This window comes from Leptosomus discolor, chromosome 1, assembly GCF_034619465.1.
Source record: "Leptosomus discolor isolate bLepDis1 chromosome 1, bLepDis1.hap2, whole genome shotgun sequence".
In the NCBI taxonomy this organism is placed as follows: Eukaryota; Metazoa; Chordata; class Aves; order Leptosomiformes; family Leptosomidae; genus Leptosomus; species Leptosomus discolor.
The window spans coordinates 217,483,020-217,551,190 of record NC_141391.1 but is presented as its reverse complement, the minus strand read 5'-3'; the positions used below and the strand labels follow the sequence as shown (position 1 = coordinate 217,551,190).

The 68,171-nt window shown below is 55.7% G+C and overlaps 3 protein-coding genes across 4 annotated transcripts in view; 2 read left to right on the top strand and 1 right to left on the bottom strand.

The window, feature by feature from the left end:
* The window catches only part of ANKRD16 (ankyrin repeat domain 16), an 18,762-nt gene extending 4,255 nt beyond the window's left edge, over positions 1–14,507 (top strand). Inside the window, exons 3-8 of the mRNA XM_086481101.1 lie at positions 4,525–4,567; positions 5,648–5,756; positions 7,429–7,590; positions 10,725–10,803; positions 12,980–13,187; positions 13,469–14,507. Coding sequence (XP_086337227.1) covers positions 4,525–4,567; positions 5,648–5,756; positions 7,429–7,590; positions 10,725–10,803; positions 12,980–13,140 — 554 coding nt within the window. The 3' untranslated portion in view covers positions 13,141–13,187; positions 13,469–14,507. The remainder of the gene's footprint in view (positions 1–4,524; positions 4,568–5,647; positions 5,757–7,428; positions 7,591–10,724; positions 10,804–12,979; positions 13,188–13,468) is intronic.
* A 4,570-nt stretch (positions 14,508–19,077) lies between these two features.
* On the top strand, positions 19,078–35,526 carry GDI2 (GDP dissociation inhibitor 2). Its single transcript, XM_086475102.1, has 11 exons — positions 19,078–19,142; positions 27,306–27,413; positions 28,293–28,392; positions 29,561–29,695; positions 30,807–31,005; positions 31,349–31,480; positions 32,012–32,111; positions 33,034–33,205; positions 33,922–34,066; positions 34,358–34,412; positions 34,493–35,526. Exons 1-11 carry the CDS (start codon positions 19,098–19,100, stop codon positions 34,646–34,648), a joined length of 1,347 nt encoding a protein of 448 aa, XP_086331228.1. The 5' UTR covers positions 19,078–19,097; the 3' UTR covers positions 34,649–35,526.
* A 2,220-nt stretch (positions 35,527–37,746) lies between these two features.
* TASOR2 (transcription activation suppressor family member 2) lies at positions 37,747–64,070 on the bottom strand. 2 transcript variants are annotated; one of them, XM_086475090.1, is made up of 19 exons: positions 64,014–64,070; positions 63,763–63,887; positions 63,638–63,657; positions 63,439–63,538; positions 62,617–62,717; positions 60,909–61,012; positions 58,102–58,174; positions 57,916–57,990; positions 53,495–54,295; positions 52,029–52,265; positions 49,348–50,275; positions 47,693–48,227; positions 45,428–46,318; positions 42,797–45,364; positions 41,842–41,967; positions 41,163–41,316; positions 40,498–40,603; positions 38,271–38,455; positions 37,747–37,865 (listed from the first exon to the last, which is right to left on the bottom strand). In XM_086475090.1, exons 2-19 carry the CDS (start codon positions 63,786–63,788, stop codon positions 37,747–37,749), a joined length of 7,149 nt encoding a protein of 2,382 aa, XP_086331216.1. In that variant the 5' UTR covers positions 63,789–63,887; positions 64,014–64,070. The 2 variants fall into 2 exon arrangements, with proteins under 2 accessions (XP_086331216.1, XP_086331208.1); XM_086475082.1 differs by having other exon boundaries at positions 42,797–46,318.
* Positions 64,071–68,171: the final 4,101 nt, after the last annotated feature.

The window sequence follows — 68,171 nt, the reverse complement described above, 5'->3', positions numbered from 1 at the left end:
AAAACGCAGGGAAACAGTTCAATATTGTTACTGAAATTAAATGGAAAGAGGGGGGGACACTAGTGGGAGCTCACCTTTCTGAGCTTCAGTCTGCTGACAGCGCTCTGCTGCGTCTTTGCAGGGTCTGACCCCAGGACAGGCACTCACTTTAGGTGCTTTCAGAGAAATGAACAGCAAGAATTAGGCTTAATATTTTGTAATGATGTGCCAAAGACTGAGCTTGTGGGGTTGGAGGGTCCTCGGTTCCCACTCCACTGGATTTTGCCTGTACTCAGAGGATGTTTTTGTGGTGTGTAAGAGTTATGTTCTCTTGGCTCATGATCACCCACTGACTTTGGCCTCCTTGGACCAGTGTGTTCATCTCCATCTCTGCCTCCCTGTGACAGATACGTCCGAGCTTCCATGGCTCAGGACACGTTACAATACACTTTTCCTTGCTGGCCTATAAAGCTGCAAATTGCACTTGGAAAAGCTGCAAGGCTCCAAGCATATCCTGGCATTTTAAAACTCCTAAAAGCACTAGAGCTGCTGAGAGGCCCCTTTTGGCATCTGCCTGTTGATGGATATTTTTACCCGTTCGGTTTATGGTCTCATTTTCAGGTTTTGGAGGAGACATATCTCTCAAAATGATCCATTTTTATCTGAATGCATGGTGGGTTAGGTCGTTGTGGCAAATCTGAAGAGCTGTAGGGTGTCCAGGCATAACCTCCAGAAGAAGGTTTTGGTGTTTGTTGCTCTGCAGAAGGCGGTACGGAGCGGTGAGAAATCCAGAGTGCCTTTCTGCAAGGGGGAAGGATAGTCCCTGCTGGGAATACCCCGGGGCTGTCGTTCGGGTCGGAGCTCACTGTGTCTGATTCCCTTTCTCTGCCCCTTTTGTTGGTTTAAAAGCACACATGAAGGGAGAGAACTGGTTTGAAGAACCGCAGACGTCATCAGGCGTGGTGGGCAGCAGGAGGGCACGCTTAGCTGACCCAGAGGCAGTTTGGATTCGATTTCTGCCTTTCTCCCTCTTTCATCCTGGAGGTGGAGTGATTCCTTTTCATTTATGAATGATGCACAAGGTCTTCCTCGGTTAAGTTCTCTGCTGAATAATAAGCTGAATGGCCCAAAAAGCTGTTAATGCAGAATTAAGGTGGTCCTGCCGTGTCTCATTGCCCCGTACGGAGCGTTGGGTCTGGTTACGCACGAACCCGTGCAAGCTCAGCAGTGCAGATAAAGCAGGGGCTTTCCCCAAGCTTAAATCCCCTAAACTCTGCCCTCCAGGGAAGAGTGGCTGGTGAAGGAAAGGGAGTGAGTGAAGGGAGAGGGGGGTGACACCAAGCCGGGGTGACGTCGTGGGGCAGGCTTGGTGGCTGACCTGAGTCTGAAACGTTTCCTCATCCCTGAGCGGGGGCTTAGGCTGCGTGTCCCGGTGTCCCTGCAGGAGAGATGAGCGTGGGGAGCCACCGCTCAAAGCCCTGGCTACCTCAGCTCATTTCCCAAAGAATTTAACAGGGATCGACTCTCTGGAAAGACCCGAGGTATCCTGAAGAGACCCCTGCTGTGCTGTAATTAATCTGTCGGATATGTTGCTCCTTGGCTGTCGTTCCCATTACTTCTCTGGCCCTCAGAAGCCACCGGTCCCCCACACTGTGCTCATCAGCAGTGACAGTGCCAGCCCAGGGGCATTGGCTGCGCCTTGGTCCTCGTGCTTGCCCTGGAAATGAGAAAGAGCTGATGAGTTGTTTGATGGTTCAGGCTGGGGAGCGAGGAGCAGGTTGCCTGGATGAGGAAGGACTAATCCTCGCTTGTTTGCGCGGTCTCCTGTCCCTGCTCAATCCCAGGGCTCGTGTTTCTGTGTCTGGGCTCGCAGCCCCCTTTCCCCGCAGAGAGAGGTGGACCTTGGGTTGGGATTTGGGGGTTGATGGTCTGGCGGCAGGGTCAGGAGCAGGGTGAGGACCATCCTGAGGAAAAGGGGTGCTGTTGACCTTGAGCTCCTCCCTGTTCCGTAGTGCTTGGGATATAGGGGTACAGCCAGCAACGATGGGACCCAGCACACTGCTTCATAGAGGTGTCTCCGCCTCTGTGTTGCCTCTCGTTTGACTTTCACCGTGGCAAAGTCATCAGCCCGTGATTTGGGTAGATTTCTGGTCATTTTACTGATCCAGGTCAGACCCTGGACCACGCTTTGGTGGAGCAGCAGCCAGCGCGGGAGCAACTGGGCAGCGGGAAGGGCTGGAGCTGCTTAAACCAGCTTTGCCCCCGACATAATTTGAACGCAGGACAATGCTGGGGGCTGCTGCTCGGTGGGGGCTGGTGCCAGGATCCCCACGCGCACCACCGTGTAGCCCAGTGTCATGGTTTGAGGCTGGGCCAGCCACTCACGAATGACAGACGCTGTCTATGAACCCCTCTGCCCTCCCAGAAGGGAAAAGGAGAGAGAACAAGGGAGAGAGACTTTACGGTTTGGAAAAGAAAACTGAAACAGCTTTAATGGAACAGTATCAATAAAAGAAAAGATAAGAATAAGGAAATAACGAAATATACACAATATGTACAAATAGATACAAACCCAACACCAAACCCAACTCCCCCCACCCCGATGACGACACGTCCCCCCCACACTGCAGGGCTGGCACTGGGGCAGTCCCAGGCCGGACTGGGCAGCCGATGGAACCGGGTGCAGGAGCTGGACTCAGGCCCTGGATTCAGGGACGCACGGGGCGGGATGGACGACAGAAGGACAGACAGAGCCCTCCTCAGGTGTCGCCACCGAAGAAGAGAGATGGACCCTGGTGACCCCTCAGCTTTGCACTGACCGTGCCGTCCGTGGGGTGGAACACTCTGTGGGTCAGGTTTGGGTCCCCTGGCCGGTTCGCTCCTCCCTGCAGGGGCGGCCTTTTTCGGGCTGGGGACCCTTTTCCCTCCCGGCACCCCAACACGGGGTACAAGACTCAGCAGTGGCCTTGGTGGCTCCAAGAACAAGGACAAGCCAGGGCCTCTCTGCAGCCCATCCCTTGGTGCTGGCTGTGACCATCAGGGGTTGGCACTGCTGGAGCAGTCGCTGGCTGGAAACAACGTGCTGCTGGTTCGGAAAATGCCGTTAGTTAGAGGAGACCGAACTGAAAAGTTAAAGCACTAAACCAGAATTTGTTCTGGTTTAGCCCAAACCAGGACACCCAGTAACACAGACCCAGCTCCTGAGGCGGGGGCACAGGCAAGGGGCCGGAGACGATGCTGGAGCTGCCGGGAGGCGGGCAATCCTGTCAAGAGGAGCTGCCATCTCAATGAGTTTCCATCCCAAGGGTGTGGATATGAGCCCATTAACCCGTGACCAGTCCAGCTGGCTTCCTGGCACAGTTAGCCCTCCATAGATGATGGGTAATTTTCTCCCCTGTGCACCATTTTTTTCGGGTTGATTCCTTTAGCTTTGCTGCTTCGTGTATCCGTACCCTGAGGCAAGAGAGTGGGGGAGACGTAATGAGAAGTGGAGTGCAACAGCGGATCTGAGCGCTGCAGCCTTCTGCTGTCTCTGTTGCTGTTAAAGGACGTAATTGTGCTGCTTGGGATGTTTTTTCTTCTCATAGCTTGGGTTTTTTAAAGCTTCCACTTCAAAAAATCCTTTTCACGGTGCGGCTCTGCCTGTGTTTGTATCAGCCCAGGTAAAGGGGTGATGAACGAGCAGGGAGCAGGAGCAAACAGCCGAGATCTGGGAGGATGGGAACGCCTCGTTGGACTTTCAGGGAGTATCTTTTGTGCAGCTGCATCTGAAGGTTATTGCTGGTAACACACATTTGTCAGGAGCCCTTCTTTCATCGCACAGAGTAAATAGCCTGATGCAGCAGCTCCGGGCTTGGTTTGATTTTTTTTTTTTTTTTTTAAATTCCTTTTCTTTAATGTATCTCATTTGTTTTGCAAAATGACCTGCAGAAAAAAAAAGCCAGGTCAAGGCTGTCCTTCCTTATATTGCTGTAATACGCTGTTCTTTAGGAAAAAAAAAAAAAAAAAAAAGAAAAAAGGAGAGTGAGTATTTCAGTGCACGATGTTCAAATCCTCCCCCGCTGTTGTTGTTTTTCCTCTGAGATGCTGTCTGGGTGAGGATGCTTCATTAGGAGGATGAGATAGGAGGGGTGGGTAGTCGGAGTGGCTGAGGAAGGGTGGAAATGCCATCCAGCTATTTACCAGCTCCCTGCTTTGTGTTCCTTTGGCTTCTCACAGATTTCACTTCAGGGATTAACAAATAACTTGCGAGAAAAGATCTTTGTGTCGGCTTAATTGCGCGTACGCTCTCACGCGCGTACGCTGCAGGTAGAGGCAAACGGTGCCTGTGTGCATGCCTGTTCCCTGCTTTATCTGGTGCTTTCGTGTGGGGAGGGGAAGGCTGGAGCTCTGGAGATGATGTTTTTAATCACAAAAAGAAAAATCAAAATCAAAACCTTTGAATTTCAAGCCTCTTGGAACCCCTTCCCTCATCGTAAGTAAGCCAGAAAGGTCAGAAATAGGCATGAAAACCTGAATTAACCGCGCGTTTCCTCTCTCTCGTAGCGATGCACGGCTGTTTTGACGTAGTGGAGCTGCTCCTGGAGCGGTAAGCAGCCTTCCTCCCAGCCCTGACTCTGCCTCCCCGCTCTCCCCCGCCCCCGCCGCCTCCCCTGCACCGCCAGCCTCGCTCCAGCCGCCGGGGACACAAAAGGGCGTTTATGCTGTTGGGGAAGCGCGGTTGCACAGCTGCCCTGCGTGCGCTCCCCGGCCCATCTCTGCCTCCTCCGGGTTTTTCCTGGCCGGTTAGGGGCCTTGGAGACAAGGACGCTCTCCGATGGCTCTGGCTTGGCTCCGACACAAGCCCCGGTTATATAACTCGGCTCTTTTTTCGGTGCTGATTCATTCCCGATGCGTCTGAGGCCGTGCAATAACAACAAACCAGTTCTCTGACAGCTTGGTTCTGGGTGTAGCTCCTCTACGCTTAGCCTCCAGCCTTTCTTTTCAGGCTCCTGCCCCTGGGAGACTGCTGTGAAGTGGCTTTAAAGCCGCCTGTGCCCAGTCATCCTGACCCAGTTACCTCCCTAACCAGCCCTGCCCGCTGCCAGAGCTGGAGCAGCTTTTCCCGGGCATCGCAGCCCCTGCGAGCCGCGGCTCCCGTTAGCCAGCTCATCCCAGCCTTGTTAATTCCCCTCCGTGCTTGGCCCGGCGTGAACGTAGCCCTGTGATTCGAGCCGGGCTTTCAATTTTAATTCAGTCTTCTCTCATTTCAGTGGAGCTTTAACCTGAGCGAGACCTGTGGGCTTTGGTTTTTGTACGTGGCGTTGTTCGGTGAGGGTATGGTTTTCTCCTCTGCCGCCGCAAGGCCTTGTGCCCACATTACCCCTTCCAGAGATCTTCTGTGTGGGGTGGGGGCAAGGAAAATAAATATAAATGATCTATAGAGCCCTGGCTTTCCTGCAGCAGAGCAAGCTGCACCAGATCTCTGACCCAAAAAAGCCCCAGCAGGCCGTACCCCAGCAATAAAGCACCGAGACAGGTTTATGCACGGTCTACGGACAGGCTTTCCGTGTGCCATTTCTGATCCCATCTGCTGATAGTCTCCTGCCCCACCGATCCGAGGCAACTAGTGCAGGAAGGATTTTAGAGCCACCAACACCTCTGCCCTGGCTTTTGTCTTCTCTCCCAGGTGCCAGTACAAACCTGACAGCAGAGACAAATGTGGAGTCACTCCCTTTATGGATGCTATCCAGAACGGGCACATCCACATTGCCCGGCTGCTCCTGGAAAAACACCAGGTAAGTGCCAAAAAACCTCACCTCCCTCCTCCAGGACCTGACCTAGAACTGCCAGGACAGGCAATCCACGTGCTCCCCGTAACCATATTGTAAAGAAGCAAATCCCCAAACTGTAAAGAAGCAAATCCCCAAACTGTAAAGAAGTGAATTGTGAAAGAAGGCAAATTCCCCCTGGAAGTGAGCAAGATTCTGCTGAGTAAGGCCACCAGGACGCAGCTCATCTTCCCCCCAGGGCAGGGATCTTCACCCTGGGGCAGGGATATGTCCCCGTAGCTGGTGGAGGGGGATGGAGACACAAGGCAGTGACAGGAGGGGACGGGACTGGCCCGGCACTGCAGGGGTGGCTGTGTCAAAGCCAAGACCTGCTCTCGGGAGTGCCAGGGCTCAGCGTGGAGGCCCTCGTGGGCGCGCTGAGGGTGGATAACGTGGAAGCATCTGGCTGTGCTGGCAGCAGCTCATCTCTGGCCTCCCTCTCTCGTGGCAGCTGCTGCTCCCGTGTCGTCTCCCAGTAATCTCCAATTTCCTCCAACATACAGCGTGTAACAGGGATGTCATTAGAGCCAATTGTGCGTAGCAGGAGCCAGACCACTGCAGCGTTCATCGACCGCCGCGCTGATGCGAGGTGGTTGGAGCCCACCTGATGGCTGATGCTCACAGAGGCAGGGTTGGGCCTCCCTCCTCACCTGCTTTGCCCTCATTTTGCCAGTCCCCTGCACCAGTTCTGGTGTTCATGGGACACCACGCCGAACCGGGGCGCCTCGCTGGCCTGGCAGAAAGCTAGCGTGGCAAACAGTGAATCTGGCAGGTTGAATTGGCCAGTGGAGCCCCCAGCAAGGCACGGAGTGGGCCTGGGAAGGTGGTACCGCACTTTTCAGGACCACAGGCTTGGGGTTTACTCAGCTGTAACACGTGGCCTCACCCAGCAGAGACGGTTTGATGCCCAGGTTGCGTTCGAGTGCGTAGATACTTGTTGACTTCAGGAGACGTTCGTGTGTTTGTCTTTGCTCAGCAGGATAAAACGTTTGTGAAGTTTGCTGACATTTTCAGTCTCCCATTTCAGGCAATGAAGATGGAATAGTCGATTTCATTTCCTCGTTGTGGTGCCCTGGCTTACTGCCATGAAGCAGCACTGGAAACGCTAATGGCAGCGTTGCTACCTTCTAGGTTTTATAAAACCGTGAGTCAGGCCCACTAGACTTCAGGAGGCTGGATTGTACCCTTTGAGATGAGTGCACCATGTATTGCTTCCGTTACCCTTCTTGGGTTTACATCTTTGTGGTTCACGCTCAGAAGAGACCTCATGAGGTCATCCACCCCTCTACCGGCGTCCCAAGTTCTTCTCCACCACCACAAAGGTTGGAGATGGGTTGTTTCTTGCTGCTTTGAAGAGTTGAAACCCATCATGAAACCTTTCAACTGAAGAGAGAGGGGGCTTGGTTCTTCTTTTTGGCACTAGTTTTGCTTATCACTTAAAAAGCTCAGCAGAGAGCTGGCTCTGGTCTGCAAATCAGGGTGCTACCAACTGCACCGGTCCTGCTGGTGACATCCCACGTGTTCACTGCCTCCACCGTGGCCGTGGCAGGCAGCCACGATTCTCCTTGGCCTGGTGATTGTCCTTGAAGGTTTGGCCAGGCTGTTCATTGCTTTCCCTTTCCCTCCTCCCCCATTCCAGGCCTGTCCTTCAGCCGTGGACGCGTTGGGTGCTCAACCTCTGCACCGGGCAGCTGTCACGGCCCAGGATGAAGCCATCCAGTTCCTCGTCTCCGAGCTGGGTGTCGATGTCAACGAGAGAGCAACAGCCCTCCAACTCACAGCACTGCACTACGCAGCCAAGGTTTGTTCCTGTTCCCAGGGTTCCTCTCCAAAGTCTTTGCCAGTTGGGGTGCTCCAGGCAGGCATCTAAAACAGGCTGGTTTAGATGTTCGCTGCTGATGGAGGATTTGCCTTCCTACCTCATCCTCTGTCACCACCTGCTCCTGACCAGTCCTGTACCCCGTTCAATGGGTTTTAGACCCTCATGAAGCGTGTCCAGCTGTCTGCAGAGTGGCGGTGGGCATCTGAGTGGCTCCGTTCACCGCTCTCCTGCCCACCCTGCTGACTTGGTAAACCCTCCTGCCTGGTGTGGGGCTGAGCGGGGTCGTGCAGGAGCAGAGGGGGGGTGGCGAAGGGGCACAGCTCCTTTTGCCACGCCTCCAGTTGGCCTTGCTGCGGACAGGGCTTGACCCACACCTCCGATGAGTGTTACTCTTCCAGTTCTCTGCCTTCGGACCAAAAGGGCAATACCTGGAGTGCACCCTGCTAGCTACTGGGAGCTGTAGGTACCACCAGTTCATGAGCTGTGACAGTACTTCACCAGCATCTTCTCACTCTCGTGGCAGAGGAGGTGTGGATGAAATGCTGCTCAGATTTCTTTCTCTGTCTTTCCTCAGCTCTGGGACTGGACAGGAGATGGCTGATGCGCTGTGAAACAGCAACTGTTTGTCCCAGTAGGACGGATTCTGGCCTGCCCATGGCCAGACTGGAGAAAGGGGAGGTGGAAAGGCGGAGGGAGCTCCGGGGCTCTTATCTGCGTCCTTCACGCAGGAGCTGTTTTGAATTCCAGGCAGCGAGGGAGAGTCGTCGGAGCTTTTTCCTCCCATCTCACGCCTGTGCGGGAAGCGGGGCCTGGTGGCCTGTGGGTCCTGCAACGCTCCCTGGGAGCGCAGAGCAGATCCCAAAAGCCTCACCCCTGACCAGGATCCCTCCTGGGACCCTCCTGCCTCCCTTCTGCTTGGTGCTGTCGCACCACGGCGTGCAGCGTGCTGGCAGCCGGTGGCAAGGAGAGGTCCTTGCCCACATCCCTGCCTGTTAAACCTCGTGAGCTTTAACATGCAGCCCTCAGAGCCCGGTCTAGACTTGTAGTGGGAACGAAGCAGCATCCCAGCGCCCCACTCCTACAAAAGCATCAATGACACTTATTGGGAGTGCTGGCAACAGTATTCTCCTCCAGCAGGACCCAGCCGTGGCATTTGCTGGCTCCCACAAAGGAGGCCTTTCTCCCAGCTTTCCCTTCCTCATGCTCTGAGAAACCATGTTGAAAGCCCTTTTGGTTGCCAAGGGTACGTTTAACAGCAAGGCTATTGGGGAATATAATGTGCCTTGGAGAAGATCCCAGCTCTGTCTTGGCGAGTGGCTGATTGGGGAACGATTTGATGGGTCTCTCTTCCTTTCCGAGGCTCAGTGTCACTTTATATTTACAGCAGCATTTGTTTAGCTGGTGGGTTTGGTTTTTGTTGTGGGTTTTTTTTTTCTTCTTCTTTTCTTATTACTTTGCATGTACAAATACAGGAAAATCAAATTACGCTTCCAACTCAATTTGCTGCCAAGGCTGTGGCAGCTAAAGCAGTTCCTGGCTTGTTTGCCCCTGAGAGGGGGTGTGCGTGCAGCAGGGAAACGGGAGCCTTGAGCAGGGGGGAAGGTGCTACTGAGTCGTACGATAACGGGGGGAAAAGAGTGGGTGGCGGGGATAAAAATAAGAGTCTCCCACTCTCATGCCGCATGGCAAAGACTAGTTCATTGCATGGAAGAAGTAATTAAAAAAAATCGGGCGTGTTATTTAGGGAGAGAGGATTTATTTAGGGAGAAGCTGGCGCAGAGAGGAGGGGTGTGGGGGCTGTATTGCCTTTCCCCCTGCAGCGTTTGAAGTTGGCTACCGGCAGAGGAGAGACAGAGGACGCCGGGGGTCGTGACGGTGTGAAAGTGTGACGTTCTGCACCATCTCACAGGGCGTTACAAAGAACTGGAGTGATCCTTTAGGAAATGCCCGAGGGCACCGCAGGCAGATGGGCGACAGCCCGCATCAGCAACAGGTTCTGCTCTCTGAGCTGAAATAACGCCTCAACAGGGACAACTCGAGATCCCCGTGGTGCTTGAAGTGGATTTGCAGTGTGGGGAAAACACAGGGCTTTTTTTTTTTTGCTGACGTTTAGTCCTTTTAACAAACAGCCAGCTGCCCGTTAGGAAAGGTAAGTCAGGGATCCTACAGCTCTGTAGCCAGCTGAAGGTAAAAGCAATTTGAGTTACTCGGTTGGAGGCGAGGACTGGAGAGGCAAAGGCAAGATCAGTTGACAAATCGCCATGAAGAAACATCTTTAGGTCGCGTCATGCAGTTGTCGGAGGTTGGTTGTGCGTTAACTCCTCCACAGCCGCTGGCAAAGGCGAAGCTGCGCTGGGAGACGATCCTCCAGATTCCTCCCCCCCTCAAGGTCCTGGCTGTGCGAGGTGGATCTGTTGCCCGCGATCAGAAGGATCATATGGGACCTACAGTCGTCTAAAAGCAGATCCAGCTGCCTGGATCTGGACTGGGTTGTGTGTCTTATCACACCTGCCCTTGCCGAGGGCTCGGAGTCTTGGGCTGTACCACCGCCGCCAGAGACAGCTCTGCGCTGCGGTGTGATTTGAAGCGCTGTCGGTCTCAATGGAACACTTTGGATTTTAAAACACGGGGGTGAACGTCTGCAGAGAGAATTACGCTCCTGGGATGCCTCTTGCTGCCTTTTTGGCCTCTGGGTTGAAGTAGCTGCCAGGGACACGCTGGCCGAGGGCCAAGCTGTGACTCTTCTCACAGGTAGCCAGCGGAAAGGCTGGAGAAGGTGCCCGGTGGCATCTCTCTGCCCGTTCCTGTGGGGTAACAGCAGCGTGTCAGCTGTGCCTGGGCGATCCCTGGCTAATGGACCCGATCTGCACTGCTACGGGCAGCTGACCCTCATTTCCAGCTGCTATCAGGCCCTCTGGAGCAGCTCCTGGTAGCCCCAGATTTGCCTGTGACTGTGGATCTCCATCTGTGCCCTTCCAGGGGCCGTATGCAGTTAGGGACCGATGGCTTGCGGCCTCCTTTCTTTTCAGGCCTGCGTCATTTCTGCGAAACGCAAAGGTGAAAAATGGCGCCGAGCTGGTGCCGGATAAATAATCCCCTTTCCACCACCGCAGGAAGGACACACGCGCACCATCCAGACGCTGCTGTCCCTCGGCGCTGATGTCCACGCAAGGGATGGGAAGAACCGTTCTGGTAAGGCTGCTGAGCTTTTTTTTGTTCCTCCCTCTGTAGGACAGCGAGAACAGGAGCCCAACCTCCCCAACAGCCTGCGCTGCGTCTGCTCAGCGGCGCGTGCAAGGAGAAGCCAGATGCGTGTACGCTAAAAGGCTCTTGCAGCAGCGTGCTGTGTGCAGCCTCGGGGGTTTGGGGTTGGTTTTTTTTGCAGCTTTCATTCACTGGCTCTCTTCCTGCTGGACTTTCTGATGTCTGGTGGTGTGGTTGAGCCAGCGCTGGGGCCTTTCCCCTTGGGGGGAAGAACAGAGATGCTCGTTGGTGTTTCTCTTTACCCAGCTGCTTATTTTGCATGAAACTTTCAGGAGCTTGGTATCTTTGATACCGCCACCTTGCCGTCGAGTTTGGTTGAAATGAACCAGTTTGAAATGGTGGGGCAGACAAATAACAGCGATTGCACAAGCTCTTAAGCCTCGATTCCTTAGCAAACTGCCTGAGCAAATAATAACAGAGAGCCTGAACGTATAGATAGTTGCTATAGTGATGCCAGAGAGTTGGCATTCCCAGCGTGAGAGTCTGAGGCATCTCTTACATCAGCATTTCCCTCTCAAAAAAAAAAAAAAGTATGTATAAATGGTTTCAGCCGTTGCCAAAATTGGCAACTTACCCAGTCTTCAGCTTTGCTTAATAACACGCTTCAGCGGTGAGCATCTCTCCCTCCACCCCCTCAGTGAGTAAATTTGAGCTCTGCTGAGCTCGTCCAAACCTGGGACGCTTGGGTTGGCTCCTCGTGCCCCTTGGCTGCCCCATTCCCCGGCACCTTTGCTGCGTTAGTGTCACTGCAGCGTAGGGAGCTTCTCACCCAGGCTCCGCTCCTGCAAAGTGTCCTGCGTGGATTATCCGTGGGGGATCAGGGTGACCCGCGGTCAACAGCAGCCTGCAGCAAGCGCTGACGACCCCCGGTGTCAAAGCTGCACGAGCCAAGCGTAACAGGACTGCCTAAGAGCGTGCTGGCTGTCAGAGGGGTCTGTGGGATGGCCTGGGGCTTGGGCTGGAGTGTTTCCCCCTCCTCCTGCGGGATGCTCTTTGCTCTCACGCAGCGCATGGAAACCTTTCTCATTTAGTCCCCGGCCCTGGAGCGAGCTGGCGGGGAGCCCCAGCCCAGAAGGGACCCTGGTGACATCCAGAGTAGTTTCAAGCCCCTCTCTTGCACATCATTGTTAAATCCACCCAGACACGGAGCAATAAGAAGCCCAGAGGCCTTCTACTCAGTCCCACGGCCTCCCCCTTCTGCCCACGACTCGGTCAGAATGAACCAAGTTGGCTTAAACGCTCCCACCGTGTTTGCAAAGCTGGTTGGCCTTGGCTCGGCCAGGTTAGTACCGCTGGATGGACTGGAAGGACTGGGAATCTGCGAGGGGGAGACGGGGGTAATGGCTGGGGTGAACCAGGCTGGTAGCTTTTCTGCCAGCGTGGCTGGGTGTGGAAGGGGACGTGGCCCCTGCTTGTGTGGGTTTAGTCATCTCATTGCTGCTGCAGACACGCGCGGCCGCGGCAGCTGAGCCCTGCTGTGCCATCACGGGGCTGCTTGGCTGGGAAAAGTCATCTTTCACCCTCGATGTGTTTCCTCTGCTGACTCGGTTTCCTTTGCTGGGAATTGCAGAATCATAACATTGTTTGGGTTGGAAAAGACCTTTAAGGTCATCGAGTCCAACCGTTAACCCAGCACCGCCAAGTCCACCACTAAACCATGTCCCTAAGTGCCACATCTACATGTTTTTGAGCACCTTCAAGGATGGTGACTCCACCACGTCCCTGGGCAGCCTGTTCCAGTGTTTGACAACCCTTTTGGTGAAGAAATTTTCCCTCATGTCCAACCTAAACCTCCCCTGGCACAACTTAAGGGCATTTCCTCTCGTCCTATCGCTTGTTACTTGGGAGAAGAGACCGACCCCCACCTCACCACAACCTCCCCTCAGGCAGTTGCAGAGAGCGATGAGGTCTCCCCTCAGCCTCCTCTTCTCCAGGCTGAACACCCCCAGTTCCCTCAGCCGCTCCTCACCAGACCTGTTCTCCAGACCCTTCCCCAGCTCCGTTGTCCTTCTCTGGTCACGCTCCATCTTGCATCTGAAGCGGGCTGAGGCCAAACCCACCGAGCAATCCCAGCTCCTGTCTCACCATCTTGTCTCCCCCACAGCCCTGCACGCAGCGTGCGCTGGGCAGCAGGCAGAGGCCGCACGGATCCTGCTCCGCGCCGGGCTGCGGGATGCTCCGGATAGCACGGGCACGCTGGCACGGCAGCTCGCGAGGAAGCCAGATGTCATCCGGGTTTTCCAGGAAATGAATGTCAGCACGTGAGACCAGCTGGGGAAATAAAAAAGAGAAAGACGTTTCATTTCAGCGCGGTACGTTAGTTATCACTTCACAACTATTCAGATTTACGCAATCAGCTGTTTAAAATCATGGGATTTGTGCCCGAGGGTTGAGCAGAGAAACTCTTGAGACTTGAGAAATATGTTTAGGAGTAAAACATACTTAAAATAGGAGTATCTCAAAAAGATAACGGTCGTGAAAAGCATGTTTTAAATAGGATTATCTCAGAAAGATAATGGAGGACTACCACACTCCTGTACTGACCCCATCATTCCAAGTTTATGGCTGCTCTTCTTTCACTTCCTAATTTCAGGGCTGAACTTCGCCTCTTCTTGTGCATCACCCGGCACGTCCAAACAGCTGAGGCCGCAGCTCCCTGAGGTATCTGAGGAAGGTGCCCCACGGGGCGCCGCTACGTGACCTCTGGGGACCTGCACGGCTTGAACCTCTGGAGCCTGCCTGGCTTTTGCTGGGCTGTTTCCACATCATCCCAAAGGAGAAGATAGACCTGGATCCTTGACTTTTATAGCCCTGAATGGACCTGCTCTCCACTAATCTCTTAAGTGGCTTTAAGTGGCCACCTCTTTCGGTAGCCCCTGAGAGAGGTCGAGTGCGGTGCAGTGCGAGCGAGCCCTTGGTGACTCTTCCTCCATCGGGTTTGAGCTGCAGAGGACAAATGCAGGGAGTCTTCAAGCTGCATCAACCTCTTAGGTCCTTTTGGTGCCCCAAGCCTGATCCCAAAGCCTGCTGAAAGCAATAGGCAGGGGTCAACCTTGTGATGACATCAAGGGTCTTTCGATCAGGCTACCAAAAAAATAATTAAAAAAAAAGATATTGGTTATTCCGGACAGTCTTGCTTGGCACTTCTCACCACTGATGAACTTTAAAACCACAAAAAATCTGCTCTTTGAAGTGTAGAGGCAGACGGCTTAATATTTAATGCGGCCAGTAAGTCTGTAACAGCCTGGAATACCCGTAAAGGTAAGAGCTACTGTAGCTGTTTGGTTTGTTTGTATCCACCTGGAATGATAAATTTGGTTTTCCATAGAAACGTGCCACGCCCTTGTCTATGTGTAACGTCAAGACGTCCAAAAACGACGGGATTCCTGACGCTAAAAATGGGGCAGGCCTCCGAGCGAGCGAGCGCGGTTTTTGCTCTGCCCAGGCTGCGGTGCTCACGTCATGGTTTGACGCACAACCCACGGGGGGGGGGGGGTTTAAGACGATGCTGAGCTCTGTTTGAGTGAGAAAGTCCCACCCCGCGATCCCCGGAGCAGAATTTGCCGCGATGATGCTAAGCCAGAACGACAACAGTGAAGCGAAGCAGGGTTAGGGCCACCTCCTCCTCCTCCTCCTCCTCCTCCTCCTCCTCCTCCTCCTCCTTCTCTCTGCTGGCTGGTGTTGCACAAGAAGCAGCGCGCTCACAAAAAGGATTTGGGGGGCTGATGGCTCACAAGAGGGGGAGAAGCAGGGCTCGGTAGCACCTTAAGACTCTGTCTTGATTTGAAAAGACAGGTGTCTGTGGAGGAAGGCAGGAGCCTCCCTTGAAATGGAGAGTGCAACCCCCTTCCCTCCAAACTATTATAATTTTGAAATTAACGGGCCTTCAGGCAAAGATATGGGGAATAGGAATAACAGTTCTTTACTAATATATATATATATAACACAAGGCAGGGAAAAACAAACAACCCCCTGGTTTACACTGACAGAGTCAGGAATACAACCTGACCCCCTGTTAGGGTGGCAGTAGCAGTCCGATAAGATGCTGGCTGCAGTCCTCCTGAAGCGATGGATGTCGTTCTGTGGAAGCAGCGATCAGTTAAAAGGGTCTGGTCTTCCTCCGAAGGTCCAGTGGTAGGTAGGTAGCTCTTGTCCTCTGGAACTCCAGTGGGGGGAAAAGCTCCTCTGGGAATCCAGTGGAAGAAGGCTGCTAGGGTGTTCAAAATCTCCGTTTTTATTTGGCATGGACTGCTTGGCTCCTTCCCCCCCCTCCCTGGGCAGAGCATCTCACAATGGGATGGGGAGTCGTGAGGCAGTTCCTTGATGGGCCATTAACAGGAGAGAGTCCAGGAGCGAGTTATCGATGGGTCAGGCGATAAGGCATTGTTGTGCCCATGAACAGGAGATAGTCCAGAGGGGGGAGGCAGGGAGCACCGCCCCACCTGGTCTCAACAGCTCCTGAAGATGGTCATAGAATATATTTTTTTTTCTTTTGGCACATTTTACACTGTAACCCAGGACAGACTCTTCCAGTCATGCCTGCAAAGACCTGCTTTTCCCCGGTCTTCCCCTGCCTTGTTTCTCCCATCTGTGAAGGAGATTCTTCTCCACCCGAAAGAATGAATTAAGGGTGGACGGCGCTAACGGCGAAGGGTGATGGGAGCTGCACCAGCCCCTGGGCGGGTGAGGAAGTGGCTCGATTCCTCTAAAGATCCTGAATCCTTCCGTAAATCCGTTCCTGGCCTCCACGCAGCAACCAGCTATGCTGCAACTCGGTAAACGCCAAGGGGCTGCTTTATTCCCACCTTTTCACGATTTTTAGCAAACCACAAACCAGCTGTTTCCCTCCCAGTTTCCCCGCTAACGAGCTCAGGTTGCTTGTAAGCCTGAGCTTTTAGGAGGAAGCGAGTGAGAATGTTTCCAAATGTCTGTCTCTAGCTTTCCTGGCCGTGGCGAGCACCTTGGAAACACACAAGGGAATCGACATTATTTTGAAGGTCCTGGCCGTGGTGAACACCTTGGAAACACAATCCACATGATTTTGAAGGCGCTTTTATGATTTCTGAAGGCTTCTGGACGGTGGCAGAGGGCCTGTCCGCGGGGAGCTCGGAGGCCACGCTCTCATCCGAACGCGAGACGTAACGGCACGTCTCCAGCACCGTCTTTTATTTACCCTTCTTTTAAATCTGCCCCTCGGGCAATAAAAAAGACGCGCAGAAACAAACTGGCTGTTGTTATCGCAGATGATCCGGTTAAAATGCTGTTAGAAAAGGACCACGGGCTCAGCAGAACGAGCCCTGGCTGGCTGGTTTTGCAGATTCTTCCTCGCTGCAAGGTAGGAGCGAGGGGTCAGGACACCTTTGTGTCCGTCAGCGCGTGCTGCAGAAGGCTGGAAGGAGCTCAGCAGCGCTCGACCGCCGGCGTGCGAACCCTCCCCCCCCCGTCGCCTTACCGGCGGCCGTCTCGTGTGGAGAGACCGGGCGGGCGCCTGGTCCCCCGGGGGAGGAAGCCCAGGAGCCGGGCTCCGTGCCACGCGGCGCTGAAGGCGGCTTGGAGCAGAGCCCGGCCGCCGGCGCACGGCTTCGGCGCTGTGCCGGTAGGCCACCTCTTCCCACCCTCGGCACCGGCGCTTGCCGGGGGGCCTGCAAACACTCCTGGTCCCGCGGCCGTGGAGGAGAAGACCTCGTGCCTTCGTCTTGTAGGACGTGGCTGAGAAACAGGGTAGGTAGAAGCATCTGGGTAGGTATGAAATAACGTTGCGACGCTGCGAGAGCTCGTCAGGAGACCTTACAGGAAAGGAAGGGTTTTGAGTTTTAAATAAAAGTGATTTTGCTCTGGTGGTCGCACCGGTGCACCCCACCCCGCCCCCCCAAACTCGCAAGCTCCAGGACGCACGTGCCTGGGTGGTCTGGCCGTGGCGTTGAGGACAAGGGACGGCAGCTCTTGCATCCTCATCGTGTCTCCCGGGCTTTGCTTAGGTTGGTGACCACGTATCGGTTGTGGTTGTACCCTTCTTAGGAGCTGGCAGTGATCTTCATTCCATCCTGTTCCCTCTCGCTGTGACTTACGAGGATTCACTCTCTGGCTGTTGTCTCCCAACCCAACTGGGAGCTGCTGGTAGACGTGAGCCAAGGGCTCAAGGACCTGCTGACCGTGGTGCATCACCGCCAACTGGTTTTCCATCTCTTCTCCTGCTGCTCCCACAACCAGACCTTCCTGCTCAACCTCTGTCCAGGCCAGTCCTAACGTTTCTACTGTGGGTACGTCCATATGGATGTCGCTCCGGTCCTCCAAGCCAACCCGCAGCTGCCAACGAGGCACTTTGTCCCATCCCAAGCTGCTGGCGTGTCACTGACTCGTCCAACAGGGATTCACGGTGGTGGCAAATGCAGGTTGGTAGTTGTCAGGTGCTCATGGATGTTGGAGAGGAGGTGGAAAACTCGTGTTGGGCCGCTTGGGCGCCAGAAACGGGGCGTCCCTGAAGGGCCCAACGCTGCCACAGTTCCTGGTGCAGAAGGAGGTTCCTCGACAGGTAACGTCGCCGTCTTGCTGCCGGCGTCGCTCGTTCCTTGTGTGCTCTCCCACCGCCCGCTCTGCGCTGCTGAACTTCACCAACACCCTGTAAATGAAGATTTTATTTTATTATTTTTTTTGATCTTACCCAGATGTGAACGAGCTCAGTGCAAGACGCGGAGCCCAACCGTGCCCGGGCGGAGCAGGGAAACAGCCCGTTGATGAGCACCCTTCACCCGTGGCACCTCGGAGCTGGCAGGTCCAATCCCCCCTGGAGCCGTGCAGCCACGTTCGTCTCTCCAGGCTTTGCTCCTCCAAATATTAAAGCCATTTATGAAGGAGCCGCTCTGCTCTCCATCCGAGCCACCACGGCTGCGTGACGGAGCTTCACCTGGTTCTTGAGGCCGTGGCATGCTGTCCTCCCCGTGGCATGTCCCCGGTAGAGATGGGGGACGCAGCCGTACGGTCAAATTAAGATGTCTTAAGCCCGGCGGGTGTCTAATCCACGCCGAGGTGCATAAGCAGCTTTGCCGCGGCCGCTGCGTACGTGCTCGCTCCCGGGATGCTGATCCACGGGGCGTTAAAACCCTGCGTGGAGCTGGGAAATTCCTGCCCCACTTCGAGGAAGCGGTGGGGGCCGGGGGAGGATTTGAAAAAAAAAAAAGCCAACAACCCCCGTTAAATGCAAATTTTTTATTTTTTTTTTTTTAAAAAAAGCTCCAATCTCCTCGGAGAAACTCCCGCGCCGCGGGTTTGCTGCGGCTCAGGGGTTTGGCCGCGCCGGGCGTGATGCTGAACGGGAGCGAGAGCTGCTCTTCGCGCGTTTTGGGGTGAAAAAGGGGGGAAACGGGAGAGGCGCCGCCGGCGGGAAGCGAAACCCGCGTTCGGGACGCAGAAACGGGCCGAAGCGGCCGTCGCTGCGCGCGATCGTCAACGCTGGAGGCGCTTCCCCGCGGGCCCGGCGGGTGGGATGGGAAAAGCGCCGGGGCCCCTCCCGCATGGGCACCCGTGGGTGCTCCGCCCCGCACCCAGGGGGGGCCTCGAAGCCACCCCACGGCCGCGTGGGGAGCACCCTAACCCCACCCCTTCCCCGTCCCGCGCGCGCGCGCCCGTGCGCGCTCCCGCCGGCGGCGGCCGTGCCCGCTGGACGGGCGGGCGAGGACCCGCCGCGCCCGCCCGCGCGCGCCACTCGGCGCGCCTGCAGAGGCGCGCGGGCGCGGGCGGCCCCGCGCCCCTTGCACGCTCGCACGCGCAACCCTTGCACACGCACGGGCACGCAAACATCGGGCACGCGCGCGCCCTTTGCGCGCGCGCCCGCGTGCGCCGCCCCCCTCCACCCCCGTCGGTGCTCGGCGCTGCAAAAGCCGGGAGGGGGGGGGGTGGGGGGTGCGCGCATAGCTCCCGCGCATGCGCGCCGCGCCCCCCACCACGGTGGCAGCGCCGTCGGCGCGGCGCAGCTCCCGCCCCTTAGCGACGGCGCGGCGAGCCAATAGGGAGAGGCGCCGGGCGGGTGATTGGCAAGCGCGCGGGCGGGGCGGGGGCGGTGCGGCTCCGCCCCCTCCCGGCGCGGTCTCTTCACGGCGGCGGCGGCGGCTCCATTTTCTCCCGCTCCCGCGGCCCCGCAGCGCCCGGTTCGCCTCAGCCCCGGCCGGCGGAGAGAGACCCGAGAGACGCCCCCCCCACCCCGTTCTTCCCTCCCCCGCGCCGCCATGAATGAGGAGTACGACGTGATCGTGCTGGGCACCGGCCTCACGGTGAGGAGGAGCTGCTGCCGCCACCCGCCTGGGCCTCAGGCCTGCCGCGGGCGGCCGCCGCCCTGCCCCGCCCCGCCGCCCCCCCCCCCCCCCCCCCACCCCATCCCGCCCCGGCGTTTAGGTCCTGTCTGCGGCTCGTCCCCCCTCCCCATCGCTTCCCCAGCCCCCCCTTCCCCCCCCTCCCCCTCCGGGCGCCGGTGTCCTTTTGCCCATCTATCACCTGATTATCACACCCGGGTAGGACACCCTGCCCTCCCCCTGGCCCCCCCCCCCCCCCTTGGGTACCCGGGTCCCTCCCCTGGATGCCGGGGTCCCTTCCCCAATCTCGCACCTGATTATTACCCCCTTCCCTGGCCGGTTCTTGTGCTCCTTTTCTTCATTTGTCACCTCGTCATCGTAATCCCCCACCCCCACCCCATAACCCTGGTTGGGGTGCCTGGGTGCCGCCTTTTCCCCCTCCCCCCCCGCGAATATTACCCTGGGTTCTGGTGTGTGCCCCTCCCCGGGATACCTGGTGCCCCTCCCCCATCTAATTATCACCGCCCCCCCCCAGTCACTAACTGCTCCCCCCCCCCCCCAGCTTGGATCCCTCCCCACCCTCTGCTCCCCCAGTGGGATCCTTTCCCCCCACCCCTAACTACACCCTCCGGCTGGCTTCTGGGGTTGATTTGGGTTATCATAGACCCCCATGTTTGGATGTCCCGTACCCCCCCCCCCCCCTCCCCACCCCTCAGCGCCCCACGGGGCCGGGCCCAGCTCCCGGAGGCCCCCGGTCCGCTGCGTTGCCTGTGGGAGGCCCCAGGAAATGCAGTTGTTTAGCGGAGGGAGGGCGGGGGACACACACACACACACGACGATGGACAATAAAACGCCAACGGGGTTGTATTGCCTGCTTTTTATTTTTATTTATTTTTAAACGTTATTTTCTTTTTCTCTTCAAACACCCCCCCCCCCCCCCCCCTCCAACCCGAGGTGGCTGCAGGTCCGTGGAGCCGTGCCCTTCTCCCCAGAGCCCAGCCTGGCTTAGGGTGGAGGCAGACCTGGTTATCCCCCCCCACCCTCCCCTCCCCTCCCGCCCCATCCCTGCTCCGCCTTTGCAGCCTTCGGCTCTCCATCCAGCCCTGACTGCAGCAGGAGGGGGATGGGGAGGCGGGCGAGCCCTGCACGCCTGTCAAAATTGTCTGATTTCTCCCCCCCCCCCCCCCCCCCAAAAAATCCTCTCCTGCATTGTCGCTTCATCTCGGTTGTCTCTGAGCAAAGCTGACAGCTGATGGCACTTGGGGGTGCGGCAGAGGGAGGGGGATGAGCCATGGTGGGGCTTTGTCCTATTGTGGAGGATGCAGTCCGCGCTGCGGGCTGCCGAGGGGAGGGGAAAAAAAATTTAAAAAAAAAGAAAAATAATGGCAGTGCCGCTGGTGTGAGGTTTACTGGTGGGGTTTTCTTCTGGTTCCTGCCTCCCTTCGAACCGAGGAGATGCCTGGGGCATCGTACCCACTGCGGGTTGAAGGGTGGATTGCAGGTTACAAATCGGAGGCATTGTTTGAAGAAGGGGGGGAAGAAAATCCAATATGGTGGCGAGGAGGTTTCCCTCGCTGTTAAAATAGCTTTTCCTGCTTTTGTTTCCCCCTCGTTAATGGGGAGAAGTGGCCAGACAAAGAGAGATCTTTGGGGTTGGCCGGGAGGGATTTCCCCCGCTTCCCCTGTTGATGGGGATCGTAAATAGAAATACACGAGCTTCCTCCTGTGGCTTCGGGGCTGTGATTGACGGGGGCCGCCACGGTGGTGGCGAAGGCATCGTGTCTGCTGACACAGGGCTGGGGCACGGCCCCTTAAGGCAAGATCTGGTTTATCGTGTGTCGTGTGTGTGTCCTCCCCCCTCCCCATTTTGAGTATGGGAATAATGGTGACAAAAGAAAATGGGCAAAGTGTGGGAGCGCCTTCGCAGCTGCTGCCGTAGGGTGAACCCAACTTTCCTGGTTGCTTTTATTCCTTTCTCTAAAGGCTTTTCCTTTGAGGTTGCAGGAACGACTTCCAAGGCAAAAGCTTCTTCCCTTTGATGGGGAAAGCTGCAGCCTGTCCTAAAACCTGTCTCGGGCTCACCAAAGCGGGGAAACGGACTTTCGGGGAGGTGAAATCTAATGAGCTTCTAGTGAAAGGGCCTCCAATAGATCTGAGCTCCATTAAAATGTTAATTTATGCTTTAGAGCGAGCCGTGGTATCAAGTTGGTAAGCACCGTGCTTAATCTCAGACTGACAAATGCCAACGTAAATTTGACAAAAGGCCTCTTGTGAAATGATTTTTAAGACAAGGGAATGCTAATGATCAGCAGTTGAGTTAAAAGGAATAAATTACACTTTTAAGGTGTGCTGACCAACTTCCAGAGGCCCGAGAGCCTGCAGGAGCGCTTCTTTTGCTTCTGCTGTGTAGGCTTTACTTCTGAAATACCAATTAGAGCAGGATGGACTTCATCTCGACTTGAGCAGCCCGTGCGGAAAAGCAAGGGAATGGAAACCAGAGGTCCTGGTGCAGCAGGATGTTCCTGGTCCTAAAAGGCACGGTGGTGGCCAGCGAGTAGTGTCTGTAGCTCAGCCTGAACCAGGCTTTGCTCTGGACTCTTTTCCGCAGTCAGATGACCATCAAACTGGAAGCTTGAAGGTTTTTCCTCCAACTTTGGTCTGGTACCAGTGCTGGCAGGGTCAGGCTTCCTGAGGAAAAGGAACTGGAGAACACGCGGCGTAAACATACTCGGTTGTTTCTTTCCTTTTCCGGAGAAAAGTCATGAAACTTCAGGTGATGTTTTCAACCAGCCAGTCCTTGCAGAACCGGGCTGTACCGTTGGAGTCCCATCAGGCTTCTGTGGTAGCTGAGTTGAGTTCGTGTCTCCTCTGAAAAGCCTGACTTGCACCTCGGGTGCCCATCTTGATGCTGCCTGAGCAAAAGGAGATGATCTGGGTGGCCTGTTCGCTAGGTACTCGAGCGCTGCGCCCCTCTGCCAGGCTGCCTGTTGGCTTGTGCCCATCTTGAGTCTTGTCCCATGAGATTTACCAGTTGACTTGTCCCAGCGTCCATCGCCAGGGCCTGTACCGTAAAATAGCTGTCTGGGAGAGGCAGCGAGCGGCTGCTGATCTGGAGGGGTTTTTCTTTCTGAAGTGAAAGCTGAGGTGTTGGTTTAAAGAGGGGGGAAAAATGAATCGTTGGAGCGTTTGTAAAAGAGCCACAAATACATTATCCACCGCAGTGGTCGTTGGGGGGGGTCTGCAGGGCCACCGCTACGTAAGCGCACGCGTAAATTCCAGTTTCGGTGGATCTGAAAGCGCAACGTGAATATTTCGGGTGCTCATCTCTTCTTCAAGCAGTAAGGAAGAGCTCAGGCAGCTTTAGGAGTGGGATTACTGGCACTAAAATATGTTAACTTTTTCCCTTACGTGTGCAAATGGGAGACCCCGTTGCAGTGCCGAGCTTGTGAAGAGAATGTCTTAGCAGTGTGGGGAAAAATAATCCCAGCGCGCTTTTAATCCTGAATTACTGCTGATCCGGCAGCCTCAAACTTACACGAGGTATAATTAACTTCCCAGCGCTCTGACGAGAGCGCTCCGGTCCTCCCTCCCGACCCACCCGTGCGCTCAGCGGCGGTGAAGCGTCAGGCTGGTGTTTGCAAAGCGCTGGTGGCTCTGGCTGCCCTCGCCCGAGAGCTGGTAGGTCTTCCAGCTACCGGATCCTGGGAGGTGCTGGTGGGAAGGACTTCTCCAAATTCCACAGGTCTTAAATAGCTTTAAGATCCTTGGCTTAGGCTTGCTAGGTGCGTCGTGCCTTGCAGATGAGGCAGCATCGTTCTCCAGGCCTACTGCACAAACCCGTTCTTAATCTGGCGCGGTAATCGGCAGGCTGGAGAGCACCTCGTGCGTTTATTTTCAGTCTTGCCTCTTCCCTTCACTTTTCATTTACACCTCTCTGGTCCGGCAGTGGCTCGGACGTTTGGGAGCGGGGACGTTGTGCCCTCTGCGAGGCGTTCGTTCTCTGTGCCCCGGATGGTGTGGGTTATTTGGCGTGACCGTTGCGCCTAATCAAACTATATCTCGTGTAGCCCCAGCAGGTGAACACCATGTTCCCGTTGGGTTTTCCCTCGTGGCGGGCACCAGTGCGCTGAACTAAGCTTCTTACCTGCCAGCTGCCTCGCTGCGACAAAGCTCTATAAATCCATCGCGAAGCTACGCGTTCACTTTCTGTAGGAGCAGAGGAGCCAAACCCTTTGGTTCAAGATCCGTTTCATCATATAGGCACAGGCCTCGTGGCTTCAGGAGCCTAGATAAAGAACATGGAAGTGACTACAAGGACCAAGTGGAGTGTCACTGTCCCTTGCCTCACCCCCGGTAGCAGAAGGGATCGCTCGAGGGCAGCGAGCCTGGACGGTTAAGCAGAGCTTTGAGTCTCGCTCCTTGGAGCCCGGCGTGGTAAGACGCAGCCAACGCGTGCCAGAGGTGGAAGAGCCCCGGTGATGGCAACGAGCTCCGCGCAGCTTCTCGCTCCCCACAGCCCGGCTTTCTCAGCGCGAGCTCTCGCCGTGCCAGAACCCATCCTCCGAGGCGAAGAAGGAATTTTTGCTGAACGCCTCGCGCAGAATCCTCCCCTCGGCGCCGTTAGATGGACCGACGACGCTGGCTCAAGTTTCCAGCGGGCTGTCTGAGCCTTTCTGAACTGCCGCCCTACTTGGAGAAAATCCATGGAAACCGACTTGCTTCCCTCGGTTCCTGGAGGCTTCCACGTTGCCGAAGATCTATTCGTGATGGATTCGGGCAAGCGAGGGAAGAGCTGATGGTCTCAAGCAAGCGTGGAAGCACCAGTACCTCCACGTTACCCCTTACTCCTGTTTTGTTTTTTTTTTTCATGGATTTATATCAAATGTGCTGTCTCCACGTTTCTGATGCACACTGCTCCCTGGTTCTGCCTTCTCCGGCCATTTGAAGTGGCCGAGCACTCCGAGACTTGCTCCGTCATTCATTTGGCAACACGACGCGAGCTCTGGGGAGCCCAGCGCAACCTGACCGGGCTGAAGCCGTGGATTATCGTAGCGCAGCGTGGCTGGAATTTGCACTGAGATTGTGTTTGACCCCCGGCTGGATACCTGGAGCTTTCCCTCCTGTGTCTTGGTGCCCTTTCTGCTGTCAGCAGCTGCTCGCTTTTACCCGTTTGCACGCTGTTGATGTTTGTCACACGGTCAGGCAGCCACAGATTTGAACTCTGACGCTTCCCCTTTTTTTTTTTTCATTTGCAGTCTAAACCATTTCCAGCCCTTCCCTTATCGGTACAGGCTGTTTGTTTTCCTCGTTCCCTGACCCGAACGACGTAATGACATATCAGGCGGCTCCTAGACGCAGACTGGCGCACCAGTGGAGGGCTATAGCCAGCAGTCAGCCAGCGCAGCCGTCGAAAGGAATTGCTGAGCTGGGAGGATAAATCTATTGTGCCTCTCGTGTGTTTTATGACCGTGCTGTTGCCTCATCGGCCGCGAAGGGAAGCGACGGCGAAAGGCCGGCGCGGGATTTCAACGCTTCGGGGCTCTGCAGCAGCCTGGGTGATGTAACGAACCTGTTAAATGAGCCTTGGATAAAATAGGACCGTCATACCTCCGCCTCGATCCCCGTGTCGGTGTTTAATGGGTATGAAATAAGATTGAAGAGGTGCTTACATCGTCTGCTGGTACCCAGATTGGCTCTAGGGGGATTTGGGGAGGCAACCTGTTGAAGGGATACGCGCTCGCTGGGAAGTGATGGGTGTGCTGCTCTGAGAAGATAGAGCAAGAAATGCTTTGAAGTTTCCTCAAATGGAGGAAGAGAATCAGCTGACATCTGGGCCGAAGAATCCAGCTTCTGCAGCTTTCCCTGGAACTCCATCCCTCCCATTGATGCCTTTTTCGTTCCGAAATCCTGGTTGGCTTCCTCGTGGCTCAGCTCCAGCGTGGATGCTGACGGTCCTGTACCACCATCTGGCAGAGCCCCTGAGCCAGGGTTTTGGAAGGTGTTTCAGGGGGAGTAAAACCGCAGGTTAGAGCAAAGAGTCAAAGCGGAGCCCTTGTGTAGACCTCTGTGAAGTTTGGAGATCACGCTGGCCGGCGGGGATGCACTTGGTGTGATAGTCCCACGTTGCCTGTGGTAAATCATTAACGTTTTAACCGACACCGTAAAAGCCACGTGTGCTTTCACTTGTGCGGTTCCTCAGCCTCGTAGGGCTCGTGGTGCTCTCGAGTAGTGGCTTCTCCCAGGGTTTGGTGCAGCCATGTCTGCTGTAGGGGTCTCTGCTTGCTTCAGCCTGTCTGGAAAAAGTGGAGGGCTTCGTAGGAGGTGAGGGATGTGGAGTCTGTGGAGGATGGGATGTAGAACAAGTGGAGGGCCTTGTAGGACGTGAGGGATCTGGAGTCTGTGGAGGATGGGATGGAGCAGCTGATGGAGAGGTTTTGTGGGAAGCACTGTGGCTAATTCTGTTCCCGATCCACATGATGACCGTGAAGCCTTGAAATCACCCGCAAACTCAGGGATTAAACTCGAGGCATCCCGTTCCCGCCGTGCGCCAGGCAGGCGGCTCTAGTTTGGCTCTTCGGGGCCTTGGCTGAATTCCCGTGGCACGCTGCTGGGTCAGGGGCTGGCTAGCCTCGCCTTGCTCTCCCAGCAGAGAAGATTTGCCCGTGGCCACCTGGAAGCGTGAGAACGGCAAGTCCTTAGGCCAGCAATCCCTCAGGCCAACGATCCCTCCCCACCATCCACGAGCCTACAGATGTTGTTGAGGAACTTCAGAACGAAATAACCCCTCCTGCGAGCCGCCTTTACCGCGGATTGGTCTTTACCTGGTGAAGATGATTTTAAATGCTTCCTTTCCACCGAGGATTTACCCGAGTTAGGATTTGGGAGTCAAGAAAAATACAAGGCGGGAGACTTTTTGGGTTATAACCGTGGTTTGGTTATACCCGTATTGGCCAGCGTTGCCGTAACCACTTATGAAATAAGCCTCCTACGGGCCCCAGCAAGGGGGGAAGCGCCACAGGAGGAGAGTCCCGAGTGCTCTGCAGGGCGAGGTGCACGTGGAGGAAACACGAGGGATGTCACGGAGATGCGGATCTCCGCCAAGAGGGCCGAGCTGCCGGTTCTCCTGGACGAACGGCTCCTCTGCTCCTGGGTGAGGAGCCGTGCGGCGGTGGCACCGCAGCAGCTGGACGTGGGGTTTCACAGGCTGAGTGAAAGATAACGTGGGATAGACAGCGCTGGTGGTGAACGAGAACTCGGTGGCAGATGTAATTCTGCAAGAAAAATCAGCAAAACCGCCACGATAAGCAGGCCTAAACGTGCAAGAATTCGGGTTTTTGTTAAGCTCTTTGGCTGGTGAATGCCAGAGCCGGTGACCGGGTGAGTTGCAGAGTTTTAATGGGGGTTTAGCTGTGCAAGTGCTTGGCCGGCTCTGCAGGCTGCGACTTGTGTCCCTCCGAGATTAGCCTCAGCCTCTTGGTGGTGCGTTCAGACACAGGCAGCTGATCGGCTGCTCAGAGGAATCTCGGTGTTTTTAATCTCGGTGGGTACGTGGCAAGGATAGCGAAGTGTCTGCTGAGATGAGAAAGCTCCCAAATGGCTTAATTTATGCTTTTATGCTACCTGCACCCTCTGAGAGTGGCTGTGGACTCCTTTGCATTTCCCAGTGTGGCAAATCTCAAAGACTTGAGGTTTGGAGGAGACTTAACTGAAGATTTCGTGCTCCTGCTGTCACCCAGAAATGAGGGTGCTGCCTCTCTGCGGCCATCCTGATAGCTGGTGGTTTAGCAGTACAGATTTTCCCCATCTGGCCCAAATGCATGACCTTCCCAGAAACTTCCTCAAGGGAGCCCTGGTAGGAGGTGGTTGTGGAGTGAAAAACCTCTTGGTTGGCTTACCCAGAGCAGACAGCAAACCCAGTAAGGGGTTAATGTGGCTCAGAAGTCTTTCAGCACGTGTGTGTCTCCGTTCCAGAGTGAGGCAACTGGTGTGTTTGTCTTTAAAGAGCCTGTGCAGGTACCTTCAAATCTAGGCAGGCAGCAGGCTGCCCCAACACGCTCTTCGAGAGAGCATCGGTGGGGGAAACGGAAGGAGGCTCAGACGCACCCTAACACGTCCCTGGCATCCTTTTGTTCCCTCTCTCCGCAGGAATGCATCCTCTCCGGGATCATGTCCGTGAATGGAAAGAAAGTCCTTCACATGGATCGTAACTCTTACTACGGAGGGGAAAGCGCATCCATTACACCCCTGGAGGACGTAAGTACGGAGCCTGACACCCCGCTATTGTGTCCTCCCCAGGCGCGTGGAGGGGGCTTTATTCCCTCCTGCCCTAGGGGTGGATCCGAAGTAATTACTCCAAAGGGCTTCCTTTGAGTACGAGGGTTTTATGGCACTTCCACACCAGTTAATAGCGGGGGAGAAACCAGGGTGTGCTTGGCTCGTTTTCTGTAGCTCCCAGTGATCGTTGGGGGGGGTGTAACGCCCGCCAGCCGGACGTTAAAACCCTTCAGCCGCGTCGCGGCGGGCCGCGCTTGCCGGCGAGCGTCGGCGTGCCGAGCGCTGCGGGCTCTTTGTGCCGCGGTGTAACGCTTGGCCCTGGCTCTGCCAGCGCTCCCAGCCGGAGGGGGCACCACCTCGGGGGGGCGCGGGGGGGGTTACTGCGTGCGCCCTGTGACTGTGTAACCCCTAAAGCCGTTAGTGAGGCTGATTAATTAGATGCCAGGAAATCACTGCTCTCTCCTTGCTGCTTAACTGGGTTCAGTATTTCTCCTGGGGAATGTGGTTTTGGTGTCTGGAGGCAGTTCTGAAGTAGGCATTTTTGATCAGATCACCTTTGGCGAGGTTAAACGGTGTTTCGGTCCAGCAGGTCATAAATTCCCAAGCTTTAAGCCTGGGAGGAAGAAAGATTGGATGAGCAGAATAATGCTGCCCGATTCCTACCGTAAGAATTTACTGGATGTGCATCGTGCATTGCATCAAAAATGAAACTGGAGCTAAAACGCCGGCCAAAAGCTTGCTGTGAAGAGCTTATGTTCAGCTGGGGAGATGTGGGGGTGGAAAGTGTGTACATGTGTGGGTGAAATGATACCCGTAGCTATTTCCTCTACTATAACAAGGTTTGTATTCTCTCCGAAGCTCTACAAAAGGTTTAATCTACCAGGAACTCCACCAGAATCGATGGGGCGAGGAAGAGACTGGAACGTGGACCTAATTCCCAAATTCCTTATGGCGAACGGTAAGCGATGCCGAGCTCCCGAATCCGCCTGTCACCGAATAACCGGCCCTTCGGCCATCACGTTTCCCCCCGCCCCCGAGGGCTGCGCCACGCTGGCTCGAGCGGATCCCGCCCCCCTTTGGGCCAGGAGCACCGCGGCTTCGGCCCTGTGGCTCGTGTTGGCCGCGGAGCTTTCGGGCTCAGAGGGTGGCTCCGGCTTGGAGCCTGCGGCAGCGGCGCGGCTGGAAGGTGCGAACGTCCGTTTGCCAACGTCCTCTCGAAGCGGTTGCCGAGTTGATGCCGCGAGTTTGTGCGTCGTTATCTCTCCGTGGCTTGGGAAGGAACGGTTGATTCCACGGTGACTCTTAATCCCTTTTGTTCCTATTTTATGGTTGGCGGCCTCTTCCTGACGCTACAAATCCTCATTCTTTGTGTGTTCTGGCACTGGGACAGGTCTTCTAGACCAAATCCCCTGTCGGTGAAGTGGTTATCAAGGCAAGCGAGTCCGGGGGCAGCTCCCTTTGCCAAATCCCCACCACTTGCTGCCGGAATCTCTTGTCCCTGCAGCACGAGGGGACGGAGGTGTTGTGTAGTGCCAGCCTCGCTCGGGGTTCGGGTCAAGGTTTGGTTACTCTGGTCTCGGGTGGACCAGGAATCCCGCTGTGGTGTGTTCCGAAGGGACAGCATCCCCCTGGGGAGGGGACGGTGGGTGGGGACAGGTAAGTGGGCAGGGCCGAGGGCTAACTTGTGCCAAGCGGGCTGGCCAACGGATGCGCGAGGTGGGCTGGATCCGAACAGCGAGGCTGAGGAGCTGCTGTGGCGCAAAGATGCGACCTTGTTGGTCGTGTCGAGCGTGAATGAGCTGGCGGGAGCAAAGAGCAGCCGTGTCCTGCAGCGGGTTCACGTCCTGCAGGATGGCTTTTCCTCGCGGAAACCGCAGGAGCGGCAAGGAAGCTGTTAATTGCCTGTGAGAGAGCTTTAGAGCTGCCTGATCATTGCAGTAGATCATTGAGTATCTGCCACACCCCGTCTGTTACACAAGGACCTTAAGAGCTGTGCGGGTTGGAACGCGGCGCTGCCGTTGACGGGTTCGCTGGGCTGGAAGGAACAGTCTGCCTCGCGAGAAGCGCTGTCCTCTTGGCTTCTGGCCGCAGGCCCCTGCTTGACTTGTGCCAAACCTCCTTTCCAGGTCAGCTGGTAAAGATGCTGCTCTACACAGAAGTCACTCGCTACTTAGACTTCAAGGTGATCGAGGGGAGCTTCGTCTACAAGGGAGGAAAGATCTACAAAGTTCCCTCCACTGAGGCAGAAGCCTTGGCATCCAGTGAGTAGTTGCACCTTCCTTGGTTTCCTCTAAACACGGGCGAGACAGGTCTGCGCCACCCACGTCTCGGGGTGTTCTGTGCTCACGTAGGAAAGAACTCTTGACGCTCCTCCTCACGTGGTGCTGGGTGTCTCAGCGGTGAGCTGTGCTTAGCGCAGGGTTCTTCTGCATCTCGTTTGACTTCAAACGCCACTTGCCCCGTGAGTCTTGGGCTGCCTGAGCCTCGAGTTAACTGTTTTCTTGGAGCTTTCAAACGGAGCCCGTCAAGCTGCCTGCTCCGCGGCTCATCTCGTGAGAATTTGGCAGCATTTTACTTCCTCGAGAGGCTCCTTTGGGGGCTTCTGCTCCCAGCTCTGCCATAAATATTTAACGTTGGGTCCTTGTTGGGTGGAACTGTGTGTGTGTGTGAAGAATGCTGTCGCACGTGTCAAGCAGGCAAGTTGGAATGACTGAATCCAATGTGGGGCACTTAGCTCCAATCCTCGTTGGTGTCTCCTTAAATTTCACCCCTCGGATAATACCGTGGTCTCTTAAGAGACTGGCAGAAGGAGGAGGTGCCTTTGGCGCCGCCTCTGCCTTCGTGTCTCGGCGAGTCCAGTCTTGCTTCTCCAATTTGTAGACAATTCAGATGCATAAATGGTGCCTTGTCCAACCTCCCGTTGGAAGTTTTGACCCTCCCAGCGCTTGCTGGTTCCTGGGCGAGGCTGCAGGAGAGCCCGGCGCCGCCTGCTTTGGGGATGCCAAGCCGGGTAGATCCCAAACGCAGGTCTCTGCTTACGGAAGCTCGGGGTTGGCCTTTACCCCGGCCCAAGTGGGAACTGCTCTCCAGGCTTTCCTCCAGCTGGAAGGAGGAGCCCAGCCTCTGGCCGTGCCTCGAGAACAGTTGGCTGTAGCACCTCTTGAGCTCCAGTACACCAGGACAGCTGCCTGGGTGGACCGGCGTGGCAGACGTTGGTGTCTCCCGCTCGAACGGAGCGCCTTGGTTAGCCCTCCAGGCCAAACTCTGCCGCATCCAGTGACGTCTGAAACGCTCCCCTGCCGCCGGTACTCTGTGGCAACGGAAAAGCCCTTTAGTAGCCGTGTCAGTTTTGACAAATTCCCTTGTTTTCAGGCTTAATGGGCTTGTTCGAGAAACGCCGCTTCAGGAAATTCCTAGTGTACGTCGCCAACTTCGACGAGAACGACCCCCGAACTTTCGAAGGCGTCGACCCCAAGAAGACCACCATGCGCGACGTGTATAAGAAGTTTGACCTGGGCCAAGACGTTATAGACTTCACGGGCCACGCCCTGGCGCTCTACAGGACTGACGAGTAAGTGCGGGTTCGGTTGCTCCCCCAAATCAGCCGGGGGTGCAGGGTTCGAGGGGGTGGGAAGCGTGTCTGTCCCCGGGGTGCTGCGTGAATCTTAACACCTTGGGTCCTCTGCTGGTGGGATGTTTAAACTCTGTGGGTTCCTGGCGTTCACGAAGCGTCTCCTTCCTGAATAAAACCCCTCGGGACACTCAAGTGCTTCTAAAAGGGAACGTCTCGCCAGGAGCAGCCGGAGGGTGGGGAAGGAAACTTTGCGGGAAGTAAATGTTTCGCTCTCTGCGTCTCTTCTGCTGTGAGCCTTGGTTTGTGAGACGCTGCAAATCGCGTTAACTGCGCTCTCCAGCTATCTAGATCAACCCTGCCAGGAAACAATCAACAGGATTAAGCTCTACAGCGAGTCGCTGGCTAGATACGGCAAAAGCCCCTACCTTTATCCCCTCTACGGCCTTGGAGAGCTGCCGCAGGGATTTGCAAGGTGAGAAGAATTGGGATTTGGACTCCAGTCTTTTTTTTTCTCAGTGCTGGTCGGGGGGGAGGGGGGATCAGATGTGCGGTCAGGCTTCCAGAAGGTGATGCCCCATCATTAATGGTTCTGTCTTCATCCAGAAGCGATTCCTCCACGCGAGGCTGCTTCTGTCCTGGCTTGTGCCCTGCGATTCCCGTCAGGGTGGTAGCTCTGGGTTTGCTCAGAGACGCTGCTTGCAGCGAGGAGTCTATCCACGAGGGCGGATTTGTCTGCGTGGTGTAGCCTGCAGCTCTAGGACTGTCTGGGTTGCACCAAGCGGGTTCTTTCTAGCTGGGTGTCATCGCGCTAATAACTTGCTCCAAACACCGGCTGGCGCCTCGCAGGAAGAACAGCGGCTGCGTCGATGTTGAAGCAGCGCCTTTCGAAACGAGCCGGACTCGAGCGTCGGGGGGGTTTGTCCAAGTGGAACAGAAACAAGGGGCTGGAAGGGTTGTTTAAAAACCCCGCGGGGACCACGCTGAAGTGGCTTTCCTCTTGCAGGCTAAGTGCTATATATGGAGGCACCTACATGCTGAACAAGCCCATCGAAGAGATCGTGATAGAAAATGGCAAAGTGGTTGGTGTGAAGTCTGAAGGGGAGGTACGGTACCTTCTGGGTCTTCTCCCTTACTGCCCACCCCACCTCTTGCCTCTCAAAACAGAGGCTGTCGGTCATCCAGCTGGACAAATGCAGTAGAAAAAACCCTCGCCACACCCTGCTCCCCCCCCCCCCTGCGCTGGTTTTCCCTGCGTCACCCTCACTTGAGGTGTTTCCCTGGCGAGGCGGGCAGTACAGGAGTCCCGCTTCAGGAGCTGGACTCTCCACGGGGTGGCAAGGTTGTGTTCTGAGCGAATCAGGCTGGCTAGAGTGGAAAGGAGCTGCTTGCTCGGGTCTAACCCGGGTACGGAACCAGCTCTGCCCTTGACATGGAGCAGTAGCTGCTCGGGCAGCTGGCGCGCAGCCTTGCGAGCTGCTCGGAAGCTATAAATGTGCTCCCAGCTGGAGCTGGATGGTTTAGCACTTGCTGGTGGGGTAAGGTGTCCCCTCTGGGTGGGGGGTGACGTGGCCTGGGGGGGGGGGGGGTGACGCGGCCTGGCTAGCAGCGGAGGTGATAATCCGCGCTGCAGCCTGATGTGCCCAAGCGCAGGCGGCCTGGAGGCTTCAGATTGGTCAAATATTAAACTATTACCCTAAAAACGAGTCCTAATACAAGCTGGTCAATCCTTACCTGTTTGGTTCAGCCTCGCCCTCAGCAAGTTATGGTCCTAGACTGGAAGGACTGGGCTCTGGGGTGGGTGGAGCCTCGCTGTGTGCTGAAGGACAAGGGGAAGATGCGATGGGTGGCGCAGCCGCCCGAGGGTAACGCGCTGGGATTCGGGTTGCCCGCGCTGCTGCCGGCGGTGAAACAAGGACCCGGTGCAGGAACGGCCGCCTCGAGCCGCTCTTGGTTTCCCCCAAAACCGGCTGGTTCTTCGTCTCTGCCTCCGCGCGGTCACCACCCGAGGTCCCTCTGTCTCCGCAGGTTGCTCGCTGCAAACAGCTCATCTGCGACCCCAGCTACGTCTCGGACCGCGTCACGAAGGTCGGCCAAGTGATTCGGGTAATCTGCATCTTGAGCCACCCGATCAAGAATACGAACGATGCCAACTCGTGCCAGATCATCATTCCACAGAACCAAGTCAACCGAAAATCGGGTAACGGGGAGAGCGGGGAGCGCCGGGGGGGCGGGCGTGCACGGGGCTCGTCGCGCTTGGGGTTGAGGCAGAGCCGGGTTTTCGGCGGCCTCAACGCGTGCTCCGGTGGTCCGGCGAGATGGGAATCAAACGGGGAAGAGGCCCTCGCTGCCGCTCCTGTGGCAGAATCGATGTCCTCGTCCAGAAATCCTTCAGGCCCCCGCGAGGCGGCGCTTTAGGGCAGCGAGGGGGCGAGGAGGGAGAAGCCGGAGTGCCTGTGGTCGGGAAGCCGTGGGGGGAACCCGCCGAAGGAAGTGCCCCGACCTGGGAGAAGTGGATGAGGAGCACGGGGGAGCGGGGGGGTGCTCTGGGAGGGGGGCGAGGGCTGCGTGCAGGAGGGGAAACGCTTCCTCGCCCTCGAGCAGAGGGGTGGGCAGGCTGCTGGGGACCCCGCTGGCGTTCAGGAGCCGTCCCAGTCGCTGAACTGGGGAGAGGTCGCAGGGTTCCTCGTGTCCGGGCCCCTCGGCCGAGCGCGCGGGCCTGCGGGGCAAGGCCGGAGCTCGTTCAAGCGCGGTCTTAAATGAGGCGAGGAGGTGCGAAGCGCCGGGGGCGGGGGGGGGCAGGAAGGGGTGTGCGAGCTCGAGGGGGTTTTTGGGACGGGGCAGGCCCGACCCGGGGGTTTTGGCTCGCCGGGGGCGCGCGTTGCTGACGTGCTGCCGCGCTGCCCTCCCCCCCAGATATCTACGTCTGCATGATCTCCTCCGCGCACAACGTGGCGGCGCAGGGGAAGTACATCGCCATCGCCAGCACTACCGTGGAAACCGCGGACCCGGAGAAGGAAATCAAGCCGGCCTTGGACCTCTTGGAGCCCATTGAGCAGAAGTAAGCCCTCGACCAGCCCCCTCGCTGCCTTCTCACCCCTCTGCTGCGAGCGCTGGGGCCGGCGGCGTGGGGGCAGAGGGGGTGCGCAGGCCGCTGGGCTGCGCGGAGGTGTTGAAACTCCGCGTTTCCTCCGCGCCTTCCCCGCTGACGCAGGGGGCAGGGCGATGCCCTTCAATTCGGCCGCTCTTGTACCCCCACTGATGCTCAGCGATGCTCTAAAACCATTCTGAAGCTCATTTTTTTTTTGTATTTAATTTTTTTTTGTTTGTTTGTTTTAAATTCTTCTTCCAGGTTCGTTAGCATCAGTGACCTGTTCGCACCGACCGACTTGGGAACCGAAAGCCAGGTCAGTGAGCGCCGCGCTCGGGCTGGGAGGGGGCGAGGAGAGGGGGCGGCTCGATGCTCAACGGCTCCTGCTCTTTCCAGATCTTCATTTCGCGCACCTACGACGCCACCACTCACTTCGAGACGACGTGCGACGACATCAAAGATATTTACAAGAGGATGATGGGATCAGAGTTCGACTTTGAGGAGATGAAACGCAAGAAGAACGATATCTATGGGGAGGAGGAGCAGCAGTAATGAGAGTCTCTAATTAGGAGAAATTTAAATCGGCTAATATGAATATATAAGGAACTTAATGAACACTGTACGAAATTCAATATTGTAAGGCCTGCTTTTGTAATCCCATCTCTGAGAGATTGAAGAGTACTGCACTGGTAATGTTCCCCTTTTTGGATATTATGTGTTAATTATTTCATTCTAGTAGGGCTGCTGTCCAGAATCTGGCAAATTACTGACTGATTTAATGACTAACCTCGTAAGCAAAAGGCAGACTGAACCTGGGTTGGTTTTGTTTTTGTTTCGTTGGGTTGTTTTTTTTTTTTTTTTTCTTTTTGCAGACGTAGACGTTGGTGCAGATTGGAAAATAACTCATTGACAGCTGTGTCTTACCTTGTCTTTTTAATCATTTGTAAACATCCTCCACAGTGACGTGCTTCTGGTGAGCTAGTAGATGTGACGGTTGTCACTCAAACCTGACACCGAGGAAAATTAGAAACTGAGCACTCCATTATTGTGGACAGCACCCCTAAAGTCTCTCCCATCAATCTTAACTCTTGTGGCAAGTTGTATTATGGACAAAGCCCACATCTATTGTAGCAGCAAATGTTGGCTTAGTTCTGGGCACAGAACTTAACCTCCACTTAAGCTTCTAAAACTGTTTACATCGGTTGGGACACAGCTGTGCCTGAGGCTCCTTTGTGTTTTAATCTTAATAAAATTGAGAGAACGAATTACAGAGCAGGCAAGATGTGGAAGTATTTTTCTGTACCTTGGTGGCTTCTCGGATGGACCAAACGGCACTGCGGTATCGATATGACAGAGCCTGTGCTTCTCGTGTCTCCTGAAGGCTCCAGATGATTTCTGTACTGCGAAGTAAAGCCAAATTCTGGAAACCAGTCCTGGGCTCTGGTCTGATTCACTTCAGTTGTATGAGCAGCTGCTCCTGGCCGAGATCCCTCGGATCTCTGCCCGCCAGGGTTGAGGCGGGAGCGGTGCAGAGCAGTTCCGACGAGCAAACGGGCTCGGGCTGGGTTGGCCTTCCCAGCCCCTGCTTCCCCAGCTGCACCCAGCGCTGCTTTTTGGCAGGGGAGAAGATGCTGCAGCTCCAAGACAAGCCTGCTCGCTCCCTGCAGCGCCCCCCCCCCCCCCCCGCCCCCACCTCCAGAAATAGCACTTCTGGGAGCCGCAGGACGTCATCCTTTGCTCTTACAGCTCCTCTCCAGGGCAGTGAGCTCTCGCGGAAGATGCTCCTCTTCCCAGTGAGCCTTCTCGCTCCCCTGGCTCCCCTCCTGCAGCGAGGAGCAGGGCTCGTCTTTAGCCACAGCGAGGCCGAGTGCCAGGATAACGTGAGGAAAACGCCTCGGAACAGCTTCCTCCTGCTCTGGGCCAGGCAGGGTCGCTGCTGCGGGCTTCATCCTGCCCTTCAGCCGGGGCTGTGCTGCCCTCAGGCTCCTGCCGAAGAGGAAGCGGGTACTTTGACCGCATCTCGGTCACCAAGCTGGGCTAAACCGGGCTGTGGCTGCCCCTTTCCTTCCTCCCTCCCCGGCGTCAGGGGCTTTCGGCACTTCCTCTTCGCCGGGGTGCCGGTTCCAGGAACCACCTTGCCCGGCGAAGCCCCTGGGGCCCGTATTGCCGGAGGGAGGCGCGTCACGGTGGCTGGGGAAGTTCTCCCTTGCCTTGTGCTTCCTCTCTTGAGCTGCTGCAGCGACAAGCTGAGGCTTTTCCAAGGCAAGATGGACCTAAGGCGAGGGGAAAATGAGCTCCTTCCCCTAAATGCTTCCCTTACACCCCCCGCCCCGCTGTTATTCCTCTGGCTCTCCGTACCCTTTTCCTGCTGGGAAGGAGGCCCTGAGTCTCCCCGAGGCCAGCACAGTTAGAGTGAAGGGGTCTCACTCTCTTCAAAGGTGGGGGTAAAGCAGACCAAAGCTGATCTCTGATCTCCAGGGGGGGGCTGGGAAAGTTGCTGTCGTCGAGAGGAGAGGCTGGGTGCTGAGGGGGAACCCCTCTCCAGAGAGCAGCGGGGTGTAAAACTTCATTTTCAGGCTTTATTAATAAAACTCTGTACAAAGTCATTCTGTACATAACATTCTTGCATTCTTTTATTAAAAAAAAAAAAAAAAGAAAAAGAAAGAGGACAGCCCTGTCCTCGCCCTCGCTAGGCAGGGTATCTTACAAAGGTCTTTCACGCGGCGTTCTCCTCCGGGCGCAGCGCTACCATAAATAAGAGCTTTTTTTTTTTTTGTTTCCTGTTGTCTGGCTATTTACAAGACTTCCACGTGCTGGAACGCACTCGAAGCCCAGCAGTGAAATGGTACCGAGAGAAAACAGGGAGCGGGAGGGTGTGTGTGTGATGTGGAGTGCTGAGGGGCCTCAGCGCCGCTGGGGCGATGGTCCCCACCCCACCCCACCCCCCCTTTAAAATATCCACCCGCCCCAGCAGCTGCGTACGGTCCGTACAGCAACAGCCACGTGGGAAATGCATTTATTATGGTGGCCTCCTCTCGCTCCTAACCTTCAAGTAAAAGCTGTGGGTTTTTTTTTTTTTTAATTTATTTTCCTCTTTCTTCCAATGTCGAATGCACTAATCACTTGAAAACACTCCAATAATTTAAAACCATGTAACATTAAAATAACCTCTGTCCTATATGCAACTCCACGGCAGGGAGTAAATCCCCGGGGAGAATTTGCATCAACCACCTTTAAATAATTTCTATGTACAGAACCGGAGCCAACCTGCCCCTGCCACCGTCCTGGGCGCAGCACCCGAAACCCACCGGGAAGTCGGGGCTGTCTCGCGGAGCACCGGGATGCCCAAACCGGCACCGCAGGGGCCCGGGGAGGAGCCGCGTCGTGGCTTCGCTTCCTCACCTGCAACGCAGAGACGTGGGGTGGGTCGTGGCTCTGCTCCCCTCCTCGCTCCGGGCAGCGCCGAGCCCGGGCCCTCCTGGCTCCGGCTTCAGGAGTTGGCCCCGGGGGGTGGCAGAGGCAGAGCAGAGCTGCGGGAGCAGCTGGACACCCCCCCCCCCCCCCAACTCCCTGCCTGCCACCCTGCAGACATTCTGGGAGCTGCTCCCCCATTTTTGGGGGGAGAATGGGGTCGATGCCAAGCTCCTCCCTTACCAGTAGCTTCTTCGAAACGGGGCAGCCGCTTTCTCCACCGTCCCAAGGAAAGCGTCGACGTCGGCGACGAGGATTCCTTTGCTTTCAAGGACCTCCCTGCTGAGGCCGGGCTTTTCTGCAAAGGAAAGAGCGGCAGCGTGAACGCAGACAAGCCAAGCGAGGTTGTTCCGAAACCTACAGAAAACAGCCCCAAATCCCACTGCAGTTATTTCCGCTCTGCCAACGCCAGCAGATGGAACAGCGCCGCTTCGCAAAACCAGCCTCGGCCCAGCGAGGCCACGACGACAGCGCGACGTAAAACCCTCCAGAAAAACCGCCAGAATTTAGCAGACCTCCAAACCCAAAAATTAAACCTTTGCAATGAATCAGCTCGCCCCTGACCCGCACCTCAAATAAGTGATTCTAGCAGAAACAAGGAGGAAAATGTGGGGGTTTCTTGTCCTTTCCCCCACCAGGCCAACTGAAGATGGTGCTCAAGGGGGCTGAGGGCACCAGGGCAGCGCCCGGAGCCCCTCCTCACCTGTGAGATACACGGCGAACCTGGCGCTGACGTGCTGAACCTGCAGGTTCAACAAGCACCTGAGGGACTCGCATTTGGGGGGCGAGGCGGCGTCGCAGGCGTGGTAGTGCAGCACCTCGACGAGGTCGGCTCCTTGGCACGACTTGAGGATCAAGTGTTTCTTGCGGGCGGTGGCGTCCACCCTGCTGGGAGAGGGGGCGAGGTGAAGTGGTTGGGGGGGGGTGTGTGTGGGGGGGAATGAGCAGGTATGACGGGACCTGCCCCTCTCCCATGGGTGTTTCTTCCAGCCTCACGGGTGCTTTTGTGCTCCCTACCCCGCGCTACACGGAGCGGCAGGAGCGGCACCGTGCGGGTCATGCGTGCAGCGGGAAAACAAAACGACCCCTCGCTCCAGTCGGCTCCGACGGACTGGGTGTGCTGGTTTTGGCTGGGACAGAGTTCGTTTTCTCCGCAGCAGCCCGCAGGGGGGCTGTGGTTTGGATTTGTGCTGGAGCGGGTGACACAGGGATGTCTTCGTTGCTGCTGGGCAGCGCTCACACAGCGCCAAGGCCTTTCCTGCTCCCCACCAGCGAGCAGGCTGGGGGTGCACAAGGAGTTGGGAGGGGACACAGGCGGGACAGCTGACCCCAGCTGGCCAAAGGGACATCCCCCACCGTAGGACATCACGCTCGGCCTATGGGGGATGAAGGAGGAAGGGGGGGATGCTCGGAGCCCAGTCACCGTGACGGAGCCCTGCTCGCCTGGAGAACCCGCCTGCGACGGGAGGTGGTGGATGAATCCCTCGTGTGCGCGGCTTTTGCTTTGCCTGTTGAACCGTCTTTATCTCAACCCACGGGTTTTCTCACTTTTACCCTCCCAATTCTCTTCCCCCATCCCACCGGTAGCGGGAGCGAGCGAGCGGCTGCGCGGGGCCGAGCTGCCGGCTGGGGTTAAACCACGACCCCCGGGGCTCCGCGCTCTCTTGCCACAATGGAGCCAAGGGACACCACGTGAGTGACGGAGCACAAGGAAGACACTTGCTCCACAGCAGCATCCGCTGAGGAGGCCGAGTCCTCCTCGCACAGACTACAATGAAACACCTGACCCTGAGATTCTGCGACCCCTCACTGCTCGAGGACTGAAAACCACGTCTTCGGAACGATTACTTTGTGCTGTCACCATAAAGGCTGAGTGTGGAGAGGATCTGAGACCTCTCCCCATTTGTGCAGCATTTTCTGCCCAGACAGACCAGACCAGTTTCCTCCTTGTTACTAGAAAGCCGCCCTTTCTGGCCCGTGGTCTGGCACTAACAAAGGCAGCCTTGCCCGCTAAAAACCTCCCTCTCTGAGCTCAAACGTGATGAAAGCAGGACATTTCACTGGACAGTATTCACTGTCTGTCTTTTCTTCTTGAAACGGCATCATTTAAATACGTGGTGGTGCAAATAACCCAAAACAAGCAGCAAATAGCAAGAGGAGACGTTCTGCTTTTCCCAGCAGGGTTTGATTTGAGGCGCTCCCCACGACACCCCGGTTCCTCTCCACATCGCACACTCAGAGCTCCTCATCGCTCCCCCCCCCCCCCCCTCAAATCCCACACATGATGGGACAGAAAAAGAAACGGCAAAGAGATGGTGGGGCAGGGAGAGGCCCGAGAAGGTACCCCGAGCTCCCGGTGTATGTGCAGGAGCTGGTGGGAAGAGGAGCTCAGTTCGCAGAGGCAGCTCACGGAACGTGCAGCTCCTCAAACGGGAAAGTTGTGCCTTTCCTCAAGGCCCTGGCAGGCTGCAACGCTCCCAGAGGGTGTCCCTGCCAAAGCGAGGGGGGGAAAAGGCCTGATGGAGATTCAGCGGGGTGCAAGGAGCAGCTGCCAGAGCTCTGCCTCATCCCCGATCACGCGCAAGGCACAACGTTTCAGGCCATCTGAGCCTCTCCACGTCCCGCTGCTCCCTCTCACACAGGTATAAAATAATCCATCGCACTTGACTCGCTAGTGCTGGAATGCTGACCTCCAGCAGCTCCAGCCTTGAGGCACACAGGCTCTCGGCTGGTAAGAAAAGTCCTTAAGAAACAAAAATCTTCAAATTCGTCTCGTAAGAGGCCAACGCCCGCCCCGAGGCACCTGACTCGCCCCGTGTCCCTGCGCAGAGCGCCCTGATGGGGACACCACGCTCCACCCCGGCGGGTACGTCCTCACCGCGGCCACGAGGACAGCAGGGATGAGGGAGCTGCCCCCGCAGAGCTGTTACCTGACGTCTTCTCTGAGCCTCTTGCTCTCCTTGTAGTGAAGGAGCCACTTCCACTTCCCACTTCTGTTCAGCTTCTCCAGCACCTTTACCACCTCCTTCAGTTGGCCTGGGGAGACACCAAGGGCTGGAGGGTAACCAAGGGTGGAAGGGGCCGCGTGAGGGGGGTCTCTGGCCCAACCCCTGCTCAAAGTTGGGCCACTTGAGGTTGCTCAGGGCTTTGTCTAGGTGAGGTTTGAAGATCTCCAAGGATGGAGACGTACAACTTTGGGTTGTGATAACTGGGATCCTGTCCTGGCGTCTGAACGCACTCGCTGTGAATTTTTTTCACCCTAGTATCTAAAAGGGTAAAGTGCAACTTGTTCCTGTCACCTCGTGTCCCAGCGCTGCACATCTCCAGGACGAGCGTGGCTGTTTTCGCCGCCGCTTCCCATCAGGGAGGTGAAGGTCCTCCCTCCTCCAGGCTGAGCAACCCTGCTCCAGCCCCTGACCCTCTCGGTGGCCCCCGCTGTACTTGGATGTTTTGGGGGAGCCCTGACCCGGACCCACAATCCAGATGGGGTCTTTGGTGTCAAAGAGGGGGAAAGAATCCCCCCTGCTAAAAGCAGGAGCGGAGGACGCCGATGGGGGGGTGTCGGCAAACCAGCACACAAGGCCGGGAGACTCACCCAGCGTCACCGTTTCCAACACCTCCTCGTCTGACACCACGAAGCCACCGGTATGAAACAGCTCCTGGTACGTGTGACCTGTTATGTCCTCGGGGCTGTCCACTCCGGCGAACGCCACGTTCGGGCAGCGCTTTAGTCGCAGCAAGCACGGGACCTGCTCAAAGCAGAGACGCTTTGGCGCGCGCGGCCGCCTCTCGACGGCGTCGCGCGCTTCTCCGCGGCTCAGCCCCGCTCCTGGGGGACCCAGGGAGCCCACCTGGGTCACCCCGACACCCAGGTCTCCAGAGGCCAACAGCAAAGCCCTGAAGGGTGATGCGGGGAGCTACAGGCAGCTCAGTCTGCTGCAATATTCACCGGAGCCCACGAGCCAAAGCCCGGCTGAACGGCTCCGTTACACAGGATAAGCCCAGCCCGACTCCCTTGAGCTGGCCTGCTCCAAGTGACGTTATTCAGCTGTCAGAAATGGAGATGGAAGAGAAGCAGAACTGACAGGCTTCGTGTTTTTAAAATATTTAGCACCTCTTCAGCGGAGAGAACAGTGTATCTGCAGAGACTGACAATTAAATCTGCAGCTATACCTAGTGTAAAATTAAAAAAACCCTTTAAAATGGATCCTGATCTTAAAAAAACACATGCTGGTATTAAAAAAAAAAACCCAAATGATGGACTCGGGCCTTACGTTGTGGATGTGCGAGGAAATGTCCTCGTTCCTGATGACAACGAGCAGCCGGTCGGTGTCCAGGCGCTTCGCTTCGCAGAAGCTCCGAGGTTCGATCTCCTCGCAGCCGTCCTTCTTCAGCAAGGTCTGAAACAGCAACCGTGGGAGAAGGTTTGCACGGAGAATATATTCACAGCGGCGGAGCCACGGTCCTGGCACACACGTGCCTGGGGACAAGGAGAGAGGAACAAGCCAGCGACCCCAACCAGCCAGCCCACGGTGTCCGTCTGTCAAAGGCACCGCGTGCTCCAGGCCGGGGCTCCGGCGGAGGGAGCAGCCGTTTACCTTTGTGGGCAAAAACCTTTCAGAAAACCACCTCGAGCATCTCCCCGGGCCACGCATCCGGCCTCTTTGCTAGTTTGGAGCAGCAACATCTTCCCGCGCGTTCACCCTCCCCAAATTTCCAACCCTTTCATCGAGAGCTCATGCCAAAGCCACCTCGTGGGGGTCGAGTTTGGGCTGCTCCTGCACGAGCTCTGATCTGGTTTGGCCCAGGGGATGGTCAAGTGATGGGACAAGAAGAAGGTGTGCCAGGGGAGGTTTAGATTGGGTATCAGGAGAAACGTCTTCACTGAAAGGGTTGTCAAGCACTGGCACAGGCTGCCCAGGGAGGTGGTGGGGTCACCATCCCTGGAGGTGTTCAAAAGACGTGTAGACGTGGCGCTGAGGGACACGGTTCAGCGGTGGACTTGGCAGTGCTGAGCTAAGGGTTGGACTCGATGCCCTTAAGGGTCTTTTCCAACCTCAGTGATTCCAATTTCTGGCAGTGGGGGTCGAGACGAAAGAGCAGAGGCAGCTCCTGCCTTAAGGGACCCAAATGCCACCCGCGCCAGCCCTCCGCCTGCTCCTGCTGCCCTCGGCTCTCACCCCAGCGCCACCCATCCCCGCGCCCAGGCCGCCGGGGCTGCCTTTTTACCTTCACTCTCGCAAAGAAAGGGTCCTCGCCCGTCTCCACCAGGTAGAACATCGCCGTGCGGCCGCAGGCCTCCTCGGCCACGCCGCGCAGGCGGGAACGCAGGGCGCTGCACAGCTCCGCGATCATCTCCTCGCAGGCGGCCGTCCTGCCGGGGAGGGATGGGTACCTCCACTCGCCCGTGGCCTCCTCCCCGCGCGCCGGGACCGGCCCTCCGCCCCGGCTCCCCGCCTCAGCCCTGCTCAGCACCACCCTGCGGAACTCGGCGTACTCGTCGAGGATGACGGCGATGTCCCCGCGCGAGTCCTTCGGCTGACGATCGTATTTGAGCTTGCTGAGGTGGAAGGGAGCCTGGCTCGGGGGTCGGGATCGGCTCCTCTCGTCGGAGAGAGGGTCCTGCCACGGGGTACGTGGCTCCCCAAGCCAGCCCCTTCGCTCTCGCCAGCCGAGCCCGCTCGGCCGCGTGTCTGAGGGCAGGATCGTCACCTGCAAAGGGCTCCTGCTCCGTGGGGAGAGCGGGACGGGAGCTTCTCGTACAGGCGACGTCTCAGACATCACCCGGGGAGAAAAGTCTTGTGGAAAGATGCTTTTGGAGGTAGAAAAGGGTGGTTTCCCACTCCTTAGGATTTGTTTTAGCTTATAATGGAAACGGAGACACTCCATGTCCAAAGTGTGCTCGGTGATTTCCTCAAAACCCTCCCAAGTCCCCATCAGCGACCTTAACAAAGGAGACTGCCCCGCATGGTGGCCGCGCCTCTTCAAAGACTGCCAATTCCCCATCCTCTCCTGGCACTTTTTGGTGACCACTAAGTTCTGGTAGTCCTTGGCGATCCCTTGGCTGTCCCGAAGATTGACGTAGGGTGGGACGTGCCCGCTGCTGGTTTCCCCCGGGCCGATCGGCCAGCCACGCTCAGCCCCCGAGCAGCTCCCCTCCGCGTCCGGCGAGCCCCAGTCCTCGCCGAGCCCCTCCGTGTGCACCGAGGAGTCACCGTTAGTCCTTGTGTCTGCAGCCCCCACGGATCTCATCCTGCAGGAAACCCTGGCTGTAAGCGGGGACCGTGAAGTCCTCCCGGAGCACTCCTGGTCCGAGTCGCCGGAGAAAGCCTCAAACAGATCTTCAAAGGGCAAGGCCACGCGCCTGCCTCTGCTGGGGAGCGCATCCGGAACGTCCTCAGCGTCGCTCAGCTCCGGGCTTTCTCCAGAGAGGCCCCTGCGCCCACGTAACGGCAACGTTGGGAAGGGGAGAGCGAGGATTTCTCCCTCTCCCACCTCTCGGCGCGGGTCAGCGAACGCGCCGGACCCCTCCGCCTCGTGCTCGCCCCGGTTGCGCCCAGACCGGGGCTCGCGCGGCGGCACCAGCAACTCCCCGGCTGAAAAAGACGCCGGGCCGGCAAGAGGGGCGCTGCTTCCTCCTTCCGAATCCTCACGCAGGATGGGTTCCTCCTCCCGGCTCCCTGCCACGTCTGTCGCTTGGCCCCCAGGGCTGGCAGAGGCGGAGCGGGCGCCTGGGGGCAGCTGTGCCACGCAGCAGGAGGTGGCGGCACGATCCGGAGCCAGGCTCGCGCTGGGGGAGCACGTCTCGGGGTCGACACCGAGGACCGAGCCCAGCTCGACGCTGCGCAGACCCGCCTTGTGGTCGTGCAGAGGAGGAGGGGGCATCGATCCCACGTCACCTGGCACCAGCACACCCACAGGGGAGCGCTCCACCGGCTCTGCACGGCAGGGACCGGTGTCTTTTTTCCCCTCTTCTGCCCGTTGGGGCTTTAAGGAGCCGTCTGGGCTCTCGGCAGCCACGCTCCCCTCTGCAGCACCTACTCGCTCGCCGGGCTTCCCGCGTTGGCCGAGGATTGGCCCCTGCTGGCTTTGCTCTAACAAGTGCTGGGGGTCTGCGTCTCCACCACGGGGGAGAGCATCCTGCTGGGGGGGGGAAGCAGGAGCTGAGCCTCTGTGGGCAGGCGGGGACAGAGCGTTTAGGGAGCTTTGCTGCTGCCTGGGGTGCTCCTTCCCCTCTCTCACCAAGAAGGAGGGCTCTGATTCCAAGAAGTGATGAAGAGACACCTCCAGCGCTGTGTTTTTGTCACTCCCAGGGGTCTCCTCTGCACCGAGGCACACATCATCGCTCTCCTCAGCTTCAGAGTCTCCTGCTATGGCTGTACAGCCAAAGGTGAAGCCCCGGCCATCATCTGCTCCCGAGGGCTCATCCAGCACTTCTGTGCAGTTGGCAGACGGGCTGCTACGCTGCTCTTCCACCAAAACCTTGTCCTCGCCTTGGTTTGATTCACCGGCGCTCGGCGAAGCGAGGTGAGCACAAACATCACCTCCACGCCCTTGGGAAAGGCAGCTGCTCCCTCCCAGGTCGCTCCGTGATGGCGACTGGACGCTTCTCGTGGCCTCCTGGTCCTCTGGAGCAGCCCCAGGCTCTGTTGCTCCATCCAGAGACGTGAGGCAGACGGAGCTGGAGTCAGGGGACAAGGTTAGTGACGCTCCCTGGCCGTGGGGTGACTCAAGGCCAGCTGTGCCGGCAGCTTCGCTCCCAGCAGGCGCCCGCCTTTCTGCAGAGGGCGCCCGATCCTCGTCTTTCTGCTCCAAGCCAGCCCCGAGCAGCTCTCCAGCAGGTCCCAAGTCGCCCGTAACGCTGTCTGGCTGTGCCCCACCGACAAGGCTCGGACCAGATGGAAGCGGCAGCATCAACCCCCTGTCACGGGGCGACCCCGCATCGGCTGGACCGGCCGCACGTGCCAAACCGACACCGTTTGTCTCCCCGCCTGAGGTGGCCAGAGCCTCCCAGGGCTCTTGCAGCGTGTCCAGGCTTGGTGCCACCGCACCGGGAAGGCCCTGAGGGCCAGTCCCAGTCCCATCTGACAGCGCTGGCGTGGATCTGCCTGGGCAGGGGGACGCTAAGGCAGCGGGGCTGGGCACAGGGCCGTCTCCAGGAACGCCGAAGTCCTGCAGACACGCCGCATTCGCTTGCTTCCCCTCGCTGCCTTCGTGCTCCACGTTGTCCTCAGCGCTTTCAGAAAACGTTAAACCAACAGGCCCCAGGACTGTGCTTTCATATTCAGAGTCCTCCTCTTCCTTTTTTCCTTCCTCCACCTCTTCCTCCTCTTTTTTTGGCTGTCCAAAGGGGTCTCGTGATTCCCTGCCTTCCCCACTGGCTCCACGGGGCTTCGCACTTCTGGGACTCGTTCCTAAGGGCGTCGAATCACAGGCACGTTGCACCCCGTCGCTGGTGGCCCAGCTGCCATCCTCAACCTCCGCACAGCGTCCAGCGTCTCCCATGCTCTCCCCGTCCTCAGGAGGACTGGGGACACCCCCTGACCCTGCTGCCCACCCGCTCTCCTGCTGCTCTCCGCACCCACGCAGCACGCACGGGCCATCGCTCCAGGGAGCTGTACTGGAATTTGGGGCTTGGGTGCACAGGTTTTCCCTGCCCGGCGCAGCTGGGGGCTCGCCGGCATCGCTGAGCTCCTCGGAAGGGCTGGGGGCAACTGTAGCGTCCGGCAGTCCCTCCCTGGGTGGCTCCTCCTGAAACAACACAATTCAGAGGTTAATCTTTAAGGGAATCCAACGCAGGAGCTGAAACACCCGTGCAGGAGGAGGTGGATATTTTACATGCTCAGACTTTGCAAGTCCAGCCCCTCCAACAGCACCTGAGGACATTAGTTTGTCTCCAAAGCACATCCAGGCTGAATCCTTACTTCGCATAAGCCACTACCATCCCCGTTGCAGCCAGCAAGCAGAGCCCCACAGACAGCCAGGGAAAGGTTTAGAAACTTCCTACCTTCTTCACACCATGAAATGGCTTAAAAATAGGCCAAACTGCGCAGGGGCCATCAACCGGTGCCCAGAGGTAACGCCCGTAGCAGCATCTCTAATCTCTACTGAGTTTACCTGTCCAAGCAAGCTATACGGACACTGTGGATAGTGATGCCACTGATTTCCTCCCCAAACACTTCTGCCCGCTCCACAGCGCTAAAACCAGGTGGTAAATAGCACGGGGATATTTTTTCCTTCGTGCAAAACAGCGGCAGCAGTGTGGCAGCTGCCCGCTTGTTCGGAGCAGAAGTTTTAACTTCAGGTCAAGAATTCAGGCTTGAAAAATACCAGCAGGCACCCAGGTTTTATATTTACCCAAGTACCTCCCCTCCTGATCATCTGCAGACCGTACAAACTGTAAAAATCCATTTAGAAAACCCTACCCAGCCTGGAATATTAACTACCTTCACCAGAGGGGCGAGGGAATTGTTGCAAAGCATTGCGCTGCCATCTGTGGGGGGGAAACCTCTCCAAGCCAGCCAACCTCAGCTCTCCCAAACCAGCAGAGGAAAGGCTGTGCCATGTCCCTTGACACGTCCAGGTGACCATGGGGAGACAAATGCGGCTGCCCACAGGAGACGGGGCAGGCTTTTGAGTCACGGTCTGGGGGGTTCGTGGTTCCTCTCCTCCCTCAATGAAGCGCGGGGCTGAGATCTCATCCGAGCTCACACGGCTCGCAGCTGAAATCAGCTGAACAGATGCTGAGCTCGACACTTTTAATTCCTCTTCTTCTTCTTTGGGATTCCTCCCCCTTGGAGAGCATCCATGTCAAGGCCCTGCTCCCTTGGGCAGGGATAGATACGGCTCATGCCAGAGCCTGGGGATGCCAGCTCAGTCCAAGAGGACATCCAAACCCAGACTGAGGCCTGAAACCTTCCTTATGGTGACTCTCAGCATGTCTGCGTGGCTGTCACTTGGGGCAGCTAAAAGCTGAGGGACGTTTCTGTCCTCCTTTGGGCACCTCCACTACCTGGCTCTAAGGGAGCCCACAAGCTCCACTCCCCTCAGAAGATCCTACTCCTCTAAGCACAAAATGCATCGTGTGCCCCGTAGCCTCGTATCACCCAAACCCCAAGCTCTTACCGCAGTGACAGTCGAGACATCAGGCGCCTGTTCCTCAGGAACAACCGCTGGCTGCCTGTCTTTCACAGCCAGGCTCTCCTCGGCACATTCAGCGAGGGAAAAGCTCTCAGAACAGCTGGTGGAGGAAGGCTCCTCCTCCTCACAGGGCAGCTCCCCTGAAGAAGATGATACCGTACTATCCACAACACCAGGAGTCCCATCAGCATCAGTCTGAGAGTCTGCAGGGCTCTCCTCTGGGTGGAAAGGTCCCTGGCAACGTGTGCTGCGATCCAGAGAGCTGCTGGGAGTCTGGTCAGGATCTGACCGTGAGTCTGCAGGGCACGTCTCCAACCCAAAACAGTCCTCACCATCATCACTCAGCTCAAAAAAGTCCCCAGTGCTGTTTATTGAGACGTACTTCTCGGGGTTGCTGTGCTCCACCACCTTCCTCGTGCTGCTCAGGAGTTTGCTGGGTTTGCTGTAGAAGAGAGCCACCCACATATGAAGTATCAGCTTCAACTCCTCCACGTCATCGGGCAGATCAGGGTCCCAGGGCCTGGAAGGGAAAGCAAACAGAGCCTGAAACGTCTTCATCCTCCCTCCTGTTGACCAGCACAAGGCAACTCATCTCCTGGTTCCCCCCAGCACCAAGCCCCAGTGGAGGGGGGCTGCAACCAGCTGCAGACACAGACTGATTGATGTGGTTTCCAGCTTGTTGAAAACAAGAGAGAAGCTCGCAGCTGCAAAGGAGGACTTCTGCTCATGGCTCTAGGTACCAATTCTAGCTGCAGAGCCACGGGAATCATGAAACAGTTTGGGTGAGGAGGGACCTGTAAAGATCATCTAGTCCAATCCCCCTCTGCCATGTGGGAAGATGCCAGGGACACCTTCCACTGGAGCAGGTCGCTCCAAGCCCCATCCAACCTGGCCTCGAGCATTTCCAATGACGGGGCAGCCACAACTTCTCTGGGCAACCTGCTCCAGGGTCTCACCACCCTCACAGTAAAGAATTTCTTCCTCACGTCCAAACCAAACCCACCCTCTCTCAGTTGAAAACCGCTGCCCCTTGGGTAAAAAAAATCTTGCCTGGGTAAAAAAAATCTTTGTCTTTGCTATCAGCCCCCTGTATATATTTAGAGGCTACAATAAGGTCTCCCTGAAGCCTTCTCTTCTCCAGGCTGAACACCCCCAACTCTCCCAGCCTGTCCTCACAGGGAGCTGCTCCAGCCCCTGAGCATCTTCGTGGCCTCCTCTGGACCCGCTCGAGCAGCTCCGTGTCTTTGCTGTGCTGGGGGCCCCAGAGCTGGACGCAGCCCTGCAGGGGGGTCTCACCAGAGCAGAGCAGAGGGGGGAGAATCCCCTCCCTCGACCCGCTGCCCACGCTGCTCTGGATGTAGCCCAGGAGGCCGCTGGCTTTCTGGGCTGCGAGCGCTCACTGCCGGCTCACGTCCAATTTGTCACCCACCAGTATCCCCAAGTCCTTCTCCCCAGGGAAGACACACCAGCTTTAACACAGCCAAACCGAGCATCTAAGCATGGGGGGCGGGGGGGGGGGAGGGGGAAGTCACTTATCATGCAAAGCAAAGCAAAAAAGGCAAAGGAAGCCCCTTCCAAAAGCGCTCCAGACGTCCAGCAAGAGGCAGGTCCCCTGCAGACGTCCTTCCAGACCGACTTACCCGTGCAGGGCGCGGATGACTGTTTTCTCCAGGGCGTCGTTGGTGTACCTGCTGTCCAAACTGAAGACGTACTCCGTCTCCCAGTGGCACGTCACCTTCACGGACTCGCCGCAGACGTCCACCGTGTGGGACTCGGCGAAGTCCTCCTTCAGCCTGGGTGAAGGCAGGCTGCTCCTGCACCTCATCGCCACGGCCTCAAAGGGTCTCTGCAGGTGGGTGCTGTTCTGCTGGTGGCGGAAAGGCAGGACTTTGCCCACCAGGGGTCCTGCTCGGGCGTTCCTGGTCCCGTTTCTGGAGGGTGCTGGTCCAGGGTAAGGGGCACCTCTGGGATACATGTGTTTCTTGGAGTGCTCGGGCATCTGCGAAGCGTAGGAGTGCTCAGCGGAGATGAAGGAGTGCTTGTTCACCTCAGCAGATTCTGGAGTCTCTCTTGGAGGCAACGCATGGAGTTTTGAAGGGCTGGGGTTCGTGCTGTTCTTCTTGCTGAAAATCCCGGGGCTTTTCTCCCTGGGAACAGAGGCCAAGTCATTTAAGTCTATTTTTTCAGCAAGAGGAAGCTTCTGGTTTGGCAACGCTTTGCTAGGAGAGGTGGCTCCCTTCGCCAGCTTGTCCACCCTGTGGTATTTGTGGTCGGAAGCAACACGCAAGGACCTGGGCTTGCGATGACCCTGCTGCTCCTTCGCGGAGTCGCTGGAGGGGCTGGGGGACGCAGCGCTCATCCCGCTGTCCCTGGGGTTAAACGAAGGGATACAAGAACCCAGAGCCAGATCAGCCAACAAGTTCAAGGCGTGGGACTCGTAGTTGTTCCCCTTCAGATCGAAACCGAGCTCAGCAACGGCGCCTGGGTAAATCTCACTGGTCTGGCTATCCGCTCCGGGGCACTGGGAAGAAACTTCGCTGGGGAGGACAGACAACGGCTCCTTCCACTCTGCGTGAGAAAAAGTCAGAGAATTAACGAAGGCCACACAGCTCTGCCTAGAGAAGGGCTTCAAAGCAGGCTTTCAGTTTGGCAGGAAAAAGTCTCTCTCCAACGTGGAATTTGCACGCTTCAAAAAAAAAAAAAAAAAACCCCAACCCATCTCCGTGGTCACGCAGGCCGTGGCTACTACAAAACGATCCAGAGTTTGGAATTTAAGCGATTTCAAGAAGGGGGTTTAGTCTCAGAAATAAACAGCACCGATCCAGAGCGAACAGAACTTCCCTTGGCCTCTCCGCAGGGTGGTTTGGCCACTTAAATGCAACCTGAGATATTTCAGCTGTTTCCTTCACCCTTCTTTTTTTTTTTTTCTTTAAATTTTCTTCTAGTTTGAGTATTTGCAGTCTTCACAGATAAACCCTGTGCTACGCTTTCAATAATCCACAGTTATAAAAAGCCTCAACCCTTCGAAACACAGAGAAAAACCACCCTGCCCTCACGCTTCCCACTGCACACCCTCTCAAGAGCACAACCCGCCCCTGAGCTGTACCTCAGAGCACAGGCAGAGACCTAGGGGCTCCCAAAGGCAGCCAGAGCACAGCAAGTCAGTGTTCATTTAGTTTTCAGCCTTAAAAACGCCCCTCACCATGGCTCCAGGCCCATGCTCATAAAACCAGAATGAAGTCATCAAACGAGGTTAATGCCTTCTACTAAAAAAAGCAGAAAAATCTCTCAAGTAAAACCTTATTAAATCACATCTGCGCTAAAGTCCCACACGTTACATTTAATTTCCTTGATAACCGCATAGTAAGACATATAAATTGGGTAATTTTTTCTGCTAAACACTCTTATTTTGCATTTTTGGCAGACCCTGGGATTCAGCAGGACCCATCTGACACCCTGCCTGCGCGAGAGCACTGGCCAAATCTGCTCCGGGAACCCCCATGGGACAACGGCAACAAGGGCCAGCGTTTGATAACACCCAGGCTGATGGAAAGTGCCATGTTTCAGGACCACGTGGCAATAAAAGATGGATAAACCAGTCTTCAAAGCCTTCGCCTCCCCCAGGAAGGGGTAAAAGAAAGACCAAAGACAGATCTGAGAAAGGACATCAAAGCCCAAGTGTGAGAAAACACGATAAATGAACCGAAAAGGACTCTCCTGTTCCATCATTTATTTTGGCAGCGAATTACTGGTTCTCAGTTTAACAGCAGGCTCCCAGCCAGCCCCTGCAGACGCCACACTCGGGGGCTGTCCACGCTGCCTCTTAAATCCACGGCAGTCTGTCTGTGAAGGCTGCAACAATTTGACCCTTTCTAAAATGACTGGATTTACAGCACAACGGCCTAAAAACCCAGGCGGACGCTGGCTACGAGCGGACGTTATCACGCTCTGCCCATGAGCCGCCTCACCGCAGTTTCAGAGCTCAGCAGTGAAAAAATCGGGCTTTTTTAAGCCATCTGTTGCCAAGGGTGGAACCTGAAGGCTGAGGAAAAGACTCGGGAAGAGACCCCGCGGGGTTTGTGCGCCCCGTGACGGCGACTCGCACCGTCGCCTTCGTGGTTTACACCACCGTGCCTACCCGGGGGCCTGCAGGCTGTGGGGCAGCAGCACCCAGACCCCAATCCAGACCCTCAGCACTAAACGTTAAGGCCCTTTGGCTGCTGCCGAACGTCCTGGTACCATCAGCCGGTCGTGCCCTGACCGTGACGTTGGATGGCTTGGCTGTTAAAGGAAAGATTTCCACAGGGAACAGCACTCTTACCGCTTTCTGCTTGCTTTTTGGCTTGAGGTTTCGACGGGCTGTTAGCCACACTTTTCAGCGTCTTACTTTTCACTGGCTTCGTGACGGTCTCGGCCACAGGAAGCTTTTTCACGTCTGGGTTCTTCAGTGTCTTTGGTCTTTTTGTTTCCAAGCCAGGATCGTCGGGAGCTGAGGTTTCCTTCTGAACAGGTTCAGACTGTGTTTTGTGCACAAATTCTGCAGACAGGACCTCCGCACCTAGGACAGGGAAAAGGGAGGGCATTTCTTTTGGTTTGAGACAGAGTCAGATTAAAAAAAAAGGAGTAATTGCAAAATATCCGGCCAAGGAATGTGGAAGGATTGCTTTAGAAGTGATTGGCAGCAGCAGGGTAGTCCTCAACGACTTGATTTATGCATCTGATCTTACAAATGGGTTTGTTAGTGATACATGCCATCAGTAAGCAGTTATCAAAAATCAAGCAGCGCTTCTTAAGCTCATGAAAAGCCTGTTTTCCTGACCTAGAATAGGTGTTCTCCGGGGATAAGTCACTCTAATTCCTGCCTGGAACACTTGCACCCTGAGGGTACTTATTTACCTCTCCAAGAAGCACACAAGAACCCCTCCCAGATCCATCAAGCAATGCCACCCAGGCCTGAGGCAACGTGCCTCAGGACAGAGCCTGATGGACTGAATCACAGCTGACTTGAGCCCAGAGCGGGCAGACGCCGTGCCACCCGCCTTTCTGCCCCCCGTGACGTACGTAGATGCCAGGAGAGGTTCTTTTTGGATGTTTCCAGCCACGTTTCATCACCAAGGTTGAGATTGACCTCAACCCACTTTGAGCACCTCCACAAATCAGATGGAGGCTCAGGCCAGCTCAGAAGGACACCCTTAGTCTATCCTCAGCAGTGTGAGAGAGGAGCCTCCAGAGGACCACTTCTGCCGTTGAGACACCTCCCACGCGTGGCTCGGGCCAGATACCAGCTTTCAGCAGAGCAAGTTGGGTGTCATCAGTCTCGCACTTCGTGTTCCCTCAAGGCCACAGCAAGAAAGTTGACTCTCAGGGAGTCACAAGGTGACCACGCCGGGTGGCTTGACTATCTAGGCAGCCTGTGATGACCATGGCTTTGGCAACTGCTCCTTGCCTGAGCCATCGACAGCCCGTGGACAAGGGATGCAAGAACCACGACCTGGCTGACGCCCCCGTGCACGGTCCCCCGTAAGCAAAGGAAGGAAATAGCACGGACCACTGCACCGAGTTGCAGGCACCTTCACCGAAATCCCCTGTCAGAGCCCTGGGCTCTTCCCCAGGTTGAACAAGAGCCTGTGGAGACATCACCGCAGACCTATTAGGATGCTCTCGGGAGGTGTCTGCTTGCTCCGGGCACCTTGGGGGGGACGGTGAGGGGACTAGCGAAGCCTGAGTATCCCAGCTGGATCCCCTGGAGAAGCAGGGGGAAGTCAGTCCCATTTATGGAGCACCTACCTCTTTTCCTCCTGTGTGGAAACTGCAAATTGGCCAATTTAAGCATGGGCTCGTCGGAATTGGCCGTGAACCCTGGCTTTTTAGGAAAAGAGAAAGCGATGTTGATTTTCTTCTTCTTGGTGGCTTTCCTGTTCCTGCCGCTGTCCCCCACAGGATGCATTTGCATCTTGAGGGGTGACCATTTCTTCCTGCTGCTGGTCACAACGGCTCGGCTGGATTTCCTCCTGCTCTGCTGCACCCACAGCTTGCTGGCTGAGCTGATGTCTTTTGCGGGCCCTTCACCACTCCGGTCCAGCCCCACAGCGGGCTTGGGGTTTTCACTTTTGATTTTTATTTCCACTGCTGTGTTGGGAGGAAAAGGGTCCGGTGGCCCAGCTGAAGAGACGAGCGCTTCACAATCAGCCTTGGAATCGCAGCAAAGAGACTGAACAGCACCAGACAAACAGCCCAAGGCAGCCGACATTTCCAGGGTATAGCTGCTGGGATCCGAGAGGTAACGCTGCAGCTGGGAGAAGGACTGCTCTGAGGGCTTTTCGAAGGGATTAGTACATTCACCCTCAGTTGGTGAGAGGAGAGAAGCGAGGGGAACTTCGCTGTTTTGGCCAGAGGTGGGCTGTGTATCTTGATCAAGCTTTGCATATTCCTGCAAGTGCTGTTTGATACGTATGCTGGTACTGACTGTGTCCCCCCAGGAAGAACTGGTGGCTTTCTGTAAGGCATAGCGAAGTCCAGGCAAAACTGAGGCTATTCTTAATGAGATGTCACTATCTTCCCTTTCATCTTTTGCATCGTGCTTTTCAACTGCGAAAGGAAAAGAAGAGAATTTTACTGATATTAAAAAAGGGTTAAATTCCCCACCTCACCGTTACATGCAAAGAGAACACGAAAGCCACGAAAAAGCCCCAGTAGCCAACCTCCAAAAAGCCATCCCCAGGGGTGCTGCCCTGGTTTGATCGATACTTGCAACTGCTGAAGGCAAAAAAGAATTGCACATCGGAGTCAGAAGTGGATTACACCGAGATGAAGGACGGCTGTCGTGTCAGCCAGCCCCGTTCTGCAGGAAACGACAGGGAGCTCGCACACACAGTGGTCCAAATCCCGTCACTCCAGCAGCTCTTGCTACACCCAACATTTAGGACAGTCAGAGCTCTGAAAATACACGGGTTTTGTTGTTTGTTTGTTGTTTTTTTTTTAAACCTGACTAAATGCAGGGTGTTCAGACTAGCACCATTTTCAGATCACTTGCGTTACGTCCCTGTTCAGATGCAACTCCTAAGCAGCTCCATCGCTACCTGCCGTCAGTGGGGGTGGAGGCACTTCACATGAAGACACCACAGCGGTCCTCTGGAGCGGGATGAGGAACACAGACTTCCCCAAGCAGACCTGGGGACTGTGTAAACAAAGAACATGAATCCCCGGGGTGACTTTCTAAAGCTGGAGGACGGATCCTACCACATACACTACGCAGTATCATAAAAGCCTCGGGTTTAGCTCCCAGGAGGGATCAACGAGTCCCAAGGCTCGAGGGTGGTGTCACCGTGGAAGCAGGCTCTGCTTGGCATAGCAGCATCCTCTCGGTGTCTGGAAATCCCTGGAGAGCCAGTGTGATAGGCAGAGCCTGTCGGTCGAGCCTCCCTCCTGCACAAGCCAGACTTCTCCCAGCTTCGTCTCCTGCAGCCCAGCACTCTGCCGTTGGCGCTTCGCACCCGCAGGTTTGGCCCATCTGCGCGTTACGACCCGACTCCCGAGGTTTCTTTCGGCTGCAGGGCCAGGCTGACGACCCCAGTTCCCCGTCACGCCTCTTCCCAGCGAGGCAAAACCGTTTCTCTTCCCCTCCCAGCGGCGTGATTTTCTTCCCCTCTTGGCCCTGCCTCGCGCTGGCAACGCTGGTCCTTGTTACCGGTCAGCCCAGGCCTCCCAGCAAGCCAGCTCCCCGCCGCCTGCCCCCGCTGCTGGCTCGGGAACGCTGCGGCACGGCGGGCTGGTTACGCCTGCCCCACGTTCCTCCCGCCGGCTGATCTGGACTGGAAGGGAACAGATTCGGAGGCCGCTCGTTTCAAAACAGGAAACATTATTTGTGCTTCGAGCCCGAGCTGAGATGACTTCAGACGTGGCTGTCTTTCACCCTCCTTCCCTCTTCGCGTCTCCCCTGCACCTCTGCTGTCTTCGGCGACCGTCTCTTTTCAACCCCAAACTCCTGCTCAGCTCTGCTTCACAGAAAGAAGCAGCCCTAAAGGAAAAAAGGGGTCGTAACCCCAGCAAGGAGAGGTCTCAGAGCCCGGGGACAGCCAGAGCTGGCTGGTGTAACGCCGCTCGCGTAGGCAGAACAGGACAGGACACGCAGGAGTCCTGCTGGCAGCAGAGGGAAAACATCTGGAAGCCACCAGCGTTCAGATCCCGACACGTAACAATGTCGAGCGTTTACTCGCTGTTATCCTCTCCCCCTGCCTCTTCACTTTGTCACCAGTTGCCCTCTGGCTGCTCAGGCTTTGCCTCCTCTTTAGCACCAACACCAGCCACAGGCAACAGCTGCTACAGCCCCAAACCTTCCTCCCAACCAGCTGCTCACACCACCTTCGCTCTGGGATGCTCCTTACACCCCGTGCCCTCTTCCGTCTCCACCACCTTCTTCCACAATAACCTTCTTTGTGCTAAATGCCTCCTTGCCCTGTTCTCCTCTCCCTCAGCATACAGTGCTAAGCAGTCAGCCCTTCAGGAATAGATCCCTCTGCTCTGGAGGGTATTTTCTGCCTGTTGCAGGGCTGCTCAGCAAGATCTCAACAGCTGGGTGGTCAGTTCCCACCTCCAGCCTGCTCTCCGGGCATTCTTCCCCTTCACCTCACCCAACTTCAAGCCCTCGCTTCAGGCATCACAGCAACAACCTGATCCCAGGTTTGAGCTGGCACTTTGGCTCTTCAGGCTGCCTCAGGAGGGGCCCGTCTCTCTCCTAGAAAAGAAACTAGAGAAGCTGCCGTGCTAACACAGCCACCAGCAGCACGTCCTGAAACTCAGTCGGCTGAATTCAGGCAAGGACATTCACACCCTGCGCTGCCAAGCTACCATCATGTCTTCACCGGACTCACAAGCCCACTTTGTGCGCAGATCCTGAAGGATAAATTTTACAGCTGTAGGTTAAGCACCGAAAAAGACAAAGCAATCCATGCTCGGATGGGCCTGTCGACTCTTCTGCCAAGTTTATCTTCCGGGGAGGGGAGATGGGTATGTCCTGGGCACCTCCATCGTCATCACCCACACAAATACCAGTGTGTGCTGGCACAAACAGGCTCTTGGCTTGTCCCTAAGATGACTCAACAAAAAGCAAGCCAGAAGTTAGGCAGAGCAAAAGGCCCCTGTTTATATGTTGTTGCTTGGGGCTCTGCAAGGCTGGAAGTATTACTGGTGGAGGAGGAGCAGTAACTTCCTCGATGCCCACAAGAGGAAACTGTAGTGTGAGTATTTCCACAGAGACACCACCCGGCAGCAAAAACAGGTACAGAGAAAACTTGAGGCCAATGCAACAGAGGTTAAAGCTCGTTATTTCAAGATCTGCAGGTTCCAACTGTGCCACCTTTATTTTCTCCTATTTAAAGCCTCTGTGTTTGCTCTGCACGAAAAGAAGGACGTTGTGGAGCTGCAGACAGCCTGGATGCACCTCTCAGGTCCCAGAGCTGTGATTCACCTTGATGGCAGCAAAGCACCGTGGCTCTGCCCAACACCATCTCCCCGCCTCCCTCCCTCATCCCACACCCTGACTGGTCTCATGGCTCCCCTGCCAGCATTTACGGATCCCGAAGCACAGAAGTCACACAATACAGCTGAGCCTCCAAACACTCATTGCTCTTTTAAGGAGCAACGCCCCTTCCTCAGCCCTCCTCTCCCTCCTCACACCAGGGGCAACCTTTCCCAAAGTCCATTTTGCTTATTTCAGCAGAAAACAATTCATGTGTTTTTTAGGGCAGGGTTTAGTGAATCACATTAGCTCCGTGCAGGGTCCAGCAAGCGCCATGTGTCGTTTCACCCTCCTGAGCACGGCTCCAGCGCCCCTTTAGGGCTGTAAGCCAGGCTCTGCAGGAGTCAGACTCCCACAGGCACATGTAAGACAGTTCAGGGAGCAGGTGCTGCTGAAAACTGACCGAGAGGGAGAAAAGTAATTATTTGTCACTCCCATCCACTTCCTACAAAGGGACAAGGACGTGCAGTGAAGGGGCAAGGCAGGGAATCTGGTTTAGAAGAGCTTAAAATGCAGCACAGCTACAGAGTTGGACTTCTCCCTCCTCTTTTAACACCCTTTGCGCTAAACCTGTAGGTGGTTCTGAGCAGAGAAATCAGCTCTTCAAGAAGAATGTGCCTGTGAGGACCTTCTGGTGAGGATCCCAGACCCAAAACACAGCGCCCGAAGCCGGCAAAGGGCACCTCCCTACCTCTCAGGCACACCGACCGGGAGGAGGTGAACAGAAACAGGGCCAGAAGGCTGACGGGCTCCTTGGGGTCAAACCCTACGAAAGAAAGCAACAGGTTTTGTTTAGACCGAGGGGACTGACCTCTGTCTCGAAAACAGAGCAGGATGTTTAAGCACAGATATTGGTTTCTACGTCGCCACGTCTTACCATCATCTCGTGCCAAGGCAGAGGACGTGAGGAGGATAAGGACTCCTTGATCTTGTAAATATTTGATGATTGCCTATAACGAACACACACAAAGTTAGAGCAACCACTCCCTTTCCTCCTTAGCACACTCTGTATCACACAGCATGAGTGTCAACAAGCCCTGGTTGCCAGTGAACCTGTGCCAACACCACCAGCTCGTTCCCTCTCGAGGAGGACACTGTTCGTTTCATGCCACTTGGGTCAACTGGGACCTGTAACCAAAAACGTTCCGTTCATGTTACTCAGCTCTCAAATTCCTCCCTTCTGTCCCTTAAAAAACAAATAAGCTTAGCCAAACTAGCTGTAATTAATGAACAAGGTTAATAATTTTAGTCCCTTCGCTTCAAAAGCCTCTGGGCACCTCAGCCAGGAATGGCTTTCTGCCGCCCAAGTGGAAGGTTTTCCCAGCAGGGACAGCAAAGCTGGACACCAGCGTCTGACAAAACACAACCGACCGTTCCAGCCAGGAGCCTGACTGAAGCTGAGGCCATGCAGCTTATTAGCAGCATCGGTATCCACGAATAGGTGAAAAAAATAATTTGCTGAGGCCAAGCAATGCCTGTGAGACTGTCTCAGAGCTGGATGACCGCACGTCTGAAAAGGTACGTGCACTTAGCGAGGCTTCTCTCGTGTTTGGGTGTTGCTCGGTGCCTCATCGCAGAGCTTGGCTTGGACTGCCTTTCCCTCCATGGGGACACTCGTTTGGATCTTTCTTCCACGCAGACACATCTTTTCAGGAAACTCAGAGGAACTTGTAACGCTTAGAGGGCTTGTAATGCTCTGTGAAACTTCACTGAGCCCGTTCAATACAGTCAGACATGAGAGGACTGGACTAATGCCCACTAATTTCTCCAGGACAAAACAGCTTTGGGAATGCTGAACAATTTCAGTGTAATATTCACTATTCAGAAGGGTAGCTCCTTGCTTTGGTTGTCTCAAGCCAGCAGAGCAGCAGGGATAAGAGCCAGCATCTCTCCTGCACCACTCCAGCTCAATGAAATAGCTGTGGTTTCTCACTGACAGGATCATTTTGAGGCAGGGGAGGAGGAAAGTCAAGCCCTAAGGCAGCAGAGCCCGACACAGAGCTGAGAGACACCCCTCAGCACCCAGAGGAGGGCAGCTGGCCCCAGGGAACCCCACTGAGCCCCAGCCACCCTTTCATTTTCACTTGGGCCCTGCAGAAGGTGGGAGCCTGGCCCAGGCACCACTGAAAGGGCAAGGAGACCGAGGGCATTTTGGAGATCGAGGGCATTTTTCATTCAGGCTTTTGGGAGCTGCCACCAAAGCGGATTCACCCATGGGCTGCTCAACAGGGGAGGGAAGAAGCACACCCAAAAGGGGCTGTGACCGATTCCTCGCCGAAATAAGGGAGATCTATTAATCTGGATGCATGAGGGTGTGGAAGCTCTAGGGACAACGATGCTCCTGCTGGCTTTCAATCCCCAACTGCTCGTGGCCACAACTCAACCATCTCCTCTTTGCCCACTCCTCTAGCCAGCTCAGCTCTGCTGGGCCGGGCAGGAGGCACGTTACGAACCCCAGTGGCTGCAGACACGGTGTAACGCACCGGGGACAAGCGGCTGTCACAGATCCCAGCAAGAAAAGCACTTGGACTCTAAAGTATTGATTAAAATGTCTTTTATTGGTGAGAACAGAAGGAAAAAGGGACAGCACAGATAAGCTTATGTCCCTTCAGACGCTGGGAAGCTCAAGATGCGCTGCAACACGGACTGATCTGTGCCCCAACCAGAGGTCCAACGGACTCTGCACAGCTCAGGGTGACCTGCACGTGAAGGGACACCACGATTCTCTTTGCTGTCCCCCCCTGCTTCTTTTTCTTTTCCCCCCTCATGCAGTTCAATCAATACTTAGAGAGTCTGAGTGCGTTTCCTACAGGGATCCACCACAAACACTCGCTCTGGTACGTTACACGCCCCGAGTCTGCAGCCGTGAATTTACAACCCTGAATCTCCAGGAAGCATCAGATGCGAGAGAGCGACCAGGAGCGGCAAAGCCAACCCCAAGGCGACCACAAAGCCCAGCAGAGACGCAGACGCCGCGCTCCACAGCGGGGGGAGGTTTATCCCTCGGAGTCACAAGGAGACGGGACAATCACACCAGGAACAAAAAGCCCCCGGCGTGCTGCAAAAAAGCCTGATCAGGGAACATCTCGCAAGGGAAACTCCCATTAAAAGGATAAATCTCAACATCTTCAGGGCTCCCAGAAGCCCAGGAGGTTTCAGCAGCGTAACGGTGAGCATCTAGCTGAGTGGGGGCTATTTTTCAGCCACGAGGGAGAAAGGCAGGCGTGTGACAGCTTCTATCTTTCCCTTAGTAATTCTCATTTTGGCACTGGGTGACTTTGCTTCTGCTTTCTTAATATATGACACCCCCTCGCAGTCTTTGTCCATCATTCTGTTTGCAACGCAAGGGGGAAAACGATGAATAAAGACAACAAAATAATCTCATTTGGCATAAACACAGCCAAAAAGGAGGTTTGCCTGGTGTAACACCTTCTGCTTAGCAGGGCATACTCACCCTAGAAATCAGCTCCCAGCTCATAGCGGGTAACCTTCAGTTAACACTTTATACAAGGAAAGACTGAAGGATGTTTGATAATAACAAAGCAGGGAACTAATACTCGAAGCAGGGAAATTCATTCCCATTTTGCATTAGTTCAGAATCTGTGAATAACGTTACCAAAAGTTTCAAGAGATCATTTAAAAGGCTGCTTTCCTCCCAGTTCAACAATGGTTTAAAATACTTACCAAGTCCTTTTCCTTGAGATTTTCTACTAACTGATCCATTTTATGTTGATCCTTATTTGATATTTCTACTTCGTACAGGCTGAAGTAAACACCCTGAAAGCAGACTGCAGACAAAAGAGAGAGAATTGGATGTTGAAACAGTGCCTCTTCCACGAACTCTGTGTTTCTGTACCAGGAAGATCGGTGGGCAATTGGTGGAAGCACTGGGGTTTAAAAAACTCAAACTTCTCAAGATTTCCTAAGCTGGTACACACATTCCTGTCGCAGTGAGTTTCCTCTTCAACCCTGGTTCACGGGAGATGTTTCTTATCTTATCCCCGCAGCTAACAAAGGCAATTTAACCAGTGCTGTGTGCTTCAACAGAGACAGGGAGCCTCTCAGAGGGAAATACCTCATGCTGACATGCATCCTCCCCTGCTATGGAGCATCCTTACACCACACACCGATCCCCAAAGCAGTTTAACAAAGGCAAGATCTCAGACCCAACCTTACCCCTCTGCATTCCACAGCAAAATTCTTCTCTTCAAGTATTTCCTCTCTTTCACCAGCCGATCTTAAGACCGTGGCTCCACGGCACCTTCATCAAGGGTCTCTGTGGCCTCCCCCCCACTTCTCCTGTGTCCTCCTTCCCTGGCTCTATCCTGTGCCCACCTGCACTATAAGCTGAACACTAACAACCCCCAAAACAGGCTGGCGGTCGGGCAGCCCGAGCAGTGCCCTGACCTGGCTCAGCAGAGCTGCTACACAGATGGGAGGCGACACTGCAGCAGTCCACGCTTATGTTGGCGCAAGACCACCCGAAAATGCACCCAGAGCTTCTGCAAGTCACATCCAGAGCCCTCCACGTGCAACCTGGGGTATCCGGGCCAGGGACTGCGCGTCCGCAGCCATCGGGAGCGAAACACCTCGCGGCTGAGAGCTGCCGGGCTCGTCAAACCTCCAACCCCAAAATCAACCAGCAGTATGAGCCCCTGAAGTGTCACCAGGCACAGGTCCCCTCCTCCCCACCCTGCCCTGACCAGGGCAGAGTGGCTGACTAGAGGGAAGCAGGGTCTCTTAGCACCACTAAGGTAGATCCGTTCTCTCCCTTCCCCAACTCTGTGCTTTTACTTGACGATTGCTGAGCGTTCCCTGCCTCTCCCCACGGTTTCTGGACTCCTCTCCCCTCTCATGCTGCCAGTCACTGTCACCACGAGTCCCCCTGAAGTCACAAGCAGGCTACCCGTGACCCACAGCTACTGCAGGCAGCCACATCTTTCGGCTTCGGCTGGCAGCTACCCCCACCCGCCCAAATGCAGGAGACACCGGGGCAGACCCCAAGAGGTGGAGTGTCCCTCACCTCGCAGGGAGATCATGTAGGAAGGGGAAAGTTTATCTCCCCGAATTTGCTCTCCATTTGCTCTCCCATCCCTCGCAGGATGGGAGCCCCAGTCTCTAAACAGGGTCTCCCACCCTGCCCTGTCCCAGGAACGGGCCGATTAAAAGGCTGCTTTGGGAAAAGGATTATATCACACCAGGAGACCGTAAGAAGTGTGGACAGGGGAACATGCCTGTGCTGCCTTGGCATTTCTCCTTCCTTATCTGCCATCAGCCACCCTTAAGACAAGCCCCAGTGCTACGTGGACCTGAGCTCTGACCCCCCCGGGGCAATTCCTCCGGCACAGCACAAGCACATGTCCCTCATCAGGCCAGCGGGTTTGGCGCTCACCTTCATTCTCAGTGTAATTTCTTTTCCCAAATGCAGCTTCTGGTAGTTTTTTCTTCAAGTCAGACAAACCCATGACGTGGTTAATGTCCAAGTTGGGAGGCCTGTGGGGATAAAGCAGCAGATGGGGAGATCACAAGCATAAAAGGCTTCCAGCATGAAGCACAGCGAAGGGTTCCTGGTTGCCCTGTCACTGTGAAACCAGAGAAAAGAGCTCTAGAGGAGCCTGGGGATGGTGCAGCTCGATTAGCACTTGGCTGATTTGAGGATCCTGTTTGTAAATGCCTCCAAACACTGATACTGGTGGCTGTGTTACGGGCTGTTTCAAACTGCTGCCTGCTGGTTGGCTTCTGACGACCAAAGATTTGAAATATTTCGATTTTTTTGAACGTTAGTTACCTCAATATTTTGTTTGCCCTTGTGCCCATCTGTAAACACAACTGGCTGATCGCACGTGCACCGTCAGGAAGCCCGCTCCTCACAAGGACAAAACTCCCAAGCAGGAATAAGTGATTTGGCACAAACATCCCAAAGCGGTTTACAAAGCCAAGTGACAAAATACAGCCGTTTCCAGCTGCCATCTCGCGTCCTCATCCAGCTGCGGCTGCAACACTGCACCGCTGGCTGCCCAACCCCCCTTCCTGACGTTGATGATTGCCCCGACAGCGCTGGTGGTAAGCTGGGACAGCTGCAAGAAGCTGCTGATCAATAAAGGGATGGGGCAGGAGACACAAAACTGGTTTTCACTGGTACCCAGACACCCAAAGGCGTAACGCTTCACACTCCACGAATCGTAGAGAAAGAAGAGAAAAAGGGGTAACTTACAGCTGGGCTGGAATCGCGGAGCTGTACGGGGTCCTCAGGGCGATGTTGCACAAAAGCTGGCCCCGGATGGAGAGCTGCCCCCTCCACGGACAGTACAACGCTACAGGCAAGAGGGAGAACGGCTCAGAGAAAGCAAGAGGAGAGGGCAAACAGAGAAAAGCACATTTATAACCCAAACCCAACCACCAGCTGCTCCTACCTTTGTGATGAAGGTCAGGTCTAGAGAAAAGGGAGAAAAAAACCAAAGGAACATTTAGCAATGGGGAAAGGAAAACCAGCCCACAAAAGCGAGGAGGTATTTTGGAACGACAGCAGATCACTCACAGGCTCTCTCTGGCTAAAACGGGCATTTCCTTGGGCTCCCTGTACTGGCAGGCGATGACTATGTAGGGGCAGATCTGCCTGGGCCGCTCGGCAGCGCCGCCATCGGACACTTCGTACACGTAATACTGGGGGGAGAAGGGAAACACGGATGAAAAAACAAGGTGAGGGACGAGCGAGGCGCCCGGGCCAGCACCACGATCCCCGGCAGCCCGTGAGCGAGCCGTCCGCACGGTCCTGTGGCAAACCTCTACCTGGCTCTGCTTGAAGGCCTGGCAGGGGCTGGTCTTGGAGGGGGCGTTGTTCCTGCTCACGGCGACGTGGCAGTCATAGCCGGGAGACGGGCAGGTATAGCTGGTCGTGTAGTTCTCAGATACCACCTTGACCTTCCCCTGTGCCAGAAAATTTCCCCCCCAAAAAAGAGAGAATACGCAGCACTGTTCGCGGAAACTTATTTTTAAAGACCCCTGGATTCTCCTTTTTCCCAAAAATAGTGTTCCTGGCAGGCCTGCCACCGCTGTGAGGGGAGTTGTGTGTATTTGTGTCCTTTCAAACTTGAGGGTCTGGCTTGGCTGAGCTCGTCATGGCAGACAAATCGGCGCTGCTCAGGAGAGCAAACGGGAGCAGCGTGGTTTTGGTGTCAGCTACAGAGAGCAGGAGCCAGCGGGGAGGGGAGAAAGGGGCCAGTCTCATGGAGGAATAGAAAGGGGCCGTGATCTGAGTCACCTTAGGTTTCCCCCCTCTCAAACCTCCAAAATGCATGAGAGTCCAGGGAAAAAAGGTGACCCTGTGGGGAATTTCTGATCGCAGCGGTGGAATCTGGAAGGTCCTCCGCCTCCTCTGCTGCCCTGCAGGCCGTCCCAGCTGGATCTCTTGCTCTCCAGCCTGACACATCCCATAGTCAAAAATCCCAGTGAGCACTCAACAGAGCTGATTTTACACTCCACCACAGTTATGGGCACCAATGCCTCCTTAAAAACACCTTGCGCTCTATAGTGGCTTCTGAAAACCATTCCACGTAAAAAGTAGGAGTTGCATTTTACCTTAATTAGCTTACAAATGACAATATAGCCTGATTTCCCATGATACCAGGGTCTTGGATGCAGACAGTCGGCATACTTGGAAATATAAACCCCTGTGAAAAGAAAGCAATGCAAGATCACGTGAATCATCCTTCAAGTAAAGCTGATGGCCAAAAAAGCCCTGCCAAAAAGGACCCTCCTGGGGGAAATGGGAGTCTCTGCAGAACCAGTGCTGCCATAAAACGGGTGAAACTCTTTCTGACTCTTCCTTTTTTTGCCTACTGGTATGGAACGGCATCAGACATTGGGTCAGCTCTAGGAAAGGAGTTAACCTGGGTTTCTCCTGGGAGAAGCAGCCCGGCTAACCTCAGTTTTGCCCACACCACGTGAAAACACACCGAGCGAGGGCTTGTCTCTTACAGGAAGCTCTGGTGAAGGGCTCCCAGGCCAGGCTGCAACTAGGGCAGGTACTTTGCTCAAGTTGGAGTCACACAAAGGCAACGTGGATGTTTGGATGCGAGGAACACACCCTGCAAGGGCACGAGAGCAGGCCCACGGCATGGCATAGACCCTCCCAGGCCCCCTCCTTAGCTCTTTATGGCTCTTCAGCGTCCCAGATGCCCACTGTGAACCTTCCACCCCGTGACAAGGCCTATTCTGACACGGCTTATTTCCACGCTCAGAGGGCATATGTGGATTTAATGGTTGCTGAGGGGGTGGCGTTGGCTCTTCCCTCCTGCTTTATATCTGTAGACAAGATGGGTAGAGAAGGACATGGCGGGGAAATAGGGACTGGGCAGGGAAAGGGCTACAAAGAGACCCACCATAATACTCAGCTCAGTCCATCAGGACTAAGATATACACCCAGCTAAACACCCACTTCTTGCTTGATTTTGCAGCATTCACTGCCATTGACTGTTCAATAAGTAGGTGTCTTGGCCTGCAAAGACTTGCAGGATGAGCACCAGGAGACGTTCTGCTTCTGGCAGAAGGACTTCTTGGAGTAACACGTCCCGCACTGCACGTCTTGAGGCCCCAGACCTTTGGGCAAGGAACAAGCACGGGCTGAAAAGGGCTTCGACGTGTTACAACCCGCTCCGGTTATTAACAGGACTGTTTGCAAACGCTCAGCAAATGGACTCTGAAGGGCAAACCGGTGGGGAGAGCTGCCAAAAAGCCACTTTGGTGGCAGAGGTTGTTATTAACCAGCGAGAAAAAGCCTGAAATGGAGAGGTGAAGAGATGATAACGCTCCCTGAGGAAGATCCCATCCTCACCTGGTTGAGGGGGGCAGAAGAAAAACACTTCTGCTTGCTTGATCCAAACAAACACAGTTTCCCACAAAAGAAACACAGAAGTTTCCGTGGATCTTTACAGAAACAACAAGGCAGTACCAGGAGTTTGTCTGGGCTTTTGTTTTTTAAAGGAGTCAATATCCCCAGAACAGTGAGCAGGTCTCTTGGTCCTCTGAATGGAAATCTTACCTTTCGCTGGGTCACCAAGTGTGGAAATAGAACTGCTGTTTACACGGAGGCCTGTCTGACACACCTCTTTTGCCTTCAAAAGAAGAGACAGACTCTTTTACCATCTATTTTCAGAGATAAGGGACACAGCTGGTGAAAACTGTAGCACAACTGTTGGCAAAACGCTTGCAACAGGCAAGCGTGCTGCAAGTCAACTACAGATCGTTACAGTCCCAAAACTCAAGGAAAATAAACACAATGTCCACAGGAAGAACCAACAAGAAGAAAATCTGTGGTTCCAGGTACTAACCACCCGTCTTTATCAAGTGTTGTTACCAAAATCTCTGCGGAAGCAAAAGCTTAGGAAAAAAAAACTGGAAAAAATCCAGCATCTCCAGAAACCACAGTGCAAAAGCAAGGCTGGACTTTGCACTTTCTGTATCCACACGGGCAATTTGTGGAAAGATAAATGCAGCGGGGCTGGCGGGAAGGCAAAGGACATTTGCTGCTCCGCGCTCAGTCCTCCACAGGCAGAATTACTCCCCTGGGAGCATCTTGCTGGCTTTGATTTAATCCACATCCAAAACAGATTCACGAAAGTGTGTGAAGTCCAAGCATATATTGACCAAAGAGTGACAACAGGAGCAGTTTGAACTCATTATGGGTGAGAAATAAAAGCAAGCCAGTCAAACTATGGTCGGTCCCTTTACAAGCAACATGGGGCACTCATCACACCTAATTTCTGCCTCTTAAAACCAAGTGTCTAGCGTAGACCAGCCAGCTGGACTTCTCCTCTGAGCAACGGAGAGAGAAGCACCTCCAGAGAGCGATTTAACTCAAGGATTTCAGATGTCTGCATCAAACAGGGTCCAGCTGTCCTCTGGAGGGCTCCCTCTCTCCTAGGGTCTGTACGAGGAGCTCAGCCCCTTGGCACAGACTGTGCTAAAATAAAGCAGGACAATTCTCACACCCAAAGTGAGACTGAAAGGGGTTTATTTTTGCTGTAGCTCAACCCAAACGGAACAGAATTCAGGACACTCTCATCCTGAACAAAACCACCTCTACCATGATTTAGCATGGCGTCGTTAAATCACGTTAAAAGTGAATTCCCACTAGATTCCCCGAGCTTCCTGGCGTAGGCAAACTCTTTTCACAACAAATTCACAAGCATCCTTGTGAAAAATCGGCAGGAAAAACTTTCCCAACAGGTGGCAAACCCAAGGGAACTTGCCCAAAACCACCTGACAAACTCCTGTCTTCTGTCACAAAGGTGTTTTTCTCTTCTAAGCGTACGTGAAAGGTTTCACCTGCCTGTACTTGACCATAAACCCACCGGGACAAAGGCAGACTCCTCCTATCTCCTGCAGAGGGCAAAGGAGGCAGCCAAATCTCAAACAGTAGTTGGCTGGAGAGGTGCAAAGTAAGATCCATCACCATAACCTCCCAGGAGCTGCTTTCAGAACTTGCTCTGGACTATTTCTACAGCAGTAATTGCACCAGTAACCTGGGTACAGAGCCAGGACACGCCAGTCAACAGATCTGCTGGGCTTTGGCGGGACAGAGCACACGCGCAGGCACTCGGCATCAAACTTCTGAAGCTGAACAAACATTTCAGGTTACCTCTTCTTCTTTATCAAACAGGAGAAATGCAAAGGTCTCCTCCAGCTCCTCCTGGCTGTACCCGGCGGCTTCCTTCGCTTGGGCAAAAGCTTTGAGCTGCAGAAGACACAACAGCACTTCGTTCTGCTCTGTCCGTGCCAGAGCCAAGTGACACGTGTTCAGGGTGTGAGGACAGCCGGGGTCAGCACGGGGCAGCTGGCAGCAGCCAGGTGATGCTGGACCAGCTCACGTGCCCACACGCCGCTCCCTCCCCCAGGTACGTGTACACCCAGTCTCCCCCCCCCCGCCAAGGCCCCCACCCCACGCAT

Bases quoted from the DNA above. Each gene is read 5' to 3' on its own strand.
- GDI2 (XM_086475102.1), top strand. From the start codon at position 19,098: ATGAATGAGGAGTACGACGTGATCGTGCTGGGCACCGGCCTCACG. The intron at 28,393-29,560 runs GTAAGCGATGCC...CCTCCTTTCCAG, and splicing joins CAAATTCCTTATGGCGAACG to GTCAGCTGGTAAAGATGCTG. The intron at 29,696-30,806 runs GTGAGTAGTTGC...CCTTGTTTTCAG, and splicing joins GGCAGAAGCCTTGGCATCCA to GCTTAATGGGCTTGTTCGAG.
- TASOR2 (XM_086475082.1), bottom strand. From the start codon at position 63,788: ATGCCCGTTTTAGCCAGAGAGAGCCT. The intron at 50,276-52,028 runs GTAAGAGTGCTG...TTTCTCACGCAG, and splicing joins CAAAAAGCAAGCAGAAAGCG to AGTGGAAGGAGCCGTTGTCT. The intron at 41,317-41,841 runs GTAAGGCCCGAG...TGCTTTGAGCAG, and splicing joins TTTCCTCGCACATCCACAAC to GTCCCGTGCTTGCTGCGACT.